The sequence below is a fragment of the Podarcis liolepis genome, assembly GCF_965112155.1.
Source record: "Podarcis liolepis genome assembly, chromosome: 13".
Lineage (NCBI taxonomy): Eukaryota > Metazoa > Chordata > Lepidosauria > Squamata > Lacertidae > Podarcis > Podarcis liolepis.
In genome coordinates this window covers 43,708,891-43,769,838 of record NC_139573.1, presented here as the reverse complement: position 1 = coordinate 43,769,838, position 60,948 = coordinate 43,708,891, and the positions used below count along the sequence as shown (strand labels likewise).

At 47.7% G+C, this 60,948-nt stretch overlaps 1 protein-coding gene across 1 annotated transcript; it reads left to right on the top strand.

The window, feature by feature from the left end:
- Positions 1–783: 783 nt before the first annotated feature.
- Positions 784–54,392, top strand: RND2 (Rho family GTPase 2). The gene is made up of 6 exons (XM_083470295.1): positions 784–1,042; positions 2,554–2,641; positions 39,971–40,080; positions 42,859–42,993; positions 44,821–46,751; positions 52,433–54,392. The coding sequence occupies exons 1-5, from the start codon at positions 941–943 to the stop codon at positions 45,067–45,069; spliced, it is 684 nt and encodes a 227-aa protein (XP_083326421.1). The 5' UTR covers positions 784–940; the 3' UTR covers positions 45,070–46,751; positions 52,433–54,392.
- Positions 54,393–60,948: the final 6,556 nt, after the last annotated feature.

Here is a 60,948-nt window from a genome sequence, read left to right as displayed (position 1 = left end):
TCTCCCCCTTTCTTTCTTTTTTAAAACACTCCACCTCCACCCAAATTCGGTACTAGGGAAAGGGGGGGGGGAATCTACTTTGCATCTCAATTTCTCATTTCATGGGGGAAAACGAAGCAGGCTGCGAAAGAACACTTATTTCGGGGGGGTGTTAAAACAACTGGATTTATTATTATTTTTTTTAAAAAGTGGGGTTTAGCAATAAATCCCCACAAATGCTGGGGAGCAAGAAACTGATCTGCGTTTGCCCGTCAAAGCAATTGCATTTTTTCCTTTTCCCCACGTGGTGGCCCCGAAGAGGGAGAGACGGGGGGCAAAAAGACGGAAAGGAAAGGACCCTGCAAGTTTCCCCCCTTCTTCTTTCCATGATCAAGCGGGGGGCTTTTTTAAAAAAGGGGGGGCATGGCGATTTTTTTTGCGGGGGGGTGTCGCGGGTCCGCCTCCCCCCATTGATGGAGATTGCCATTTAAAACAGTGCGTTTTGTGATCAATTGCTTGGGGTCCCCCATTGATGGACATTGCCATTCAAAACATTGCCAAGTTGGAATAAAATACTGGAATAAAATATTGGCATCCGGGGGGGGGAGCTAAACCCGCTCCCCCGGTTGCGCATCAGCAAAAGGGACCCTCCGGACGCGCCGGCGAGGCTGGTCTGGTCTGGTCCTGGGGGGGGGGGGGGGGAGAGACGGGGACGCCTGCTCCAGGGCGCCGCCTGCTGGCGACGGGAGGGTAGGAGCGCCGCGAGGGGGCCGGCGGCGAGACGGGGGCTCCGGAGGGCGGAGCAGGGGGTGCGGCATCGGGAGCCGGGAAGCCGCGGCAGGAGCCTGTCTGCCAGCGCGGAGAGGCGGGCGGCGGCGGCGGCGGGATGTTGCTCCTGCTCTTTTCCCGGCGCGGCGACTGAGCGGCGGCCCGCGCCGTCTTGCCTGCCTGGGAAGGCGCCATGGAGAGCCAGCTGGCCCGCTGCAAGATCGTGGTGGTGGGCGACAGCCAGTGCGGCAAGACGGCGCTGCTCCACGTCTTCGCCAAGGACACCTACCCCGAGGTACGGGGGGGCGGACAGCCTCCCGCAGAGGGAGCCACATCCGACGGGGCGGGGAAGCCGGAGGGGAAGGAAGGGACCCCCGACGGTCGCGGTGGGTGGGTATTGGTGGGTGGGGGGTTCGGGAGAGGCAGCCGGAGAGGGGCGTCCAGGCAAGGCGAGCAGGGCTGCCGGTTGGCCAGCGGGGCCTCCGGTTCCTCCGAGGGGGCGGCCGGCCGGTCTCAGGACGTCGAAGAACCGCAGCTCGGTGGGGTTAGCGCCCGCTTTGCGCTTCCGGGAGGTCCCAGGTCTTGGATCCCCGACGGCAGCGTCGTCCCGAGAGGGCGGAGAGCCCGTGTTTTTAGACGGTGCCCACTGGGTAGGGTGTTCCCTCGGATGTGGCCGGAGACTGCGGGATTTGGGGGGGGGGGTCTTAGGAAGGGATGCGGCTTGTGTCACCTGTTGGGAGAGCCAGGGGCAAGATGGGAGCAGGAAGAGGCAAACACACAGAACTGAAATACTCTGGAAGTGGAGGGGCAAAATGCAAGGGGTTGTGTGTGTCATGTGGGGTGTAAAATAGGTTTTTTTGGGGGGCTGAAGGGACCTGGGAGGGATTCTCCGCACAGGGGGCGGTTCAAAGCGCTTCCTCGCTTCTGCCATAATCGATTCCTTCATCTTCCAAGGTGCCACAAAAACCCTCTTTTTCGGTTAGACTGACTTAGCAGGTTAGGTTAGAGAGTTTGGGTGTCTGGGTGGGGGGGGGCAATTTTGAGAGGGGTGAAGAAGATGGAGGAGGTTCAAGTGAGGAGTCGGGTTCAGGAAAAGCTGGGAGGGAGATTTAGGGTTCTGTAGGGAAACTATGGAACTGAGGAACCGCTGGAACATCAGGCGGAATGTCAGAAACCCGGAACAACCTGCCTGCCTGCCTGCCTTTGTGGGGTGGCTGGATTTAGGGCAGAGCATCTAGTTCCCTCTAGCTGAGGGCCATAATAATAATAATAATAATAATAATAATAATAATAATGGTAGCTACTAAGAAGCTACGTAAGAAAGCAACTCTACCAAAAGGAATTATTGTGAAAATACGAAATATTCTTTTTTGCGGGGGGGCACCAAATTTTGTCCTTGCATAAAACCGGCCTCTGTTGGGACTGAGGGTTGCAGAACTCAGTAAAAGACCTAGGGCTTCTTCTCAGTGCCTTGGCTGAGTCCGGAGACAGAACTTCCTCTAAGCAACCAGGGAGGACCTCTCTTTTGCTTTTACTGGAACATGACCAGGATCCCACACGAACCGCAAATTAGGACGAAAGGTCTTCCAGAGGCAGAGGCGTGCACCGTAAATGTTTGCTTTCAGAAACGGAGCGTTGCTCTTGGGGTTTTGAGGTCCGGCTGCAAGTGTGTCAGGGGCCGAGATGTGCGAGTTCTGGGTTGGGGGTGCTTGCAGTGGGGGGGGGGGTGTTTCTCCCAGTCGGCGGCATGGCATGAAATTCTGTGGTTTCATGCGTTCTGTTGTCTCCGCTGTCCCCCCCTTGCAGAACTATGTCCCCACGGTGTTCGAGAACTACACGGCCAGTTTTGAGATCGAAAAGCAGCGTATCGAACTCAACATGTGGGACACATCAGGTGAGTGAGGAGCAGAAACTTGGGTTGGGGGCAGGGAGCGCTCTGGAACTGGTAACTGGGCTGAATTTTGCCTGTCCCAGTTGAGGGTTTTTGCGACATATTCCTGTTTACCCAAATGAATGTGCCCTCTGAGTGATTCCAGGAGTTTTAGCACCACTGCCGTACAAGGGACAGTTTATTTGTTTGTTTCCTTCTTTTCCTTGACCATTCCTAACCTTGCTTGGAAGATCTTTCTTTCCTGGCTGCAGCTGCCTGGTTTGGAAGTTTTGTGCTTCGCATGGGTTTGGGTGAATACTTTCCTCCCTTATAGTTTTAACTTGGAGCATTAGTTTAACCAGTGTTTCCCAAACTTAGGTCTCCTGCTGTTTTTGGACTACAACTCTCATCATCCTTGCTAACTAGGGATGATGGGAGTTGTAGTCCGAAAACAGCTGGACACCCAAGTTTGGGAAACACTCGGAGTTAAACCACCATCAGGCTTTAAATTTCTCCCACTGACTTCCACAAAGGATTATCAGGTTCCCTTTTTCTCTTGGCTCCAGAAATTGCCGTCAACACTCGCCCAGTGTTTTCCAGCATTCTCCTTGCATACGTTCTTGGGATTATTATAATTTTACCCCAAGGCTCAAGTCTGTGCTGTTCTCTGGAAAACCCTTTCCCTTAATCTCAAATGCGGTAAGGGGAAAATCTCTCTTTCATATGTTTCGGCTAAGCACTGGTACTTGGATCCTGGTCTAGTAAAACCTAGTTACACATCAAGCCCTTTGTTGGGGGGAGCAGTTGTGATGAACTGGTGGTGAGAGAAAGACTCTTTGTATATGCTCAGAGTTTGCTTCTCCCAGAGCTGGGCATCAGCATTACAAGGTGGTTCTGCTGCTAAGACCTGCTTCAAATCCCATCTCGGATATCCCTTATATAAAATTTCCCCCCTCAACTATAACACCGCTCATAACCCTCTCTGGATTATGTGGGGCTGGCCTGCTTTACCTACTTTCTTGAAAAGGTTATAGGGGGATAACATGATCTGGCTAAAATTGGGTGGGGTGGAAATTATGATGCTGGAGCTTTCCAATTTCATTTAAGGACCCCTCCCTGCCTCTTCCACCCCCCCCCGCCCTCACCTGCAGTAATTAAAGTACTGCCTTCCTATCCACTCTGTGGCCTCTTTATTTTTGGTGTCCTGTTTCCTGGTAGCACCTGCCTAGGAGTACCTGTCAGAAGGTACAGAATGAATTCTGAGATTCAGGGTGAGGCCAAGAATGAATGAGGCACGAAAAGCTCCGGATCCGAGGGCAGACCTCGCCCCTGGAAGGAATGTAAGGGGAGAAGGGCCCGTTTTCGTACTTGATTTGCCTGCAAAGAGGGAACGTTGAGTTCTTGCCAGCATTTTAGAAGCAGCTGGGTCCTGGAAGCAATTCTGGGGGTTGTCTGGCTCAGCCTGGCTTCCTTTTATGCCTTTTGCCTTTTATTTGTAACCCCTCCACCCCACAAAACCCCCCATTTTTTGTGGTTTTCCATATGCGAGAGAAGGGACGATGTTGTGCTTCAGGCTTGATGCTACAGAGGAGGAACAGAAGAAGATGCAATGCTTTGGCCATGATGTGTAGGATAAATGTCCCCATTTTTGTTTTGTTTTGAGAGGGATGGAGAGAAGGATCACCCAAACTACCGGGGCTTCTTCTTTCCTCTGCCTCGACTCCAGCTTTTGCATTTATTAACTTCGCAGCCTCGCGATTGGCACGGCCAGAGCCTTCCCTTGGCACGGCACCTCTCGCCTGCTTTTGTCGAGTTGCGTAAAGGGCTCTCCTGTGTGCAGTGCAGCTGTGGCGAAATTGCCGGTGGCTCTTCGGGAGGCTGCAGAAAGGCTCTTCTGTCTGGGTAGAGAAAAGAGCGTCTCTTCCTTGGGCTGTGGGAGGAGGAAGCGAGCAAACAATCCTCCTGCTGTGGGAGGCCGGAGCGCGGTGCACAAAACGATCACAAAGCTAACGGCACAGAGACACGAGCGTTGTTTGGAGCTGGCAAACGTTCCGTGGCTAACAGGCGAGCGAGCTGCAGCCACAGACTCTGCAGTCTGGCCAAGGGAGGAGAGTCGCAGAAATGCTTCGTAACGGATCAGCTAGGCTCGTGGCAAATTGGCAGAGGGTTGGTCTATAGGTGTCTTATTAAGCCGTGTATGCTAATGACCGAAAACTGCACTTGGAGATGAGAGGCTTTTAGGGATGGTGTTCACCATCGGTTTGGAAAGGTGTGGGCTACCTGTGGCACACCGGACATCGATAGATTTCCACTTCCTAGCCGGTAGGCTGGGATGTTGCTCCTAGCAACATGTGGCTGGCCCCAGGCTCCCCATCCCTCAGATATAAGCCAGGATAGAAAGGGCTTCTCAATGTCACAGGAGGGGTGGTGATGTGGTCCAAAACACTGAGCCTCTTGGACTTGCTGATCAGAAGGTCAGCAGTTTGAATCCCCGCAGCAGAGTGAGCTCCCGTTGCTCTGTCCCAGCTTCTGCCAACCTAACAGTTTGAAAGCACACCAGTGCAAGGAGATAAATAGGGGCCGTTCCAGCGGAAAGGTAAACAGCGTTTCCGTGCACTCTGGTTTCCGTCACTGTGTCCCATTGTGCCAGAAGTGGTTTAGTCATGCTGGCCACATAACCTGGAAAGCTGTCTGTGGACAAACGCCAGCTCTCTCGGCCTGAAAGTGAGATGAGTGCCACAACCCCAGAGTCGCCATTGACTGGACTTAACTGTCCAGGGGTCCTTTACCGTACTTCTGTAGAGGGATTTTTGCCTCTGACTCCAGACCCTCCAAGTACACCCTATTTACAGAAGCCGGCTTGGTTTCTGATTAGATCCTGGAATGTCCCACTTTTCCTTAAGATGTCCCTATTTTCATTGGAGAAATGTAGGAGGGTATGGAGTTAGGTGACCCCTGAGCCAAGGAGATAAAGGAACTATACAACCTTTAGAAGACATCTGAGGGCAGGCCTGTATAAGGAAGTTTTTCAATGTTTAATGAGCTCACCCCATTGTGGGGATTCGAACCACCAACCTTCTGATCGACAAGCCCTAGGCTTGTGGTGTAGACCACAGAGCCACCCGCATCCCAATCATGGAATAGGATGCCCCTGTTTTCATCAGAGAAATGTTGTGGGGTATGACACCTGCGTTTGCCGCATCCCAAAGGACTTAGAAATTAGCCGTCCTGTTTCGTATGCACTTTGCCATGCAGCAAGGAAGGGGTTATGCTACTGGTGGGATAAATGAAGCCTCTCGTTCCACCCAGGGCTCAGACATTTGTTCTACAGCCCCTGCAATCCTGCTCCAGAATGGGTGGCTTTTCAGTCTGGTCCGGCAAAGCAGCTTTGAATGCTCTTGGAAGGATGTGCCTGCCCTTGGCTGGCTTGGAGCAGAAACCCTCCGAGATTTGAGCACTCGGGTGGTGGTGCTCACATGCCCAAAGTAATTGATTAGGAACATTTCTGAGCACAGAAACTGTCTGCAAGGGAGAATAGGAGTTACAGCTGCTTAATTTATTGCATTGCAAGGGCTGCAAGTCTGGAGGGAGGGTGGCAAGAATGTAAAGGAACGTTAAGTCTTCCTGATAGGAACAGCAGTGGATGTTCTAATTCATGGGTGGGCAAACTAAGGCCCGGGGCCCGGATCCGGCCCAATCCGGCCTTCTGAATCCGGCCAGCAGACAGTCTGGGAATCAGCGTGTTTTTACATGAGTAGAATGTGTCCTTTTATTTAAAATGCATCTCTGAGTTATTTGTGGGGCATAGGAATTCGTTCATCCCCCCCCCCCCAAAATATAGTGCGCCCCCCCAAGGTCTGAGGGACAGTGGACCGGCCCCCTGCTGAAAAAGTTTGCTGACCCCTGTTCTAATTCTCTGCCACTGTCTCTTGTTAGCTTTTTTAAAAAAGAAGGATTCTCTGTTACATTGCTGCTTTTATCCTGAAACTATTTTAAAGCTAATAACGAGGAGGAAACAAGTGTAACCATTTAAATCCTGCACCTCTTGGTGTTAGTTTTTCAACTCTTCATTCCCAAATGCTTCCTTTGGGAAATGTGGTAAGTGTGTTTTTATTTCGAAGCGAGAAGCTCCGGTCTGTTTGGAAGTTGCAGCGAATCCATAATCCCCAATAACGCAGGGGTCAATTGCTGCTGCCTAGAGGCTTTCTCTTTTGTTAATGCTTAGGTTATTTCCGTGTCGAGTCCTGGCAACTGCAGTCAAGTTTCATAGCTCACCTTAAGCCTCCCTAGTCATTCCTTCTGAAAATCTTGTTTCAGAGGCAAAGCTGAGGACCGCGAATTGTTGTTGTTTAGTTGTTTAGTCGTGTCCAACTCTTTGTGGCCCCATGGACCAGAGCATGCCAGGCACTCCTGTCTTCCACTGCCTCCCGCAGTTTGGTCAAACTCATGCTGGTAGCTTCGAGAACACTGTCCAGCCATCTCATCCTCTGTCGTTCCCTTCTCCTTGTGCCCTCCATCTTTCCCAACATCAGGGTCTTTTCCAGAGAGTCTTCGCTTCTCATGAGGTGGCCAAAATATTGGAGCCTCAGCTTCAGGATCTGTCCTTCCAGTGAGCACTCAGGGCTGATTTCCTTCAGAATGGATAGGGTTGATCTTCTTGCAGTCCATGGGACTCTCAAGAGTCTCCTCCAGCACCATAATTCAAAAGCATCAATTCTTCGGCGATCAGACTTCTTTATGGACCAGCTCTCACTTCCATACATCACTACTGGGTGAGAACCGCGAATAGCCTACCTCAAGTGAAGCCCTTCTGGGCTTCGGTCTCCACAAAAGCTCTCTCCCAGCCTTTATAAACAATACCACCACAACTCTCACTATTTCCATAAGGAAGCTTTGATTGCCTTCTTCCTTCCCTGGCAATATGTAATTTGACATCCTTTATGTGTTTGTTTGTTTGTTTGTGTGTATGTGTGTTATCTCACTGCATTACAGATAGGGATGAGGGCGGATTTTGTTTGGTCTGCATTTTTAAGCAAGCCCACCTAATTCGTGTCTCCCAGGCTAAAATCCACTGATCGGAACATAATTATTCTCCCACTTCTGAGCTTCTCTGAATTTTATTTCTTTATTGGCCCCTTTTTTCAGCCGAGAAGTGTATTTTAGGATAAAATGCATTTAGAAATGTGTGCTTTGAGATAAAAGATGAATTTAAATACGGTGGGGTTTTCTTGGCACCGGTTTTAAAATGTTAACATTGAAGTGGAAACAGGATGGAACAGGCATCCAGGATGAACTCGTGCAAACTAGACCGATCCACCTGTCCGTAATTGCAGGTGGTGGAAGCCCTTGGTCACTTCCTAATTAAAATCCCCCCAACTCCTGGTGGTGTCTTATCTCTCCCAAGGCTTGGTCTTCTGGGAAGTGGCTTGCAGAGGTTTTCTCCCCCGCCCCAATCCCTGACCATATAAAGAACTGATGAGTAGCTTTGAATAGGTACCCGTGGTTTTTCCTTCCTCGCAAAGGAGGAATGCCATCTGTACTGTTGTTCTGTTCCGTTTGTTCTCTTCCTCCTTTACAGCCATCCTTCTCTAGAGACTCTGGTGAACAGTAGTCCTTTGGGGGACGCTGGGGGCAGGAACGACAGCGCTGGTGGGACTACAAATGGTTTCAGAGTCTTAAGTGGGTTGTCTTGTACCAGTGCAACCACTCTTGCACCTCTTTCGGTCTAGCTTGGGTCTCATGAGCTGCTGTATGTGAGGCGAAGCTTGGTTCCTGGTTCCTTATTCAGCACACCAGCCTGAATAAGGGACTGATGTTCACATGCCCCTGTACCCCAAAATAAGCTTAAGACCACCCCATATCATGCACCCTCCACGACTGGGAATCAGAACCCTTTGATACGCACGCACTAGGGCTGGGCGATATCTGGTTTTCAGCATCGTAATATATCACCAGCTAAAAAATGCAATGTACTGCTATATCACAGTGTCTGAAATAAGGATGGAGCTATGTAGACAGGCATCGGCTGGCTTCACAGTTTTTCATGCATTGTGATTTTTGCCGGTGCCTGCTCTTGTGATTCGCTGCAGAGTTAACAGGGGCTGCAGGAATCGAGAGAAGCACTGGCTTGCTTCATGGTTTCCTCCACATTGTGATTTTTGCATAGCGCACATACAGTGGTGCCTCGCAAGACAAAAAGAATCCGTTCTGTGATTCTCTTTGTCTAGCGGTTTTTTCGTCTTGCGAAGCAAACCCATTGACAGATTAGCGGATTAGCGCTATTAGCGGTTTTTATCGGCTTATCGGATCAGCTGATAAGCAGCTTAGCGGCTTAGAAAAGGGGGAGGAAGGGGGAAAAACCCGCAGGAACTCGCAAGACATTTTCGTCTTGCGAAGCAAGCCCATAGGAGATTCGTTTTGTGAAGCACCTCCAAAACGGAAAACTCTTTCGTCTAGCGAGTTTTCCGTCTTGCGAGGCATTCATCTTGCAGGGCACCACTGTACAGTGGTGCCTCGCAAGACAAAATTAATTCGTTCCGTGAGTTTTTTCGTCTAGCGAATTTTTCGTCTTGCGAAGCACGGTGTCGGAAAAGTTTTGGAAAAGCTTTCAAAAATCACCAAAAACCTCAAAAAAGGCTACCACACTGCGTTCTATGAGTTGCTCCTCGAAGTCAAGTCGCAACTGTATTAACAGTGTTAAGAAAAAGGAAACAAACTTGCAAGACATTTTCGTCTTGCGAAGCAAGCCCATAGGGAAATTCGTCTTGCAAAGCAGCTCAAAAACCGCAAAACCCTTTCGTCTAGCGAGTTTTTCGTCTTGCGAGGCATTCGTCTTGCGGGGCACCACTGTATTGTATACCATGATTCACGATATATCGCCAGGTCAAAAGTTATGAAACAGATTATCACGATATGAACCAGTTTTGGATGATATATCGCCCAGCCCTAACATGCACCGTGATTCGCGATATATTGCCCGGTCAAAAATTACGAAACTGAAATCACGATATGAACTTCAAACTGGTTTTGGACGATATATTGATATATCAACCAGCCCTAACACGTGTGTGTCCGCGCGCATGCACACACTCACACACACACACACACACACACACACACACACTGTCCTAAAGGACTGCATTGAAGCATGGTTCTCAAATGCATCATGCCCCTAGGCCACACTGAGGAATAAGGGAATGTTTGCACCTTGAAATAAAGTCTTGGCCCACCCAAAATTAGGCATCCCTCCCTCCAAAATACAGTGGTACATCTGGATGCGAACGGGATCCATTCCAGAGCCCCGTTCGCATCCTGAGTAGAATGCAATCTGCAACTGCGTATGCGCGGGTCGCGATTTGCCGCTTCTGCGCATGACATCATTTTGAGCGTCTGCGCATGTGCGAGCTGCGAAACCCAGAACTAACGTGTTCTGTTACTTCTGGGTCGACGCAGAGCGCAACCCGAAAACGCTCAACCTGAAGCATATTTAACCCAAGGTATGACTGTTCTGCTTCCCGCAAGGCTAGCCAGCGTCACGTCCAGACCAGTGCTTTGGTTTTGCCCAGGTTCCTGCCAGCTATGCTGCTCATGTGCTGACAGTTCCCAGTATGCCTATAAACGAATAAAGGATTGGTGTCTTCCCCCCCCCCTCGAAACAGGCTTTGGGCTGTCCTGAATCATGCAGGCTTCTCCCAGATGCCTTGGCATCATGTCTGGCCCAGAGCTTCATTTTGTGCAAGTCACTTGCGATGTCCCCTGCCATTTATTTCTTCTCCTCGCAAGCGCGCTGACAAATGCGTCCCTCCAGGAACGAGGCTCTCCTCCAGCTGCCGCCGCCCCTGCCTCTGGCAGCAGCCTCCTTTTAAGCAGTGAAAGGCAGCGCTTCGGATATCACAGCAGGCAGCCGTTTTAAAATCCAAAAGAGGAAGGGGGTGGAAGGAAGCCATTGTGATGAGCATTCCCACCCACCCCCAAAAAGGAGCCAAAATCAATCCATCAGCTACAAATGGGGTGGAGATTGGGGGTGTGGGCATTTTCCTATACAGTGGTACCTCGGGTTAAGAACTTAACTCGTTCCAGAGGTCAATTCTTAACCTGAAACTGTTCTTAACCTGAGGTACCACTTTAGCTAATGGGGCCTTCTGCTGCCGCATAATTTCTGTTCTCATCCTGAGGTAAAGTTCTTAACCTGAGGTACTGTTTCTGGGTTAGCGGAGTCTGTAACCTGAAGCGCCTGTAACCCAAGGTACCACCGTACAGTGGAACCTTGTGTTACGTACCATCTCTCTTGTGAACGCTGCGGGTTATAAGCTCCGCTAACCCAGAAGTAGATGCTCTGGGTTGCGACCTTTGCCCCAGGATGTGAACGGAAGTTGAGCGCCACCAGCGCTTTTTAGCAAAAGCGCGCCTCATGTTACAAGCAGTTTCAGGTTGAGAACAAACCTCCAGAATGAATTAAGTTCGTAACCGGAGGTACCACTGTATGGGTTTCCCCAAACTTGGGTCTCCAACTACAGTTCCCATCATCCCTGACCACTTGTCCTGCTGGCTAGAGAAGATGGGAGTTGTAGTCCAAAAACAGCGGGAGATCAAGTTTGGGAAACCCTGGTCTAGAATGTAAAAGCCTATTTCATTTGTTGTGGTGGTGCTTTTTAACCAAAACCCAAATCCACAGTAAGAGACCCACTTAAAGAGTTGAGTTGCTACAGGTTTTCCGTGTGATGAGTGTTTCTGCTCCATAGTTGGATTTCATGGGAACGATGGGGACGTGTGTTTCAGTTCGTCATTGCTGTTTATTTGCCTCCATCTCACTATGCGATGCTTTATAGCAGGAGTGGGAAACCTGAGGCCCTCCAGACCAGGTCGGACTCCCCCTCCCATCAGCCCCAAACATAATGATCAGGACCCCAGGTTCTCCACCCACCGCACTTACAAAACGATAATACGATAACGATAATCTTTATTGTCCTTGTCCCATACAGAACAACGAAATTGGAAAAAATCTACATCAGACATTCAAAAACCAACATGCCTGCTATCCCAGCCATCCCAGCCTGGTTAGCCCCCTAAAAACTCTGATACCCCATAATTAAATACAGTATACTCCCATAGAGACGACCTTACACTGCGTTTAAAACCAAAATCGCTTTTGGATAGAAACTGTTACTCAGACGGCTAGTCCTAGTCTTTATAACCCTGTACCTTCTTCCAGAAGGCAGAAGCTGAAAGAGATCACAAACTTCACAAATGGAGACAATAATAATAATAATAATAATAATAATAATAATAATAATAATAATAATAATAATAATAATTTATTATTTATACCCCGCCCATCTGGCTGGGTCCCCCCAGGCACTCTGGGCGGCTTCCAATAAAACACTAAAATACAATAACCTATTAAACATTAAAAGCTTCCCTAAACAGGGCTGCCTTTAGATGTCTTCTAAAAGTTTGGTAGTTATTTTACTCTTTGACATCTGGTGGGAGGGCGTTCCACAGGGCGGGCGCCACTACCGAGAAGACCCTCTGCCTGGTTCCCTATAACTTGGCTTCTCACAGCGAGGGAACCGCCAGAAGGCCCTTGGCGCTGGACCACAGATGTTGTAGCTGCATCACTGTTGGGTTTGGTCGGGGATTGTTTGGGGGAGCTAAGGGTTTAAGCAAAAAGCACATTGTGGTTGAGTTTCCGGGGGGATGTGGAGGATGACAGAGGACCAAACTGGGTGAGATCTTGAAGGCAGCCAGGTGGTTTCACTTCACTGTCTCCAGTGTTGTTTTCCCCCCAGAATAACAGCCACAGGGGGGAAGTTGGGAAATGTGGGGTGTGGGGAGGGTTTTTTCCATCCTGCCCCTCTAAGCTGCCACTTGTCTCTAGAGGGAAGTTTCCGAAGGAAGCTGAACCCTTGCCCGACTCCTACCACACCAGTGTACCTATCAATATCCTCTTATTTTCTCAACAGCTTAAATTTAGAAGGGGGTGGGGTGGGAACTGGGCATATTAAACGCTCACACCTTTAGCTTGTCTAGTCTGGCCCTCTGTGTGTGTGTTTTATTGTCATTTGCCCCAAAGCACTGGAAATACAATACAAAGCGGGTAAAAGATCCTTTTTACTGGAACAACATAGCTTGGTATACGATTATGCAAGCTTTCAAGTTATAAAAAAAACACTTCCTCGGGCATGAATTGATAATTCTACTTCCATGGTTCTGGTTTCTTTCCCTAGTTTGTGCAAAGTGCTGGAGGAAAAGTAGAGCTAACCTTTGCATCTTTTCCTGGGCTGCTGCTTCTGCGCTCTGTTTTGCAGAGTCACCAAACACCCGTTCCCTTGGACCCCAGCAGATTTGACCCCAAATTTCTATTTTCTTTTCTTTTCTTTTTAAAAAAAGCATTGTGCGAGCTGCCGGCTCGGCGAGAGATAAAGCACTTGCTGGTCTCTGTTTTCCTTGGTGCTCTTCAGAGATTGGTGAAGTAGCCGAAGCGAGGGAAACGGCTTATCGATTTTTCTCTTCCTCTTTCCCCAGAGAATGTGCGCGGCTGCTGAAATTGCTTGGATAAGGTCTGTGCTGATGGATGGATGCAAAACTTGGTGTGTGGAGAGCAGAGGGGAAGGGGGGGGTGCCGTTCAACTTGGGCGATGCAGCGATCCTGAAAACGACTTTCACAGGGACAGGAATGGTGAGGGAAGCGTCACAAGGAGATAGCAAATTTCAAAGTGCGCCCCTGTTTTGAATCTGAGGCTGAGAATATGTGAAATACCCTAGTCCAACCCCTCAATGGAGGAATCTGAGCTAAAGCATCCATGACGGATAGCCACCCAACCCCTGCTTAAAAACCTCCAGGAAGGAGAGTCCACAACCTTCTGAGGGAATCCGTTCCACTGTCGAACAGCTCTTCCCGCCAGAAAGTTCTTCCTGGTGTTTAGTTGGAATCTCATTTTTCTTGTACCCTGAATCTATTGGTTCGGTTCCGGCCCTCCAGAGCAAGAAAAAACAAGCTTGTGCCATCTCCCATCTTTAGAATTTGAAGATAACATTTGAAGATCATAGAGGAGAACGTCTCTGAGGATGTGCAGAGTGCCAGCCTCTAAGTACCAGAGATCAACAGCTAGCTCCCAAGGGCAATTAATAATAATAATAATAATAATAATAATAATAATAATAATAATAATAAATAATTTTATTTATACCTCACCCTCCCCAGCCAAAGCTGGGCTCAGGGCGGCGAACACCAATAAAATCACAGTAATAACATAATAGGGGGGAAAGAGAAAAAACACACACATTTAAAATACAGGTTAAAATGCAATTTAATATGCAGCCTCATTTTAAAATAGCTGATAAATCAAGACCATAAGGGGAGGGAAACATAAGGGTCAGACTGAGTCCAAACCAAAGGCCAGGAGGAACAGCTCTGTCTTGCAGGCCCTGCGGAAAGATGTCAAGTCTCGCAGGGCTCTAGTCTCTTGAGACAGCGCATTCCACCACGTCGGGGCCAGTACTGAAAAGGCCCTGGCCCTAGTTGAGACCAATCTAACCACCTTGCGACCTGGGACCTCCGAAATGTTGTCATTTGTGGACCTTAAGGTCCTCCGCGGGGCATACCAGGAGAGGCGGTCCTGTAGGTACGAGGGTCCTAGGCCACATAGGGCTTTAAAGGTCAAAACCAGCACCTTAAACCTGACCCTGTACTCCACCGGGAGCCAGTGCAGCTGGTAAAGCACTGGATGAATGTTAGCCTTAGGTAACACTTCATAACTTTTCAGAAATCAGTTGCTGGCCCAGTGGGGTAATGAAATAAAATTGTCTAGAGAAAGAAACCTAATGCCGTTTGGAGAGTTGTGGGTTAAATGAAATGAAAGCTTGCATGAGCTGAGTGAGCCATAAAAGGCTTCTTGGACTACTTTGTTGTTGTTGTTTAGTCGTTTAGTTGTGTCTGACTCTTTGTGACCCCATGGACCAGAGCACGCCACGCACTCCTGTCTTCCACTGCCTCCCGCAGTTTGGTCAAACTCATGTTGGTAGCTTTGAGAACACTGTCCAACCATCTTGTCCTCTGTCGTCCCCTTCTCCTTGTGCCCTCCATCTTTCCCAACATCAGGGTCTTTTCCAGGGAGCCTTCTCTTCTCATGAGGAGGCCAAAGTATTGGAGCCTCAGCCTCAGGATCTGTCCTTCCAGTGAGCACTCAGGGCTGATTTCCTTCAGAATGGATAGGTTTGATCTTCTTGCAGTCCATGGGACTCTTAAGAGTCTCCTCCAGCACCATAATTCAAAAGCATCCATTCTTCGGCGATCAGCCTTCTTTATGGTCCAACTCCCACTTCCATACATCACTACTGGGAAAACCATAGCTTTTAGTATACGGACCTTTGTCGGCAAGGTGATGTCTCTGCTTTTTAAGATGCTGTCTAGGTTTGTGATTGCTTTCCTCCCAAGAAGCAGCAGGCGTCTTTTAATTTCGTGGCTGCTGTCACCATCTGCAGTGATCATGGAGCCCAAGAAAGTAAAATCTCTCACTGCCTCCATTTCTTCCCCTTCTATTTGCCAGGAGGTGATGGAACCAGTGGCCATGATCTTTGTTTTTAGCAGTGAGCAAAATAACACTTGGCACATGGTCCGATGTGCTCAATCATTACTTAGAATCAGAGTTGGAAGGGACCCTGAGGGTCATCTAGTCCAACCCCCTGAAAAGTAGTAATCTTTTGCCCAGCGTAGGACTTGAACCCATGAGCCTGTGATTAAGAGTTTCTACTGAGTGAGCTATGGTGGGTTCAGTTCATTCATTATTTTATTACAATTTTTTCTCCAGCGCTTCCTCAGTGGTGCTCAGGCTTGCGCACTGAGTTTACCTACTCGTGAGGTTGGTTGTGCACAGAAAGTGTGACCGGCGCAAGGTGAGAGCAATGCCTTGAACCTGGGGCTCTCTGGCCATAGTGCAATCTGTAAGCCAGGATGCCACCCTGGCTTTCTGTGGATCTGAGTCCTGGTGCTCAATACATGCCTGACTGAGGATGCTAAAACTTTGCCTTTGCCCAAGAACACACAGCAGTCAGTGGGTGTACACAGTGGTACCTCGGGTTAAGAACTTAATTCGTTCCAGAGGTCCATTCTTACTTTTTTCCCAAAAATTTTTTTTTACTCATTTTATAACACAAATAAAATACACAAACAGAAAAGACAAACAATACAAACAAATTCTTGTCATATCCTTATTTTTCTAAACATTGTTAAGTGGGATTCCCCAAGTCCCACCTATCTGATTTTTATTTTACTTCATCTTTAGCAGTTTACATATATCATAATTTCTAACCATCTCTCCCCCCCCCCACACTTACTTTAACCATAAAAAACTTCACATTTTACCGGAGGTCCATTCTTAACCTGAAACTGTTCTTAACCTGAGGTACCACTTTAGCTAATGGGGCCTCCCACTGCCGCTGTGTAACCTCTGTAACCTGAAGTACCACTGTACAGTGGTACCTCGGGTTACATACGCTTCAGGTTACAGACGGTTCAGGTTACAGACTCCGCTAACCCAGAAATAGTACCTCGGGTTAAGAACTTTGCTTCAGGATGAGAACAGAAATCGCGCGGCGTCAGCAGGAGGCCCCATTAGCTAAAGTGGTACCTCAGGTTAAGAACAGTTTCAGATTAATAACAGACCTCCGGAATGAATTAAGTACGTAACCTGAGGTACCACTGTATTTCAGTTTTGGAAGCTTTCATTTGGATCAAGACGGGGCTTGTTTAGTTTGAGCCGGGCTTCCCTTCGCCCGGGACTCTGGAGTGTCTGTGCGTTGGATGTGACACTTTGGTGTTGGAATATGGGAAGTAGCAAGAAGACTGTGCTTTTCCCTTACCAAACATCTCATGTGGGATTGGGTGATGGCAGGGCAAAATCCTGCTTCCCAGGCATGCTTGAACCCCAGCACCTTTCTCAAGGAAACTGAGCGCGGCCAACAGCATCTTTATTTAGAAAGGCATTTTGCATCCTTTTTTGAAAAACTCCAAACATGGAGAAAAGACTTTGGCTGTGGAATTCTCCTGTGCAGCCGGCCCTCCCACCATCCATCCAGTGAGTATTTAGCTCAGAGAGGAGTGTGGGAACCTGCGGCTTCTGATAAAGATCCCCCGCTTTGCGGAAGGCGGCTCATAAAGAATGTGGAGGAATGTTGATGAGATTAAGGAGACAAATAGGCAGCTGGAGAGTTGGGAAGAGCGGTGGGGGGCGGGAGAGAAGGAGGGTACCCCTCTGTGTTGTTGCTCCTCACTTCACAGCTAAGGGCTAGAGAGTGGGGTGTCAGGAGTACAGCATCACCCAGTGGCATAGCGTGGGGGGTGCAGGGGGGGCCGGGCGCACCGGGCGCAACATCTGGGGGTTAGGGTTAGGGGGCACAAATCCACGGGTTAGGGGGCGCAAATTACTTGCCTTGCCCCGGGTGCTGACAACCCACGCTACGCCACTGGCATCACCTCAAAACAGGAGTGGTGTTAACAGAGAATCATATACCCAATTGCTTTTTTTCTGAGGGAAAAGTTGCTTTTCTCTCTCGCCATTCTCCAGTGTGCGGCAGGGGAACGCACCACGAAGTCTGATTGTTTATTGCGGGCCCAGTCATAGTGCCACACATGGGCAGCGGTTAGATGTAAAAAGGTAAAGGGACCCCTGACCATTAGGTCCAGTCATGGCCGACTCTGGGGTCATCTCGCTTTACTGGTTGAGGGAGCCGGTGTACAGCTTCCGGGTCATGTGGCCAGCATGACTAAGCCGCTTCTGGCGAACCAGAGCAGCGGACGGAAACGCCGTTTACCTTCCCGCTGGAGTGGTACCTATTTATCTACTTGCACTTTGACGTGCTTTCGAACTGCTAGGCTGGCAGGAGCAGGGACTGAGCAACGGGAGCTCACCCTGTTGCAGGGATTCGAACCGCCGACCTTCTGATCGGCAAGCCCTAGGCTCTGTGGTTTAAATGTAAGATGAGATTAATAAACTCGAGCATACGATGATCTGGATGAGAGATGGCCACAATTTTATTGATTACAGATCTAGGTGGATTTTGGGGCTCCCGTGGACAAGGTTCCCCGAGTTCCTGCTAAAGAACTAACAGCCTACTTATACCTCTTCTGTTCTCAAAATAGGCATTCCAGGGGGTTCGACAAGATGAAACGTGGGGCGCCTTCCAGTTCTGTGATGATCACGAATTCACAGCCTCAGATTCAAAACAGGGGTGGTTAAATTTGAACTCGGCACTTTGGGGCTTAGAAATGGCACCACACTACATTTGCTGTCTTATTATGATGGAGAAGAGGCGCTGGATGGTATGTTGCTAACACACCAGGGGCTGCAAAGAAACGTAAAGGTGGCTGCACCCTGCTAGGAGAGTGGGCCATATTTCGAATCCTGGACCTTCCATTCCTACCATTTGCAGACTAATGGAAGGAACCAGGTGTTTGCATACGTGTCCCAAGGATTCCTTGAGTTCTTGTTTACTTGCATTGCTTTTTCATTTCCCCTCCCTCCTCCGATGAGTGGAAACTGGGGTGTCAAATCTGCTGTGGCTTTGCACGGTCGGCGACGTTCCTTGCTGGTTGTGCCAGAGAGGAGACACTCTTTCGTGAAGCACCTCGAGGCGTACGATAAAAACATGACAAGGGCAGGAAGACAATGCACCCTTTTGCAGCAGGGGATTTCCCCCCCCCCTTCTCGGGGCCCGTTTCTGCGAGGATGCTGGTGCCATGGCGGAGGGCAAACTGGGCTCCAGAATGTCGTTGGCGGTTGCAGAGTTTGTCCGTGTCTCAGCGGGGGCCTGCTCTTGGTTGCCTGCTCAGAAGATAAATGGGAGTCTTCGCTCCCCACCCCCAGCAATTTGAAATTTGCATGTGGCGTTGCCATGACATCACATGGGGAATCCTGAAATGGCTGCTGGAGCACAACCAAGTGAATGGTAGCTTGTGGGAAAGCGATCGACTCTGCCACAATGCTTCCTCTGTGGAGTGTACCGGGGCTCTAAGTACACCCCCAGTTCCCATTCTGTTTGGCAGGGTGGGGTAGAGTCTGGAAGGATTCTCAGGGCCTGAACAACTGTATGACAGGCAGAAACCCAACCGGTGAAGTTTCACTCCACCCCACCCCACTGTGCTTCCATGCTGGAGAAATCTTGCCTTCCGATTTCTGCCCTGTTAAGCAGCTGTTGGAGGCTCCTGATCTGTTTCTGCACTTATTTATTGTTTAATAGTCATCTTTAGGAAGACCTTGCTGCTTAAATGCCCCGTATCCTTCTGGCTCTTCGTTCCCCTTTTGTGGGCACCTGGCAGTGTAGGAGCTAAGTAGCTGCTCAGTCAAGCCTGATTCTGCAAAAGGTTTCTCTCTCCTGCCCTTTGCTGACAGCCAGGTCTCAAGGATCTCCCTTTATAAGGGAACATTCAGCACCCTAGGAATGCAATGCCTTGCATTTTTTGAGTATGTTAAATTACTAGCCCTTATGGCTGCAGGGGCGCGGGTGGCGCTGTGGGTTAAACCACAGAACCTAGGACTTGCTGATCAGAGGTCGGCGGTTCGAATCCCCGTGACGGGGTGAGCTCCCGTTGCTCGGTCCCTGCTCCTGCCAACCTAGCAGTTCGAAAGCACGTCAAAGTGCAAGTAGATAAATAGGTACCACTCCAGCGGGAAGGTAAACGGGGTTTCCGTGCGCTGTTCTGGTTCGCCAGAAGCGGCTTAGTCATGCTGGCCACATGACCCGGAAGCTGTACGCCGGCTCCCTCTGCCAGTAAAGCGAGATGAGCGCCGCAACCCCAGAGTCGGCCATGACTGGACCTAATGGTCAGGGGTCCCTTTACCTTTACCTTTATGGCTGCAGGGTAGGGGGCATCTGGGCAAAGTCTTGTGAAAATGCTTCAAGATGGGAGGGAAGCAATGGAAATGGCTCCAACTGGTCTTTGGAGCAGGGGCAGAAGAAGAATAAATTATGGAAGAAATGTACTTGATTTGATTAACTTACTCAGGTTGTAGAATAGTGTTGTCATGGTGCAGAATTTAGATACTTTTTCACTTGTTATGACTAGGTAAAGGTACCCCTAATCATTAGGTCCAGTCTTGGACGACTCTGGGGTTGCGCGCTCATCTCGCTCTATAGGCCAAGCGTACCGGCGTTTGTCTGCAGACAGCTTCTGGGTCATGTGGCCAGAATGACTAAGCTGCTTCTGGTGAACCAGAGCAGCACACAGAAACGCCATTTACCTTCCCACTGGAGTGGTACCTATTTATCTACTTGCACTTTGAGGTACTTTCGAACTGCTAGGTTGGCAGGAGCAGGGAGCGATCAACGGGAGCTCACCCCGTCGTGGGGATTCGAACCTCCGACCTTCTGATCGGCAAGCCCTAATCCACAGCGACACCCACATTAGTTACTAGGGTGCTTATTGCCTGATCAAGTGAAATTTCCATGGCAAGGTGAAAAACTCTGTACCTTAAGTGTTTGAGAGAATCTCCCTGCTAGGGTGTCTCTGAAGAGGCAGCCTACCCTTAATGTGGATTTGAGGTACCCCACATTTTATGTTGTGGCGCGCAGACCTTGTTCCTTATGGGGACAGTATAACTGATAGTGACTTTTGCACACACACAAAAGAAAGAAAAGAAAAAGGATAAAATGAGGTATTGGGCCAGGCATGAAAAGGTGTGCTGCAAGGAGCAGGTGTGCCATTTTGGGTCGCCCAGAGCGCATTTGACCAGCACCAAGAGAAATCATTGGAAACCAATTCCAGCCTTGTGGAAGGAATTGGGAAGGAATCGTTGGGAGTTGATGAGCTGTTCATTTCGTGGCTTTATTCTCCCAGGAGTAGGTGTTTCTGTCGGTCTGATTTTATACTTCCCATGCATGGCAGGGGTCTTGGTGAAAACAGAGGGGAGCAAGTTGGTCCAGTGGGGGAAAACTATCTGAATACATTCATGGAGGACTTTGCTTCTGCTGAAATGATGAGCAATTCCAGATCATTAGGGAACTGATACTGCGGGTTTTGTGGCTGCTCTGTAATGAAGCAGCTCCAAAAGCTCTTGTGAAGACAGCATCTGTCGGGAGAGAGGGATGAGTGAAATTTTTTATTATTATTTTTAAAAGGGGGGAGGCCTTAGCACAAGTGCAGATTGCCTCCTTTGCATGCAAAAGTTCCCAGGTTCAAACCCCCATCATCTCTGGGTAAGAGTCCCTAACTTAAAGCACAGGGGAGCTGCAGAAGACATTACTGAGCTCGACTGAACCAGTGGTCCATTCTGTTTTCTTTCTGGGTGGGTGAATGGAGCTCTGTGTGTTGAGAAGCAAAAGGAGAAAATCCCCAAATCATAGACACTTGGGATTTGCGTGAAATTCCATTTTTGTGCATGCTCCCTTCCATGACATTTGCATGCGTAGCCTGATGTGGTTTTTGCACATTCCTCGCTTCTTGGTGTTCCCATGCACAAAGAAGAGCCTTGGAGGCATTCTGAACCTTGTGAGCTACGAAGAGTCACCTGCCACTGTCTTTGTTGCAAGCTCCCAAGCAGACTCCCGTGGAGCGATCGTGCCATTTACTTATTGGGTCTCCTTTCTCTAAGCTTTTGGCTTGGTTGCATGCTGATTCATAGCCCGCTGGCAGACGTGCAGCTTTTGCAGACAAGCCCAAATCCGAAACATGCGCTGCCTGGCCGCAGGAGTCATGGTTTGCTCCATTTGGTTCTATGGGATGCAACTGTGTTGTGGCTTCACTTGCAGCCACAGTTAAAAGCTGGTTTGAATGCTGCTGCTGTTACTGACTGAGCGGAAACCTTGCTGGCTGGATCAGGCTAGTCTGGGTAAGTGACGCCTGCAAACAAGGGGTGTGTGGAAATCTCACTCTGTGTTCCTGATCATTCCCCCTTTGCTTGCCTTTCTGCCCCAGATTTCATAGAATCATAGAGTTGGAATAGACCACAAGGGCCATCGAGTCCAACCCCCTGCCAAGCAGGAAACACCATCAGAGCACTCCTGACATATGGTTGTCAAGCCTCTGCTTAAAGACCTCCAAAGTAGGAGACTCCACCACACTCCTTGGCAGCAAATCCCACTGTCGAACAGCTCTTACTGTCAGGAAGTTCTTCCTAATGTTGAGGTGGAATCTTCTTTCTTGTAGTTTGGATCCATTGCTCCGTGTCCGCTTCTCTGGAGCAGCAGAAAACAACCTTTCTCCCTCCTCTATGTGACATCCTTTAATATATTTGAACATGGCTATCATATCACCCCTTAACCTCCTCTTCTCCAGGCTAAACATGCCCAGCTCCCTTAGCCGTTCCTCATAAGGCATCGTTTCCAGACCTTTGACCATTTTGGATTTGCTCCACTCCTGAAAACTATGGCCGGACTAGGATGGTGGAACACTTGATGAATGTCTATGTCTGTACCAGCCTCTTCCATCGTCATGTTCTGGGGTCTGGTCATTGCTGTTTGCGCATCCATGGTCACTTTTTTGTTTTCGAAACACTGCACTTAGAAAAACATGTACAATTGCTTCCTCTCCCCTTTCCACTCGAAGCTGGATCACAGGGGGTGTGCAGGAGGGCTCAAATTAGTGCCCTAACCGCATGTTGCTTATTAGTATACAGACTGAGTAATCCAGGCTAAAAGAGAGTGATTTGGAAGAGAGATGCTTTTAATTCTGCAGTGCTCTCGCTCTCTCTCTGGCAAGGTTTTAGCTGCTGCTCTTTAGTGAACCGGCCAGACCTTCACAGCGATTTTAATTGGCTTTTGGAGGTGTTCGCACTCCAGGCCACTTCTGGTAAATCCAGGCTGACTGCATTTCTTAGATAATGGGGTGGTGGATTTCTCCGGCTTGAGCCTGGGGACCAGTCTAGATTCTATAGACCCAAATCCTGCTGGTTCTGCTTTTCCTTTGGCAGGCCCTGGCATGGGGACAATTGATCGGCTATTTCTCGTGCAGTTTTGTTTTGTTGGGGATGGAGGATAAACTTGGTACATCCTTTTCCGCTGGGTGGTGGGGTGTTCAAGGCTGGGGAAGGGGATGTGGACCGAAAAATTGTTTGGGTGGTGGTGTTGTTTAGTCATTTAGTCGTGTCCAACTCTTCGTGACCCCATGGACCAGAGCACACCAGGCACTCCTGTCTTCCACTGCCTCCCGCAGTTTGGTCAAACTCATGCTGGTAGCTTCGAGAACACTGTCCAACCATCTCGTCCTCTGTTGTCCCCTTCTCCTTGTGCCCTCCATTTTTCCCAACATCAGGGTCTTTTCCAGGGAGTCTTCTCTTCTCATGAGGTGGCCAAAGAATTGGAGCCTCAGCTTCACGATCTGTCCTTCCAGTGAGCACTCAGGGCTGATTTCCTTCAGAATGGAGAGGTTTGATCTTCTTGCAGTCCATGGGACTCTCAAGAGTCTCCTCCAGCACCATAATTCAAAAGCATCCATTCTTCGGCGATCAGCCTTCGTTATGGTTCAGCTCTCCCTTCCATACATCACTACTGGGAAAAGAAACTGCACAATGGTTCTTCAGTTGCACTGGATTTTTACAGGGACGTCGGGTTCAGTACATTGCTTTCCCTCGGCCTGATACGAAGTAGGTTCTCTCCCCACCCCCGCAATCTGGAATGGAGGGTAGTGTTCAAAATCAGCCAGGCGTATTTTGCACCTGGCTATCAGCCTCTCGCGACCAAGTGAAGATGCCTTGCACCAGGATAGTGCCTGACATCTCCACCATCTGGGGATCATTGGATCACGACTGTTTTGACACACTTAATACCCCATCCTGTAGAATTCTATAAGTTATATTTTATCTACACAATCAGAATGGATTTCTGGAACCAAAATGCTTTTTCTGAGCAGGAGCAGTCATCAGTCAGCAGGAGCAGAAAAAGAGGTCAGAATAGACCAAGATACCATATTTTTTGCTCTGTAAGACTCACTTTTTCCCTCCTAAAAAGGGGAAATGTGTGTGCGTCTTATGGAGCGAATGCAGGCTGCGCAGCTATCCCAGAAGCCAGAACAGCAAGAGGGATTGCTGCTTTCACTGCGTAGCGATCCCTCTTGCTGTTCTGGCTTCTGAGATTCAGAATATTTATTTTCTTGTTTTCCTCCTCCAAAAACTAGGTGCGTCTTATGGTCTGGTGCGTCTTATGGAGCAAAAAATACGGTATATATGGATTGTCCCTGGATCAAGTGACTTTTCTTCCTTAAGTTCTCGAAGTTCCTAACCCAGCTCAAGGTTGTCATTTGAACCAGCCAGATGTTTAACTGAGAATCAATCACAGTCAGTCCATCATTTGAAAAATAAGGCTTTAGAGCTATTTTGCCCCCAAACAGCAACTAGACATTCCGTTTTGGCGACTGTAACTTTGGTTTAAGGAGCCATTTGGCCCCTAGCTTACATATTTGAGTTTCTAACAGGGGGGAAAGAACTTCAGAGGCAGAGACTGAGCACAGTTTTGAAGCAGGCGTGAGTCTCTCTTTCCCCCCGGGACATTAAGGTGACGTCTGGGCTCAGATCCCAAGCCACATGCGTAGCTCATGCAGAGCGGCTGTGAGTGAAAGGCAGAATGTGAAAACCGTTCAGTAGCTAAAATGTGCGGTTGAAATGAGAGCGATTGCTGGTAATGGACATAAAGGCCAGAGGAAAAGAATCCGATTCTTCAGAGGCAGCAACGTATTTTCGGCGCCCAGGTGCTTGAGGTTTGATCAGCACAGTGTCACCTTGGTTTTGACAGATTATACGGCTTTCATCTGGAGGAACCGATTCCTCACATTATTAGAGCAGCTTTTGAAAATGCACCTTTGGGTGCCATCCAAGCCCTCTTATTCCTCCTGGACTATTCTGTGATGGATAGAGTTGAGCCAGTGCAAGGAGGCAGGCTGCGTGGCTTTTCTCTAATTTGCAACAGCTTCTCGATTTGTGGGTAAATATTTTTATACCACGAGATGCTTTTAAAGATATCGAGACCATGAGCAGCGTAAAAATCGCCAGTAAATTTACATCACTTAAAAAAACCACACTTGTTGTTTAGTCGTGTCCGACTCTTCATGACCCCATGGACCAGAGCACGCCAGGCATTCCTGTCTTCCACTGCCTCCCGCAGTTTGGTCAAACCCATGTTAGAAGGTTTGAGAACACTGTCCAATCATCTTGCCCTCTGTCATCCCCTTCTTCTTGTGCCCTCCATCTTTCCCAACATCAGGGTCTTTTCCAGGGAGTTTTCTCTTCTCATGAGGTGGCCAAAGTATTGGAGCCTCAGCTTCAGGATCTGTCCTTCCAGTGAGCACTCAGGGCTGATTTCCTTCAGAATGGATAGGTTTGATCTTCTTGCAGTCCACGGGACTCTCTTTTTTTTTTTTTTATAATATTTTATTAGAATTTTTTCAAAAATTTAACATCAACAAAAATAAACAGAAATCCAAACAAAAAAGCAATAAAAACAGCAACAACGACAACAACAACAAAAAACAAAAAACACACACAAAAAAAGAAAATACAAAGATAAAAGAGCATAAAAAGAACACTTTTTTATATTAATAACTTTCCAAACCTTATTCTCTTTACTTCCACCCGCCTTCCCTTCTTGTATTCTACTTTAAAAAGTTTGATCAGCAAGATCATTCATTATTCGTTTTAAACCTTTATCCCTCCCTTTTCAATCTTATTTATCTTAGCCGCTAGAACCCCTTCATTTCATTTTCAGAGCCTTCAACATTCATAAATTTTACAATATTTTTGTAGATAAACTTTAAACTTCTTCCAATCCTCTTCCATCTGCTCCTCTCCATGATCTCGGATTCTGCCGGTCATCTCTGCCAGTTCCATATAGTCTATCACTTGTGTCTGCCACTCTTCCAAGGTGGGTAGATCTTGCGTCTTCCAATGCTTTGCAATAAGTATTCTTGCTGCTGCTGTAGCATACATGAAAAACGTTCTATCCTTCTTTGGCACCAATTGGCCGACTATGCCCAGGAGAAAGGCCTCTGGTTTCTTCAAAAAAGTATACTTAAATACCTTTTTCAGTTCATTATAGATCATTTCCCAGAACGCCTTAATCCTTGGGCACGTCCACCAAAGGTGAAAGAATGTTCCTTCAGTTTCTTTACATTTCCAACATTTATTATCAGGCAAATGATAGATTTTTGCAAGCTTGACTGGTGTCATGTACCACCTGTAAACCATTTTCATGATATTTTCTCTTAAGGCATTACACGCCGTAAATTTCATACCGGTGGTCCACAACCGTTCCCAGTCAGCAGACATAATATTATGACCAATGTCTTGTGCCCATTTTATCATAGCGGATTTAACCGTTTCCTCCTCCGTATTCCATTTCAACAACAAATCGTACATTCTCGACAATATCTTAGCATTGGGTTCTAACAGTTCTGTTTCTAACTTTGACTTTTCCACCTGGAAACCATTTTTTTTGTCCAAGTTATAGGCCTCTCTTATTTGAAAATAATGTAACCAATCCTGCACCTTATCTTTAAGTTTCTCATAACTCTGCAATTTCAACCTGTCACCTTCTTGTTCCAAGATCTCCGAGTATCTTGGCCATTTAGATTCCATATTTAACTTTTTCAAGGCTTTGGCCTCCATTGGCGACAGCCACCTGGGGGTCTTACTTTCCAGCAAGTCTTTGTATCTCATCCAGACATTAAATAATGCTTTTCTAACAATATGGTTTCTGAAACCTTTATGAACTTTAACCTTGTCATACCACAGATATGCATGCCACCCAAAAGCATTATCAAATCCCTCTAAATCCAATATGTCGGTGTTCTCAAGAAGTAGCCATTCCTTCATCCAGCAGAAAGCTGCTGCTTCATAGTATAACTTAAAGTCTGGCAGGGCAAACCCCCCTCTGCTCTTAGTATCAGTAAGAATTTTGAATTTTATTCTGGGCTTTTTGCCCTGCCAGATAAATCTAGAAATTTCTTTTTGCCACCTCTTGAAACAATCCATCTTGTCTATAATTTGTAACGTCTGAAACAAAAATAACATTCTTGGCAATACATTCATTTTAATAACCGCAATTCTCCCTAACAAGGAAAGCTTCAAATTGGTCCAGATTTCAAGATCTTTTTTCACTTCTGACCAACACTTCTCATAGTTGTCTTTAAATAGGTTAGCATTTTTTGAGGTCATGTTCACCCCAAGGTACTTCACTTTTTTAACCAGTGATAAACCTGTTTCCCTCTGAAACTCTTCCTTCTCAATTGGTGTCATGTTCTTCTCCAACACCTTTGTTTTTAACTTGTTCAATTTAAAACCTGCCACCTGACCAAATTCTTCTATTATTTTCAACGCTCTATTGGTACTAGGGATTGGCTCCTTTAGTGTCAATACTAGGTCATCTGCATACGCTTTAAGATTATATTGTTTAGCTCCGACCCGTATACCCTGAATCTGCTGGTCCCTTCTAATCATATTCAGCAAGACCTCCAAGACAGAAATAAAAAGCAGCGGGGAGATTGGGCAGCCTTGTCGTGTCCCTTTCTCTATCCTGACTTCTTCTGTAACTACATTGTTCACTATTAATTTTGCCTTTTGTTCTGAATAGATCGCACCTATACCATTTCCAAACCTTTCTCCCACCCCCATCCCTTGTAGGTTTTTCATCATAAAGCTCCAAGAGATATTATCGAAGGCTTTCTCCGCATCAATAAATATCAAAACAGCTTTTGTGTTTATATCCGCTTGCAATTTTTCCAAAATATCGATCAAGTTTCTTGTATTATTTGACATATATCTGCTTGGGAGAAAGCCTGCTTGGTCTTTATGTATCATCCCATTTAGGACTTTTTTCAATCTTTTAGCCAAGATATCAGCAAAAATTTTGTAATCCACATTAAGTAGGGATATGGGGCGGTAGTTCTTCAATTGCGTCTTTTCAGTCTCATTTTTCGGTATTAGTGTGATAAATGCCTCTTTCCACGATTCCGGCGCTCTCTTCCCCTCCATAATTTCATTACAAACCTCCGTTAATGGTTGAGTTAAAAAGTCTTTCAAGATTTTGTAATACTTGGAGGATAGTCCATCTGGGCCTGGAGACTTGCCTAGCTGTAAATTTTTTATGGCGCCTTCAACCTCTTGTTCAGAAATTCTCTCATTCAAAATTAATTTGTTCTCTTGAGATATTTTTTGTAATCCATTTATTACTAAAAAATTTTCAATCTGTGCCTCATTCTGTGGCCCTTGTGCATACAATTGTTTGAAGTATCTCTGGAAACAGTCTTTAATTTCCTTTGGGTTTTGTATATTCCTCCCATTTACTTCAAGGTTAGTCACAGTATTTAATTTTTGTCTTTTCTTCAGCTGCCAAGCTAACAATTTTCCACACTTATTAGCCGACTCAAATGTTTTTTGTCTCATCTGTTTAATTTTCCATTCTATATCCTGATTGACCAGTTTTGAATATTGTGCTTGGTATGATTTAATTTCTCGCAAAATCTCCTGTGACTTTGGTTTAGATCTTAGTCTCTTCTCTCCTTCTTTAATTTTTTCTAGAATCTTTCCTTTTCTCTCCTCTTGAAGTCTTCTCTTTATGGCATTTTGTTGGATCAAAAAACCTCTCATTACAGCTTTACTTGCGTCCCAGATTCCTCTCTTTTCCACCGTAGTCTGCAAATTTATTTCGAAGTAGTCTTTTATAGTTTTTTGGGCCTTTTTAATGATTTCTGGATCTCTAAACAAGGCATCATTCATTCTCCATCTGAAGGAACCAATCGATGTTAATTTCATTTCCATTCTCACTGGGTTGTGGTCAGAGCAAGTTTTTGGACAGATTTCCACCTTTCGAATCTTAGGTGCCATCCCTCTTGTAATCCAGATCTGGTCAATTCGAGTCCAGGTCATGTGAGTTTCAGAGAAAAAAGTCCCCTCTCTGCCTGTGGGGTTTTTAGTTCTCCAAGTGTCAATCAAGTCCATGTTGTCTGTCATTTCAAAGAAAGTCTTTGGTAGTCTTCCATCTTTAGTAATTAACTGTCTTTCAGATTTATCCATATGTGTCGACACCACACCGTTCATGTCTCCCATCAAAATAATATTTTGATCCATGTAATCCAACAGCGTCTCATGCAGCTTCTTGTAAAATTCTGATTTCCCCTCATTAGGTGCGTAGACTCCAATTATTAATATTTTCTCTCCTTGATATTGTATTTCAATTGCTACGAATCGCCCATGTTCATCTTTAAGGAGGAATTTTGGTGATAATTTCTCTTTTGCATATATCACAACTCCTCTCTTTTTAACTTTATCTGATGAGATAAATTCTTGACCTAATTGTTTATTTATCAAAAGTTTTCTATGGAGTCTTGTTATATGTGTTTCTTGTAAACAGATCAGATCTAATTGTTCCTTTTTTAAGATGTGAAAGATTCTTTTCCTTTTACTAGGGGAATTCAAACCTCTAATGTTCCAGGTTAAGATCTGCAGAGACATGTTGTAATCACAATCGGGTTCCTCCAACCGCTCCTAAAAGTTGCTCTTGTTCTGGCGGTTGTTTCTCTTTTTCAAGTTGGTCCAACCCCAAGGGGTGCCTTCCCAAGTCAGGTGATCTCAGGCCTGGTAGTTCTGGTACTCTTGTTCTGGCCTCTTTTCGCAGGTCCTCACCGAAGTCTCTCAAGAAGCTCACTTTATCTTCCTTGGATCTTATCTTTATTTTCTTTTGTTTAAATGAAAACGAAAGGCCTTGTGGAAATTCCCACCTGAACGGGATGTTGCTCTTCCTTAACAGGCCTACCAGGTCTGCGTAGTTAGCTCTAAGGTCCAATAGATATTTTGGGATGTCCTTAAAGATCTCAATTCTGACACCTTCTATCACGAGTGCCTTCTGATAATGGAGATTCAAAATTTTATCTCTTTCTTCCCTTGATCTTAACGAAATTAAACAGTCTCTTGCTCTATTTTTCCTTTTTACTCTTCCCAATCGGAAGGCACTCACTATCTTAAATTCTTCCTTCTGCGGATCAAAGTCCCAGTATTCTTCCAATTCCGAAGTAAGAAATTCAATTAGATTCCCTTCTTCTGATTCTGGGACCGCTCTTATTCTCAAATTAGTTTGTTTCTCTTTAAGTTCAATCAAAGCGAATTGTTCCTTATAGTCATCCAATCTTCTATTTATTGGCGGTATCTTCTCCTCCACCGCCAAAACTCTCTCTTTTGCTTCCTCTGCTGTTTTCTTTGTCTCCTTAGATTCCTGCAGCAACTTGTCAATAGCCTGGGTATTAATGTTCACTTTCTGTCCCACATCATTCACCTTCTGTCCAAGATCTTTAATAGTTGAGGTGTTTAAATCTATCTTAGCTGTCAAGTCTTGTATTGCCGACAGGATCTTATCCAGTGTGGCTGGATCCGTTCCTGCTCCTTCTGTAACTTGAGTGACAGGGAGTCCCACAACAGATGCTCTTCTGTATGATTGTTGCTGTGCCTGTAATTGCTGTTGTTGTCTAGTTTTGGCCCTAGTCGCCTTCTCTTGAGCCTTCTCAGACGCTTTATCTTGTTGTTTATCCTGATCCATTACTCAGCCACTGGGATTCAAGGTCGTTCACACAGTTCGCAGCGCTCCCAGGCTTGTCTTTAAACAACCAAAAAAAATGACAGCTGCAGTGGAAAATCCCCAGCAATGTCACAAAGTTCCTCTAGGGGAGCAGAGTAGCAAAATGTTTCAAGATGAAGATCATGCAACAATAAACTTCCCAAATGCTGTACAAATAGTATCAATTATGAACTTAAAAGTATCCTTTTTTAAAAAGTTGCCAGTCTCTTACAGTCTCTTACAGAGAGTCCACAGTATAAATCAAAGTGTCCGTAGAGATGGTGCATTCAACAGTGACCTTAAGTTATTTAGGCAGTCCGAAATCAGGTATTTAAATGATGATTTCCCCCCCCTTTCCCAACTTATAGGGGGGGGGTCGGTTTTGTCAGGCAATGAAGTTTAGCTCTTTACAAACAGTCAGTCTTTACAGTTCAAAGCTTCTTTATCCCTTGCTTTCAAGTATTTACAGGATCGGCAAAGCGGGCTTCCTGTTTACACTTTGCCGATTTCAGCCCAAATTCCTTAACAACGTCCAAGATCAAAGTCAAAGTCAAATTTAACGCTCCTTTATATCAGTTCTTAATCTTTGGTCTTTTCCAAGTTCCCCAATTCTTACTCACGGATAGATGTTTCAGTTCAGATTTTCACAGGAAAAAGGTCAGCGCTCTCCGGTAACTGCTGTGCAGCTTCGCTCCGTAGAAGTAGCGATCGACTCACAACACAGCGCAGATCCCCACTCCTTTGACAGTTCGGGGGTGCGCAAAACGTGTCCGCTGAGTCCCACGGCCCCAAGCTTCTCCCGCTTGCGGGTTTTTTAAGGGTCCTCCGCTTTCGCTGCCGCGGTGGACCCGATTTCTACGGAGCTCTCCCTCCCGTTCAGAGGGAATCCGCCATTACCGTTGGCGCCGCCTCCGGAAGCCCCCAAACAGCAACTAGACATTCCGTTTTGGCGACTGTAACTTTGGTTTAAGGAGCCATTTGGCCCCTAGCTTACATATTTGAGTTTCTAACAGGGGGGAAAGAACTTCAGAGGCAGAGACTGAGCACAGTTTTGAAGCAGGCGTGAGTCTCTCTTTCCCCCCGGGACATTAAGGTGACGTCTGGGCTCAGATCCCAAGCCACATGCGTAGCTCATGCAGAGCGGCTGTGAGTGAAAGGCAGAATGTGAAAACCGTTCAGTAGCTAAAATGTGCGGTTGAAATGAGAGCGATTGCTGGTAATGGACATAAAGGCCAGAGGAAAAGAATCCGATTCTTCAGAGGCAGCAACGTATTTTCGGCGCCCAGGTGCTTGAGGTTTGATCAGCACAGTGTCACCTTGGTTTTGACAGATTATACGGCTTTCATCTGGAGGAACCGATTCCTCACATTATTAGAGCAGCTTTTGAAAATGCACCTTTGGGTGCCATCCAAGCCCTCTTATTCCTCCTGGACTATTCTGTGATGGATAGAGTTGAGCCAGTGCAAGGAGGCAGGCTGCGTGGCTTTTCTCTAATTTGCAACAGCTTCTCGATTTGTGGGTAAATATTTTTATACCACGAGATGCTTTTAAAGATATCGAGACCATGAGCAGCGTAAAAATCGCCAGTAAATTTACATCACTTAAAAAAACCACACTTGTTGTTTAGTCGTGTCCGACTCTTCATGACCCCATGGACCAGAGCACGCCAGGCATTCCTGTCTTCCACTGCCTCCCGCAGTTTGGTCAAACCCATGTTAGAAGGTTTGAGAACACTGTCCAATCATCTTGCCCTCTGTCATCCCCTTCTTCTTGTGCCCTCCATCTTTCCCAACATCAGGGTCTTTTCCAGGGAGTTTTCTCTTCTCATGAGGTGGCCAAAGTATTGGAGCCTCAGCTTCAGGATCTGTCCTTCCAGTGAGCACTCAGGGCTGATTTCCTTCAGAATGGATAGGTTTGATCTTCTTGCAGTCCACGGGACTCTCAAGAGTCTCCTCCAGCACCATAATTCAAAAGCATCAATTCTTCGGCGATCAGCCTTCTTGATGGTCCAGCTCTCACTTCCATACATCACTACTGGGAAAACCATAGCTTTGACTATGCGGACCTTTGTCGGCAAGGTGATGTCTCTGCTTTTTAAGAATAACAACACAGAGAATAACAAATCAACAAATCAAATAAACTTTACCGGATCACCTGTTGGAGTAAGGCTAGCTGAACAAACCTGTTTTAAGCAGGTGCTTAAATTTCAGTGGTGTTGACGCCTGCCTGGTAATTTGCCGGGAGAACATTCCAAAGGGCAGGTGCCACAACACTAAAAGCCCTGGGGAGTTTTCTTTGTAGATGCAAGGAACTTGTGACACCACTAGCAATGCCTATTTCAAGGTATGCAGCAACCAGGCAGGGGTATGTAAGGTTAGGTGATCCTGAAGATAAGCTGATCCCAAGTTGCTCAGGGCTTTGTCTGCTGAAAGCAGGATCTTAAACTTGTTCTGATAGCATATTAGCAGCCTGTGCAGTTCTTTCAGCAATGGTGTTGCATGTGAGCAAAAGGAAACCCTGCCGTCAGCAACCTTGCTGCAGCATTCCTTATCAGTTGCAGCTTCTGGACCAGCCTTAAGGGAAAGCACTATGTTTTCTTTGCACCAGGAAAACCAAGACGTCCAATATACACAGGGAGAAAATACGAGGGTGCTGCTCCCTTCCAGAGGGATTGGGGTCTTTGGAAGGCCTTTTGGAACCAGAGAACCACAGCCTTTTCACAGCTCCGTTGTTTGAGCTTCCATGCCAACATTTCCCGCAGCTTTCCAGTTCAACTTTTGCCAGGAGAAGCTGCAGTTCCACCCTTCACAGTGTTAGAAATTAGCCAGGCGCCAGGCGCGTTTTGCCGCCGGTGTGGTTCCAATTGCGACGGTGCGGAGATCTCTGCATGCCAGACTGGGGGAAGCAAAATGTCACTGAACAGAAGGATCTAAAATGTTTCCCTTGAAGCTTGAATTTTGGGGGTTTTTCCTGGATTGTTTCATTTGATGTTTTAATGTGTTGCAAACCTTGAGATTTGTTCCTTGGAATATAAATGAAATGAAGCACCCTCATCACAAAAAAGTGCCAATACATTCCATGGGGGTGGGGGGGATTCCCTGGTCCTGAATGGGGCAACTGTGCCCCTGAAGGACCAAGTGTGCAGCCTGGGAGTCATTTTGGACTCACAGCTGTCCATGGAGGCGCAGGTCAATTCTGTGTCCAGGGCGGCTGTCTACCAGCTCCATCTGGTATGCAAGCTGAGACCCTACCTGCCTGCAGACTGTCTTGCCAGAGTGGTACATGCTCTGGTTATCTCTCACTTGGACTACTGCAATGTGCTCTACGTGGAGCTACCTTTGAAGATGACCCGGAAACTACAACTAATCCAGAATGCAGCAGCTAGACTGGTGACTGGGACTGGCCGCCGGGACCACATAACACCAGTCCTGAGAGATCTGCATTGGCTCCCAGTACGTTTCCAAGCACAATTCAAAGTGTTGGTGCTGACCTTTAAAGCCCTAAACGGCCTCGGTCCAGTATACCTGAAGGAGAGTCTCCACCCACATCGTTCAGCCCAGACACTGAGATCCAGCGCCAAGGGCCTTCTGGCGGTTCCCTCATTGCGAGAAGTGAGGTTACAGGGAACCAGGCAGAGGGCCTTCTCGGTGGTGGCACCTGCCCTGTGGAACACCCTCCCTTCAGATGTGAAGGAAATAGGCAGCTATCCTATCTTTAAAAGACATCTGAAGGCAGCCCTGTTCCGGGAAGTTTTTAATATTTAATGCTGTACTGTTTTTAACATTTGATTGGGAGCCGCCCAGAGTGGCTGGGGAAACTCAGCCAGATGGGCAGGGAATGAATGAATGAATGAATGAATGAATAAATAAATAAATAAATAAATAAATAAATAAATAATGACCTAGGCCATTTGATTAGATTATATATCTGAGTTTCTGACACTGCTTGTGGGCCTGGTACCACTTGTTGGTCTCCTTAAGACGCGGGAGACATATGGTGCTGTGTGAAGAATATTGCTTGTTGTTAATGCTCCTGTCATTGTGTGCTGTGCTTCAGAGGTGACTCATTGCAAAAGCAATTAGGGCTCCCTCTTTGTGTCAGACTGGCACTGTGTGTCTAGATCTCTTCTCTGCAGCGTTGCCCTGTTTGCTTGGAAGCCGCAGCAGAATCCTTCCCTTGCTCCTGTTTCCCCATCCCCAGGCTTGGGCTCTTCCCGGACTTGGATTTGAACATTAGGTAAAGGTAAAGGGACCCCTGACCATTAGGTCCAGTCATGGCTGACTCTGGGGTTGCGGCACTCATCTCGCTTTACTGGCCAAGGGAGCCGGCGTACAGCTTCCGGGTCATGTGGCCAGCATGATTAAGCCGCTTCTGGCAAACCAGAGCAGCTCACAGAAATGCCGTTTACCTTCCCGCCGGAGCGGTACCTATTTATCTACTTGCACTTTGACGTGCTTTTGAACTGCTAGGTTGGCAGGAGCAGGGACCGAACAACGGGAGCTCACCCCGTCACAGGGATTCGAACCGCTGACTTTCTGATCAGCAAGTCCTAGGCTCTGTGGTTTAACCCACAGCCCATCTTTTAAAAGCAGCTACAGCGAACAGGGCTGTGCCTTCGGGAGCTCGTGTGCCGAGCACCCAGCCCTCCTGATAGTGGCACATTGAGCTCTGGGTAGATATGTCCGGGGCTAGTCCTATCATGTAGAAGGGGAATCGGGAGAGATGAGCTCCTGCGTCCCACCCACCTTTGCAATGCTTGGATTTTGTCGATTTGGCTCAGCGAGTGCAGTGGCCCCGCAGTCAAACTCTCTCTCTGATATTCTGGCACTTCGGCTGCCGTGATCAGGTCCTGGCACAGCATAGAGCTACAAGATGCCAAGAGCAAAAGTGGGCATCGCTGCTTCTGAACCGGAGCAACGAATGTCACTATCTCCCAGAGCAGATGATGGATTGGCTCCGTTCTGGGTGCAGAGTGCAGCTGTTCATTGCAGTCCTTGGCCTGGCAAGAGAGCAGCAACTTGGATGAGTTGGGACTTTGCAGGCAGCTCTGCCTGGCTTTTGTAACCGGCTGAGGGTGGAACTAGACATTACGAGATACACTCGCAGCTGCTCCCGAAAACAGCCGCTGCCTTTTGACTTCACCCCTTTCCCTGCCTGTGGCATGAAGTACAGCTGTGTCCCATTCCTTAGTGCCACACCATTCCACATTAACCCCAACTCACCCCTCTCAGTGGTCGCTGGCTGAGATGGGGAGCTGCAAAAACCCAGGTGGTCATGGATGTTGTATTAGACCTTAGAGCAGAGGTAGTCAACCTGGTCCCTAGTGCCTACTAGTGGGCGTTTCAGGATTCCAGGTGGGCAGTAGGGGGTTCTACGCCACATGTTACTGCAGCACTGGTGGGTGGTAAGGAAATTTTACCATCAAGAAAAATGCATTAGTGGGCATTAGGTATAAAAAGGTTGACTACCCCTGTGTTAGAGAATGTCAGGAGCGAGCCAGCAATAAATCACACGGAGTAAGTGGCGTTAACTCTTTAACAGCAGAAACAAGGCCATCTCCGGAGTGCCAGGCCTAAGGAGCACAACAACTCTTCTTGGTAGGTCTTTCCCCCATGAGGCAGTTGTAGAGAGGGAAGGCCTTCCCATAGCTGCCTAAGACTCCTGCTCTCCTGGGTCCTTCCCAAGCAATATGAGACTCCACCAGCACACCTGTCTCTGCTCCTCTCACTTCACACCTCTCTTGGTCCTGGGAGAACAGGGCGAAGGGGAGCTTTTCACAGCGGAAGGGGGAGACGCCCTGGCTTCTTCACCAGCCTGACTCAGCTCTGCCTCTTGGCCTCCCTCCTCTTCTGCTTCAGCTTCTGCCTCTGATTTTGGACTGCTCTCTGCCACAACCTCTTCCTGCTCACTAAACCCTGTTACCTCTTCAGCTTCCCAGGCTCTGAGCCTTCTTCCCGGGAGAGCCTCCCACCATTCACTTACATCCAGCAGGTCCACGACATTGAAGGGGAGATGAGAGCTAGGCACGTAGCTGCTGGTTTCTTGGCGGCAGCCACACGCATCTCATGACACCTTGCTTCACCCTGCACACTTTGTTCTGGTGTGGGAAGAAGGGCTCGGTGCTCCAGCACTGGAAATAGTAATAGAGTGCATCTCAGCGCTTGGAGCATGCCTCTCCCTTGCCACCGAGTCAGCACAGTCATTCACGATATACAGTGGTGCCTCGCAAGACGAAATTAATTCGTTCCGCGAGTTTTGTCGTCTTGCGATTTTTTTCGTCTTGCGAAGCACGGTGTCGGGAAAGTTTTGGAAAAGCTTCAAAAATCACCAAAAACCTCAAAAAAGGCCACCACACCGCGTTCTATGAGTTGCTCCTCGAAGTCAAGTCGCAACTGTATTAACGGTGTTAAGAAAAAGGAAACAAACTTGCAAGACGTTTCCGTCTTGCGAAGCAAGCCCATAGGGAAAATCGTCTTGCAAAGCAGCTCAGAAAACCAAAAACCCTTTCGTCTAGTGAGTTTTTTGTCTTGCGAGGCATTCGTCTTGCGAGGTACCACTGTAATTGAGATTGCAGGTCAGAAATCACATCCAGCTGGCTTCCTCCCCAGCCTCTTCTTTTGGAAATGAAGGACTGGTCATTTCTTGCTGGTGGTAGTAGCTGCTATCCAGGAGGGCAGTTCCTCAGCTGTGAAGTAGCAAGTGTTCCCATCCCTAAGGACTAATCCAGAAAAGGACATTTCTTGCTAACGTAAGGGGAGGTTCAGAACGGGTCCAGTCTGGGCGGTGAGGTATCGCCCATTGGTTTGTCCCTTCCTCCTTTTGTCCATTATAAGCAAGCACCTGTTCCTTCTTCCCTCCCAAGAAGCTGGACTCTGCTCACGCAGCTGAACCGAAACCTCTGAAAATGTCGTGCCACAAACTCATTGCTGTCCAGTGAGGCATTGGCAATTTGTGCCTCAAATCAAAACGTTTGCTCTCATTTGTGTTTTGGAGGGGCATGTGCTGTTGTGGATTTGGCTTCGGCAGAATATATAATTGCAGCATTATTTATGGCCTGGGACTCAGGTGGCGCTGTGGTCTAAACCACAGAGCCTAGGGCAGGGGTAGGCAGCCTAAGGCCCGGGACTGGATGCGGCCCAATCAACATCTCAATCCGGCCCGTGGACGGTCCAGGAATCAGTGTGTTTTTACATGAGTAGAATGTGTCCTTTTATTTAAAATGCATCTCTGGGTTATTTGTGGGGCATAGGAATTCGTTCATTTCCCCCTCCCCCTCCCCAAAAAATAGTCTGGCCCACCACATGGTCTGAGGGACGGTGGAGCAGCCCATGGCTGAAAAAGGTTGCTGACCCCTGGCCTAGGGCTTGCCGATCAGAAGGTCAGCGGTTCGAATCCCCGCAACGGGGTGAGCTCCCGTTGCTCGGTACTAGCAGTTTGAAAGCACGCCAGTGCAAGTAGATAAATAGGTACTGCTCTAGCGGGAAGGTAAATGGCGCTTCCGTGTGCTGCTCTGGTTCGCCAGAAGTGGCTTAGTCATGCTGGCCATATGACCTGGAAAGCTCGGCCAGTAAAGCGAGATGAGCGCCGCAACCCCATGGTTGTCTGTAACTGGACTTAACAGTCAGGGGTCCCTTTACCTTTGATTTATGGCCTCTGCTGCGCTGGTATCCTGGCACCACTTCTACAAGGTGGGGGAATTTGCTTCAGGCTACCTATTCTAAACAGAAGGGATGTTAGTTCCCTGGCTTCCAGTCCACGGCCCCAAGGAATTTCCTGCATGGCACTTTGAAAGTACAAAGCAATATATGGCATCTGTTTATAATTGCCACCACAGCCAATGTTTGATATAGAACCTAGGTGCCAAATGGCTCCTTAAACCCAGGTTACAAAATGGAATGTCTAGTTGCCGTTTGGGGCAAGTCTTATTTTTCAAATGATGGGCTGACTGTGGTTGATTCTCAGTTAAACAACTGGCTGGTTCAAATGACAACCTTGAGCTGGGTTAGGAACTTTGAGAACTTAAGGAGGAAAAGTGACTTGGTCCAGGGACAGTCCACACACACATATATATAGGCCTATTCCGACCTATTACGCGGGTGGCGCAGTGGGTAAAACCTCAGTGCCTAGGACTTGCCGATCGCATGGTCGGCGGTTCGAATCCCCGCGGCGGGGTGAGCTCCCGTCTTTCGGTCCCAGCTCCTGCCCACCTAGCAGTTCGAAAGCACCCCTAAGTGCAAGTAGATAAATAGGTACCGCTTTATAGCGGGAAGGTAAACGGCGTTCCGTGTGCTGCGCTGGTGCCGGCTCGCCAGAGCAGCTTCGTCACGCTGGCCACGTGACCCGGAAGTGTCTCCGGACAGCGCTGGTCCCCGGCCTCTTAAGTGAGATGGGCGCACAACCCTAGAGTCGGACACGACTGGCCCGTACGGGCAGGGGTACCTTATTCCGACCTCTTTTTCTTAATAGTGACCTGGACCATTCATAACATAGGAATATTCTTCAGAACTGTGTGCAGGGCAGTGGGGTGGGTTAAGTGAAGACGAACTACTACAGTTTACTAGAATGTTATTGTCTGCTCCTGCTCCGGCTGCACAGAAAAAGCATTTTGGTTCCAGAAATCCATTCTGATTGAGCAGATAAAATATAACTGATAGAATTCTACAGGGTGGGGTATTCATGTGTGAAAACAGTCCTGATCCAATGATCCCCAGATGTCTGGGGATCCAGGCATCTTGACTTGGTTGTTAGTAGCCAATAGCCAGGTGTCAAATGTGCCTGGCACCTGGCTAATTTTGAACACTGCTCACAGCCCTCTAAGACCAGTTGTTGTTTTCCATTTTACAGAGGGGAACTGGGAAGCTATAATTTGCCCTTGGACACCCAATGGGAAACGATGACGGAATTGGGACTTGGAAATAGATATTCAGGAAAGCCAACTGTCTATCAGGACTTTGGAGACTCTTAGACAGGGAGAGGGATAGTTTTGTTGCGTGGCGATCCTTACCTTATTACCCTTGGTCTGCTTTGGTGGTCAAACGCCAGTTGCTAGACCCTCGATCTTTTCCTAAGTTCTGGGGTCAACAATGCTTTTTTATTCCCGTCTCCTGGATTCCTCCTCTGCTGGGCTATGAAACTTGAAGCAATTGTAGCTGGAGGGAAAGCAACCTTTGGAAAACACTTTGGCAAGTAAAGGGGTTAAGCCTTCTGCGCGCACGTTACTTCTGCAAATGTGGTTTTTTTAGAAACTGTGTGTAGTTCTGTCTATTTATTTATTTTTTTAAAGGTGTTGCCTCATTTTGCAGGTTGAGAACCTTCTGGGCCTCCAAACTGGATAGAATTTTTTTGTTTATTGTATTTTTTTATGTTGGGAACCTCCCTGAAATCTACGAATAAAAGGTGGCATACAAATTAATTAAATAAATCTAAATTAGGAGGGCATTCAGGTATGCACGCACCCCAGGAAAGTTGAAATGAACCGGGAGGGTGAATGCTTGACGAAACCGCATACAAAAGGACTTAAATGCACATGCTTCCCAAATCTGATAGACACTCTTTTAAACAGTTTCTTAATTATGAGTTGAGGAGCTTTAAAACAACCGTGATATAAAACCAGGGTGTGTAGAGTTGTGCATGGGTCACTTACCATCTACTGGAAACCATTTATCATTCAGTCCTGCAAATTTGAAATTTCCAGATTTTAATTTCAAAAAACGTGTCGGATCTGTGTGGAATTCTGTTTCAGCTGTTAAGGGAAAAGCCCTCAAAGTTAAAAGGCCGAATGCTATGTATAATCTCAAGCTAATGTTATGTGTGTTTCTTACACAGGCTCAACATACTATGACAATGTGCGCCCCCTTGCCTATCCTGACTCGGATGCTGTTCTCATCTGCTTTGACATTAGCCGCCCAGAGACCTTGGACAGCGTCCTTAAAAAGGTGAGCCAGCTAGAATGGGCTGGGGAGTTTGGGATGGGGCAGGGGATGATCTTTCAGTCTGGGGAGAGCTGACATCTTGGAAGATACAGCGGGACTCCAGAATCACAGTTGTGCTACAGGCTCTAAGCTGGCTTTGAAGACACTCGAACTCAGGACGCACGGGAGAAACGTGCTAAGAGGAAGGCATGCTTGGCAAATCCACACCGTGATCAACTCCCGTCTGGAAACCAATGTCCCCACTGTGGAAGGAGTTGTGGATCCAGAATTGGCCTCCACAGTCACCTATGGACTCATTGTTAAAACCGTGTTTATGGAAGACAATCTTACTCAGCTACAAGGGATCACCAAAGAAGAAGAAGAGGCAGCTCTAAGCTTTGGTTTCTGACATAGTTTCCCTTCCGGAGCTTGCATTCTGGGAATTTGGGGATGGGACTCCAGGGGAAAGACTCTAGTCCTCATGCCTAGAATATCTCTGACAACTCGCCGGCAAATGCTGCTATCCAGGGAGCGCTGTCCACGTGCGAAAACAGGAGACTGCAAATGGAACAGCCATGCTGTTCTTCTCACATCTATTTGCGGAATATTCTGTGCCAGCTGTGGATTATGGCCAGCATAACCGAAAGCCCCCAATGTGCCTGGCAACATTGCATATTTAGCTTCTTCGTTCTTTAAATCAGAACGGCTGGAGCCAAGAGCTGTTTCTGTTACGTGACACTGTGGGTGAGGCTTTAACTTTATATCATTTTAGTTAAAAGTTCCCAGAAGTCGATGCCTCAGGACTTGGGACCCACCTAGTCCCAACTGCATGCTCAGTGACTTCTGGGTGGGGGGAAAACTAAGAGGGTTTTGAAATAGGCTATCTCTGCACATTCTGGAAAATTGTTCCTGTTCCCATCTATACCCTGCGCTGCTCACCTTCGGTTTGTCTCTGCAGAAACCCTCCCAGAGGCTTTGAGGGGAACGCGTGGAGGGTTTTTTGAAGCTTAAAACAAATGGGTGTCCCATAGGACTTCTTTTCCGAACAGCTTTCTTCTTCCCTCCAGTGAACACTGCACAGGCTTGTGTGGCAGAAATTGCTCCTCAGGTGCTGCGAAGCAGAAATCCGGGGGTGTAGCTTTTTGATACTGATATAAATATGGGAGGTTTTGAAAGCGGAGTGTTGTGCCCCCAGGCTGAAATGTGAATGTGTCGGGGGGGGGGGGAGCCCTCGTAATTGCTGCCTGTTGGGTGCAAAACTGGAGTTGGCTGCAAAATAGGAACCGGCTTTTGATTTCCCACTGAGCTTTGGCTCCACACAGCTTGTAAGGCCAGAGGGGAAGGGAAGCCATTTGACGCTCTTTGAATAAACAACTTTGTAGAGACTTGATTTCTACTGAGCTGAGGCTCGGTGGAGACACCAAGGTGACCCAAATTCAGTGCCAGAAATCTGTACGAACAATGCAAATAATCCTGAATTTTCCTATTTGTGCTTCTGTTATTTGCTGGTAGGAAAAAACCCCTCCAAAGATTTATTCAAGGCTGTGTAGCAGTCCCCATCACTGACGGAACCCTTCTCAGCCCAGCCCCATAACACTGGAGACTTTCCCATACTTTGAAGTGTTTTCAGCCTCGCGGGCTAGAAACTTGCTTTTATAGCTGATGTTTGAAGCAGAGATTCTTGGAATACTGAAGTACGTTGGCCAATACCAATTTCTGTTCCTGGGGTGGTGCGAGAATAAAGTCATGGAACGGGCACAGCAGCGAAAAGAAAAGGAAGCCTTGGAGTATATGCAGAGAGCAGAGCCATCATCACTGAGCAAAATAAGCCAGACTCTACCAATATATTATTTAGATGCCCAAGCAGCCAGGCATTGTGCAAAAACTGTTGAAAGAGAACATGTCGCAACCTGAAAGCTTTACAATAGAAATCTTCAGCTTGTAATCTAAATTTTGCAAAGGGGTAGTGTATCATTTTTATGTGCTGAATATCAGCAAGCAACGCCCTTTCCTTTCCTGGAACGCTGGTTTTCAGTATTGTTGCTGATTTATGGAATGTGGCACCGCATGAAAAAACATTACCGGCTGTATTTTGCTGCTCGTCTAAATAGCAACAAGTGTTGCGGCGGAGAGCGCTTTTAAAAAATAGCAAATGGAAAAGGCCAGAAGCATAATGGAGGTGAGAGGTTTCGGGGACTGGCTGGACCGAAGAGGAGTGGTGGGAGCCCCAAGGGAAACCCCAGAGGAGGAAGGATCAGAGCCCGGGGATTGGTGGTGGGACACTGAGGAGAGGTCAGAGAGAGAACTGGATGCTGAAGGGGCAACAGGGTTTAGTGAGCAGGGAGAGCCGGTGACAGGGAGCAGTTCAGACTCAGAGGATGAAGCAGAGGAGGGGGGTTCAAGAGGCTGCTGAAGAATCCATGGAGTCTCCCTCTTCAGCTGCGACAAGGTCACCTCCCTGCTGGTCTCCAAGAACGCGCAGGATAATAAGAGCAGAACAGAGGCCAGAGGTGCACAGACACAGTTTGAGACTGCTTGGGAAACATCTGGGAGAGGAGGAGCCTTAGACGGGGTGGAAGGCAGGGGCCTTCAGTTCTGGCAACTGCTCCATAGGGACAAGACCTGCTGAGAAATGTTACTGAATTGTATGCCGTTTCCTTGAATAGAGAGTTAACTTCATTGACAACGGAGCCTTGCATCTCTCGTGCTGACCTGAGTCTGACTCCAGCCCTGACAGCAGGTGATTGAGCCAGTTTTTTCTAACCCCGCTGTTCTTTATTTCCCGATTTTGTTCCCCCGCAGTGGCAGGGAGAGACGCAGGAGTTCTGCCCCAGCGCCAAGGTGGTTCTGGTGGGCTGCAAACTGGACATGCGCACCGACTTGAACACTTTACGGGAACTTTCCAAACAGCGCCTTATCCCTGTCACACATGAGCAGGTATGTTGTCGTCGTCATTGTAGTTTTCCTTAGAGCCTGGGCTCACCGTGCGTAACTCAGTGTTAGGCCTCAGTTTCAAGATACGTTAATAAAAACGGAGACTGGCTCTGAGCAGGCAAAAAGTGTATTTCAAGTAAGTGAGATAGGAAGTCCTTGGTGCCAGAAGATGTGGGTGTGAGGCAGGCTTGAGCCTGCCCACCTCCTGTAGCACCTCCGCTTTTAAAAACTTATCATTGGCCTTGAGATAATAATAATAATAATAATAATAATAATAATAATAATAATAATAATATGCCGCCCATCTGACTGGGTTACCGCAGACACTCTGAGTGGCTTCCAGTAAATTAAAACACAGTAAGACAGTACAAGGGACGTAGGTGGCGCTGTGGGTTAAACCACAGAGCCTAGGACTTGCCGATCAGATGGCTGGCGGTTCGAATCCCCGCGACGGGGTGAGCTCCCGTTGCTCGGTCCCTGTTCCTGCCCACCTAGCAGTTCGAAAGCACGTCAAAGTGCAAGTAGATAAATAGGTACTGCTCCAGCGGGAAGGTAAACGGCGTTTCCGGACGCTGCTCTGTTTCGCCAGAAGCGGCTTAGTCATGCTGGCCACATGACCCGGAAGCTGTACGCCGGCTCCCTCGGCCAATAAAGCGAGATGAGCACCGCAACCCCAGAGTCGGCCACGACTGGACCTAATGGTCAGGGGTCCCTTTACCTTTAAGACAGCACACATTAAAAACTTAGGGTTCAGAAGTCTGAAGGATGTATAGATTCTTGCACCTGACATGTGCAGGAGCCAAACGTATGTATTGCCCCAGTTGACTACAAGCACCCAGTGCATGCAAGCTATGTTTATCTTCTCTGGTTTATGCACTTGTGTGTGTGTGTGTGTGTGTGTGTGTGTGTGTGCGCGTGTGTGAACTCCCTACCCCCAGAAGTGTTTTCTGGCAGGAAATGAGTGGAAGGCAGCGGGGGGGGGGGACCGCAGGGCAGGTAATTGCAGGTGATGCGAGCTAACGAGCCAGCCCATGTTCTCAGGGCTGCTAATTAATCTGCAAAATGGGGGGGAATGCTTTCCCAAGCCATATATGGTCATGTTTTTAAAGAATTCCTCTCTATCCTATCTGTGCTGCAGCCCACCCTGTGGCCAATGAAATGAGCAGGACAGAAACCAAGGTGAATAAAACCTCAACCCTGTATGTTCAGAGGCAAGTGCTTCTGAAGTACAAGGCAGGAAGGGACAAAGTGCCAGAGGCAGCGCACTCTGCGATGCTCCTTTTGCACTTTTCCCGGGGGGGGGGCAGGGGACAGAGGGGAGCCGAATGGCAACTGAGAGCGTTAGTCTCTGCGTGCCAACCCAACAAGGCAAGTGCTTAACGTTGCTTTGCACTCCGGCACTCACAAACCCCAGCCTTTTTCTCACCCCTCGCTAGTTTTACACACCAGCCCTTCCTCCCTTGCTCGTTTTGTTATATATATATATATTAAAAGAAGCACTTTGCTCTCTTTCTACCTTCTAGGGAAAAAACTAAAATTAACTGCTAGCTGTGATGTTAAAGAAACACATGGAGTTAGCAGCGTCTAGGGAAGGTGGTGAGCTGAAAGCATCTGGTGGGGGCTCCATATTAGTGCTAGGAGTACGAATACTGTGGGGGGGGGGTTAGAGGACGGAAGGGAGCAGATCTTGGCAAAATCAAGGGGGAGGCTTTTGAAACCAAGGTGAGAGAGAGAGGGAAAAAGCAGAAGAATAAATATGGGGGCCAAATTCTGGCATAATGTTTTGGTGCTTTTCTCCCCACCCGCTCCACCCCCTTCCCCCCTGCACAGGGCAGCATTTTGGCCAGGCAGCTGGGTGCCGTGGCGTACGTGGAATGCTCTTCCAAGGTTTCGGAGAACAGCGTGCGGGACGTTTTCCACGTGACCACCCTGGCGTCCGTCAACCGCATCCACAAGCACCTCAAGCGCAGCAACTCAAAGCGAGGGCTGAAGCGGGCGGCACAGTTGCCCGCTCGGACGGACTTGTTGACTGACCCCGAGATCCGCAAAGACCGAGCCAAGAGCTGCTCGGTGATGTGAGAGGAGACGGAGGAGACCCCCTGAGGGGCCGAAGCAGAGCACTGCCTGTCTTGTTCATATCTCTTTGTACAGTATTTGGTCAGGGGGAGGTCTCTGCGCCGTTCCCCGGGATGTAGGCCCGAGGGAAAACAGGCAGTCTTCCCCCAGAAAAAAAACGTTTCTGCCTGAAGCCGCGAAATGCTATGCATACATTGACAACGTCTGGATGTGGGGCTAGTATTGCACAGGACACAGAAAATGCTCAGGTAGCGGATGACCTCCAAGGAAAAGGAGCGCATCACTGCGTGAGGCACAGATATCGGGGGTGGGGGTGGGTGGGCAGAAATCTTCTTATTCTCTTCAGAGCAATTATTTTGGAGCTAGCGTACGATCTGTAGGTTGCCCGGGCCACTGGCCTCTTTGTACAGCCATGGCGTGGGGCAGTCAAGCCATGCCTTTAGCATGTGTACATGTGTGTGCGTGCGTGTTTGTGAATTGTATGCGCAAGGCGAAGTGCGGGGCTAGCGCTCCCGCACGGGTCCGGTCGCGGAATAAAGAGCTGCGGATGGGTTGGCAGAAAAAAAGGTGGTCATTTGAGAAGACAAAATGGCGGCGGGTGTGGGTAGGGTGTGCATCGGTTTGGGAAAGGTGGGAGAAAGATGGTAGCGGAGGCTGGGGAGGGGCTGAAATGCTTTGTAGGGGAATGGTAAACAGAAGTGCATTTAAGGCCTTGGACCATGGGGTAGCGTCACTACTGAACAGGTGAGGCACGGCCAGGTAGGTGGCTGGCAGGACAGTTGGGGAGGTCAGGAGCTGTGTCGTCGGGAGCCATCTTTTCCTCACAGCATCCTCACAGTCACACCCTCTAGTGCCTTCAATTGTAGGCCATCCGTGCCTCTCTCATTTGCTTCGTATGATTCAAGAGATGGGAGAGGGACAACTGAACCTCTCAGAGCCACTCCAGGGTCACAGGAGGAGGCCATTTCCCCCCCTGTTGCTGTGCCTTCACCACTCTCTTGTTGTTTGAAATGCTTTTGACCACTGCATTGAGGCTGATGCCAAAGCAGAGTTTGGGTGGGAGTTTTTTCGTCATATTTTCCCTGGGGAAAAAGGGGGGGGGGAGAAGGAAGGACAGGTCCACTTCTGTGCCACGGGTAGTAAATTAACCAGGACATTGTTTTGGCAATTTATTGCTGCTGTTGGCTTCCAGTTCCGCGGCGCTGCATGGTTCTGGTTTGCGCCAAAGAGAAGTCATTCTTTCGTTTCTCCTCAAAGCGCATTTGCGTCCTTCCCACGTTGTATCTGGACGATGCTGCTTTGGGGCAGCGGGAACCCAGGCACGTTTATCGGGAGGTATGGAAATGCCGCCATGCAAATTCCCTCTTGAGAGGATTTGGAGAAATGGGCTTGATAGACAGGAGCGCAGCGTACGTGTGTGTCAAGAGGCCAGGAAGTATTGTCGCATTAGCATTCATTAAGGGCCCTGGCAGAGAGGGAGGTCGAGCCACGGATTGTTGCCAATGGACAAATCTGCAGTGATTGGAGGAGGAGAGGGAGAAAGCTGCTGACGTTTGGCCCTGGACCAGAGAAGGGAACAGAGGTGGCAGTGTGTGTCAAGCAACTTCTTCTTGCAAATCAAAATAATAACTCCATGCTCCCTAATATATCTGGAAATCCAGCATTGGGGTTGGGTACCGTTTTAGGTTCTTGATGGGTGTAAAGCTCGTTCTTCCTAAAACACAAAAGTCCCGATGTAAATTGCTGGAGAACTAAACAGGTTGGAGAGGTTGGAGAGGTTCAGGAGGCAACTTCCATAAACTTCCATAAATCGGCACCTCTGCTACTGTTTACTCCAGCTTAGAACAAAAGATAAGCCGCCGGTAAGCAAGCACCCCCTACTATACATCCATATATACCCATATACCCACTATGGTCCTCACCAGGAAAAATTACAAGGACCAAGGAATTCTGCCTAATTCACCACAGAGGCCGATGGAACGACGAAGGAGACAAAGTAAAATTACCAGCTACTTTCCCCAAAAAGACTCGAGCAAGAGAACTCAGAATGAGAGTATCCTAGATGTAGCTATGCCTTTGCCACTCACAGTGTTGGATTGGTCAACACAGCTAAAGGACTTGCAAACAAACAACAAGAGGACAAACCATCCAACAAATCTGGCCCAAGAACTTGCCATAGCAGAGAATGCTACAAAGGCTAACACAGCCAACACACCCGATGCCAATCCTCATTTGTCACCGCTGGAACTTGGAGGTAATCTTTCAACCCACTGGGTGAAAGCCAATGACTGTGGAATAGAAATGTGGGGTGATCATCTTCAGGAGCAGATATACCAGATCTCTAAGGATCTCCTTAACATTAAAAAATTTTTAGCGATAACAAACGGGCTGCTCCTGACCCTAGTGGATAACTTCAAACAACATGTGAGCGCTTCAGACCAGAATACAAATCCCTTAGCCAGCCCGGATCCACCACTCCCCAGCAAACCCCGGAGGAAAAAAGCTGAGCCTAAGATGAAGAAAAGCAAAAACATGAAAAACCCAAGGCGGCTTAAGACAACTCACCGTACCTGTAAAAAATATTGGCAGAAGCTCTTTAACCTTCTTCCATCCCTTTCTACAAGTGGAAAAAACAAATCCAAGTCGAGTGCCATCAAAGAGACACGTAAAGTAGATACACCCATAAAAGAATCTAAATCAAGTTCTGAAGAATCAACACCGAGCTGGGACAAAGGAACTGATCCATCTGCAGTCATATCGCCCCAGAGTCCTCTCATGGCCAGCACAGAATCAGTAGACAGAGGTGAGCAGGCGACCCAAACTATTGAGGGGAACCACTCCTCCCAAGTTCGACAGATGTTGTGTCCCAAAAGAGAATGGAGTTTAGTCCTAATCCCACAAAAGCTTGTCTTTGCTAATTACCCTAAACCGCCTAGATTTTATGCAGGGTTGGACCGTATAGACCACTTTTTGTCCATTATAAGTGGCATTTTACCGGGGGTAGTAAAAGCAACTGACATAGCCGCTATAGAGTATCTACATCAAGATGATTGCTCGGTACGAGCATTGATTACTTTTTTAGATCATAATCTGGCCAGTTTCATTTTTAGAGCTAAAAACCTATTCAAAAAAGAAAGAATAGTTCTGTTAAGAATATTTGAAAATAGAGCACCTGCAACCTCTCTGATAGGGCCCAAGAGCATAGGAGTGGAAGTTCACAAAAGGGAAAAAACCAACCACCAAAACCATCGAAATAGAAAGCATAAGCTCCAGCAGGATCATCCCCACCAAACAGCACCAAATGAAAAAAAGGAAGCCTCACATCCAACTGGCGTCGGGCCTCCCACGTGGGATAGTGAGGACTCCGTTTGGGAGGAAGAACTCTCGCTGATAAAGCGATTCTGGTCACTGCATTCTCCAGCTCAAACTGAGATCCTGAAAAGATTTGATTTACTTCGAAGCAGACTAGAAAAAAAGGATGATCAAGGTGAGACAATGAAGGACCCTTATGTGCAGCCCATATCTCCCAAATGTCTGGTGGATAAGAAGACAGTGGGAGGCACCTTTAAATGTGTAGACGTGGAATTACAATCAGAGCCCCCTGTGATGTACAATAAAGTAAGACCAAAGCAAGGTGTGAAACCTCAAAGCTCCTGGCACAGCTATCTTAAATTGTCTCCGAATGAATTAGCTTCCCCCCCAACTCCAAAATCTAGCCCCAAATCACCAAGAAAAGAGGATCACTACACTCTCTCCAAGCAGCCAGCCTCGAAAAGAACCAACGGGTGTGTTTTTTTAGACACCAAAGAATTGCTGGACATGGTGGTGACATAGATCCAGCTCCCCGAAGGGCCCGGGGCCTAAAAGTGCTGTCTTGGAATATCGCGGGTTGGCACGCCAAGAAAAATAATCAACAATTTTTGTGCTACCTTAAGCAATTTGACATCATCTTCTTCCAGGAGACATGGCAGAATGACCCTATATTTCTTAATGGGTATAACTGCCACTACCTGCCTGCCTCTCCATCTCAAAGGGGCGGCAGATCTAGTGGTGGCCTAGCTTGCTTCATTTCCACAGAGCTAGCGCACTCTCTAACAGCCCTACCCAGCTGCAATTCCTTAGCAACAGCCGCTCTACTTAGCTTCAAGAGAACTATTCTCTTGCTGGTCAATGTCTATATTCCCCCAGGCCAAAAAAAACCCGTTGTTAAGGCTACATGGGCTGAGCTAGAGGCGTTCTTAGAGCCTCTCGAATCTACTTACCCGTCTGCCCTGACTATTGTGTGTGGAGACTTCAATGCTCGTATAGGAACAGATGACAACAGTCTATACACTCATTTCAACCAATTTATGGACCCTGAAGAACAGACGGATATTGGCGCGACACGTCTGTCCAAAGATAGTAGAAGTAATTTCCCAGGTCTCTGCTTAGTGCAGGCTGCTAGACGGAGGGAACTGCTGATATTAAACGGCAATATAGAGGGGGACCGCCCCGGGGAATATACCCATTTCTCCAAGGCTGGGGGAAGTGTTATAGATTATATCTTAATCTCAAGATTTGCTCACAGCTTTATAAGGAAGTTTCAAGTGGGCCATAATACTCTGAGTGATCACCTACCTCTAATTTTAGAGCTTGCAGGTGGGCCTTTTGACTATTCTATTGCCGAGCCACAATATATACCTTCTGTAAATTTGGATATACCTGCCCCCAAAAGACTCAAATGGTCCCCAATATTGAATGAAAACCTAACCCTCCTTCTTCAGTCAGTGGAGTTAAAGCTTATTCGCTCCGCTATTGTATCAGGAAATTCAGCAGCTGCGATTATGGAACGCTTTAAATTACTCTTGGAAAGATTGAAACCCCATTTAACAACAGTGATACATAGCTCCGCTACAAAGAGGGCAAAGGACGGAGCTAGCTGGTTTGACCTGGAGTGCAGGCAAACAAGGAGACAAATGAGAACAGCCTACCGGAGATACAGGAAATCAGGGACTGCCCTCCTACTTAATGCTTATATTTATCTGAGACGGTCGTACAAACAATTATTAAGGAGAAAGAAACTGGAAGCTGAAAGAGCCGCATGGCACAGGTTGGTTAAGGCATCGCACGAGAAAGATACTACTTGCTTTTGGCGAACCATATCTGGTCTACTGGACCAGGAGCGTACTAATTCCATCTGTACAGTGGAACCAATGGAGTGGTTGCGCCATTTTCAATCTTTGTTCTATGACCAGGAAGCCCAACATTACAAACTATGCATTCAACTGGAGGACCTACCTCATTGGCCAGCAGTAACTGCGAAGGAAGTTGAGAATTTAATCGCACAACTAAAGAACAACAAGGCCCCAGGGAATGATTACATCCCTGCCGAACTTCTGAAGTCCAACATTGGCTGGTGGGCCCCCCTGCTGGCGTCTTTATTTTCTTGGATCGACTCAACGGGTTTACTTCCAGATGGTTGGACTGAGGCAATAATTATCCCAATCTATAAAAAAGGACCCATGACAGATCCGGCGAGTTATAGACCAATCAGCCTTCTGCCTATACCCAGCAAACTATATGCCAAACATCTTTATACCAAGCTAACTAGCTGGCTGGAAACTGAAGCTATTCTAGCGGAAGAGCAAGCGGGTTTCAGGCAAGGCAGATCCACCATAGACCATTGCTTCACCCTAGCCTATTTAATTGACAAATATGCCAAAAAATCCCGTGGGGTGTTATATGCAGCCTTTATCGATCTAAAGGCTGCTTTCGATTCAATTCCACGTGTAAGACTCTGGGACAAATTGAGCACCTCTAGCATAGACAAAAGACTATTATTTCTGATCAGCTGTTTATACAAAGACACGGTGCTGCATGTAAGAACTTCGTTAAATGGCCATCTTATAGGACCAGTTCCTGTCAGTAAGGGGGTCAAGCAAGGTTGCATCCTGGCCCCAGTTCTATTCAACATCTACATCAATGATATGGTTAACTGTTTGTCATCTCCGGACTTCCACGCCCCCAAACTGGCTGACAAAGCAATATCAGTGCTTTTGTACGCTGACGATGCGATACTCCTATCCCGAACAAGAATAGGTTTAAATAGGCTCATAGGTGAATTCTCAGCATACTGTAGAAGAGAGCAACTTGCAATAAACTATCAGAAAACCAAAATCATGGTTTTTGCAAGGAAACACAGACAGTACAGCTGGAGGATGGATAACCAGACAATTGAACAAGTCAAAGCCTTCAAATATCTGGGTATCGTTTTCCAGTCGACCGGGTCCTGGGATGTCCATCAAAAATGTGCCAAAGAAAAAGCTGCTCAAAGCATCAAGATGCTGTCCCGCTTCTTCTACACGAAGGGGGGCAGATACATCCCAGCAGCCCTTGAAGTTTTCCAAGCAAAACCTTTGGCGCAGTTACTGTACGGGGCGCAAATCTGGACAGGGATCCATTGCTCCAGTCTTGAAACTGTCCAGTCCAAATTTCTAAGGCAGATACTCGGTGTCCCCTCCTGTGTTCCAAACGCAGCATTACGACTCGAGGCCTGCCTTCCATCTGTGGAAACTCGGACCTGGCAGAGAACATTTAATTATTGGCTTCGTCTTAATCTGAATCCTCCTGGTCTACTGCCGCTAGTAATGCAAGACCCTCACAAAAGCAAGTGGTTTAAAACTGTGCATCACAAACTCCTTACATGCGGTCTGCACTCACAGTCCCTACTATCAATGGGCCTCATTAAAGCAAAGAGTCTAATAGGCCAGCGCCTGAAAGACATTGAACGACAAAACAACCTGACTATCTTAAAGAAACTGTGCCCATGGTATACCTACTTTCCCCCTTCTCATTTTGACTCTCCAGCCTCATATTTGTCTAAACTAACCATCCCAAAATACAGACGTGCCTTTACATTGGCTAGATGGGATGTTCTTCCCTCTGCTGTACTCGAAGGTCGTTACCAAAAGACTCCATTTGAAAAACGACTCTGCCCATGTGGAGATGGTAACACGGAAACAGTGTCCCACGTCCTTCTTTCTTGCCCCCTTTACAAAGACCTAAGGAATGAGATTATTACTCCACTCATTCTCTCCAACCCCGGCCGTTCACCTGACATTACACTGTATTTTCTATTATCTGATACGGATAGTCAGATAACAGAGAAGGTCGCGAGGTACATCGAGAGAGCTGCGAAATTGAGGGCCACCATCTGAGTGACAGACCTGTTCACCCGACGGACCTCCTTTTGCCTGTTCTTTTCTTCCTTTTATCCCTATTCTCACTTTTAACTCTTGTACAGCTGTGGCCTGTTGGCTTTGCTAATAAAGTTTTGATTTGATTTGATTATCTGGAAATCCAGCATTGGGGTTGGGTACCGTTTTAGGTTCTTGATGGGTGTAAAGCTCGTTCTTCCTAAAACACAAACCAATTTAATTTTCACCGCCACCATTAACTTTTTCCACCCTCTGGTGCCATCGAAGGACTTTTCTCTGGATCAAATGCATGCAAAACTCTAAGGGGATGTGGTGTCTCTGGGGTCCAAGCCTGCCTGCAAAGTGTGATTTGGTTGCGTGGGAAACCACCTCTGCATATGGTCAGGTGTTCTAGGACTAAGAAAAAATAAAACAAAATCTGGAGCGGTCATGTGCTTCTAACTAAGGGGAGCAAAGGGATTTTGGGGACAGACCCCCCGAGTTGAGCAAATGTCTTGTAGGCTGATCTCATACTCTCCAACATTTCTCTGATGAAATTAGGGGAAACACTGAACATTTTTTTAAAAAAACTTCTCTATACAGGGCTGCCTTCAGATGTCTTCTAAAGTTTGCCTAGTTACTTATCTCCTTGGCTTTGGGGTCGCATAACTCCATACCCTCCAACATTTCTCCGGCGGAAATGAGGATGTTCTAAAGAAAAGTGGGACATTCTGGGATCAAATCAGAAACCGGGACAGCTTCTGTAAATCCCTGGAAAATGGGGGCAGTTGGAGGGTCTGTGATCTACCATGGCAGCACCCACTGAGATCAGAGAGTGGCTAGCCTATGACCCTCCAGATGTTTTTGGGTACATGGCAGAATTCAGGCCACAAACTTGCCAACCCTGCTTATAGATCTTGGTTTGAGCTAGGCCTCGGGTGTATCTCTGCATATGACGAAGAAGGGAGGTCTCCATTTTCTACCTCTCTTCTGAGCAGCCAGTGCCTTGTCCACACACACACTTCAGGACTCTTGAGATTGCAGAGGCTGCTTTCTACTCTTGGTAGCCAACTCTTCTCGGTGGCTTCTCCCTTTCGAGTTAGCGGGCTGTGTGCCGCAGTTGCTCTGGCACCGAGGGATCTATTCACAGGCAGGATTAGCCGAGGCTGCCCATTCATCCTCTCTGCCAAAATGAAATAAAAAAGGCACAATTGTTAACTGCGCTGGGTTTGAGGACAGCGGCTCCATTGTCCTGGCTGGGCAGCAGCTGCTGTTCCCTTCCAGCCTCTGCTTGGTCTGGGATTTCGACATGGGGTTATCTCAGGCCACGGTCGCCCATGAGGCCCAAACCCCACACATCCAGGCCTTCATTGGTAAAAAGTGCATGCGTGTGTATGCGCAAGAGAGGGGAGGGTATCCGGATGGAAGATATGGAACCTTTTATCCCCATATATTTTGCCAGAATCGAGAATCTACAGAAGGAAGGAAACCACAACGATCACCGAAAGATTTTGAATTTGATAGGAATAATAATAATAAATTTTCGGGCTGAGGTGTTTAATTCCGTTTCTCTTCCTCCTCCCCGACCCCCCCCCCCCCCGCTCACTCCCACATCCCCAAATGCAAAATGTTTGGGCTAATTTGGCAGTTAGCAAGTTTTGTTTTGCGTGAGGGACAAAAGTCGGTCAGTCGCTTAGCATGACCTGCCCGCTAAGCCAAATAATTCCTTGGAGCTGAGGTATTTTGCCGTCAGCGTGTGATTATTATTAGGCTTCTAATACATAAATTGCCTCCCCTGATGAGATGAAAACCTTATTAAGAGAACAATTCTTCCTCACAGAGTTGTGTTTTTCCTCCTCTCCCTCCTCAATAGCTCCTTTTGCTGCTCCATATTCGGTCTGCACTGGGAGGCATGGATGCTGAAGGAGATGTTTGCCAAATATTCAGGGTTGATGTTGTTTTTTGTCACTAGATTTCTGGATGCCATTCCTTTGTCCGGTGTGTTCAGCTGTGTTTTGTAATGCAGGGCCCTGGCGCAAGGGCCCTTTAAGAAGCCGGAGTGCCTCTGAGCATGGGCAAATGTACCTATGATTGTGTGCTAGGGGTTCTGGAAGGTTCCTGTCCTGAATAAAATAATAATGGCTGCCTTTCTTCTCCTTGCCCATGGCTGATAATGAACTATTAAGTGATGGGCACCTTGGAAGTTAAGAGTAATACATTGCTGCAGTGATTTTTCCTGTCAGGAATGGGAGCCTTCATAATTTATTAATCCTATTTTTAGCATAATAGTTCTGACCATAAATGAACCTCACTAAAGCAAATTTTCGAGGTCTTTATTAATCATTAAATAGCATCCTCTCAGTAAATTGCTTGAATAAAAGCTTCATAAACGCCCAAATTAACTAGCAATGGGGCCCTGGGCATGGGTTGAAATTCAAAGGCCCCTTTTTGCAAACAAAAAACAAAAAACCCCAACTTCTCGGTGCCAAGTTTTTGAAAGCTGGGAAGACGGGCAAGGCATTTGTAGTCACTGAAAGGAGATTCAGCCATCTTTGATGGTAATCTACCTCAGGGATTATCCTGAAATGTGTTTGAACATTATAGGTAGCCTATGACTCTCCCAATGTTCCTGGACTACAACTCCCATAATCCCTGGCCGTTGGCTTGTTGGGGCTTTAATTCAGCAACAGCTGGAGGGCCAAAGTCTGGGGCCACCTTCCTCAGAATAGTCTACCCTGGACTCTGCTTCTTATCAACGACTTGGATGATGGACTCAAGGGCATCCTGATCAAATTTGCAGATGACACCAAACTGGGAGGGGTGGCTAACACCCCAGAGGACAGGATCACACTTCAAAACGACCTTGACAGATTAGAGAACTGGGCAAAAACAAACAAGATGAATTTTAACAGGGAGAAATGTAAAGTATTGCACTTGGGCAAAAAAAATGAGAGGCACAAATACAAGATGGGGGACACCTGGCTTGAGAGCAGTACATGTGAAAAGGACCTAGGAGTCTTGGTTGACCACAAACTTGACATGAGCCAACAGTGTGACGCGGCAGCTAAAAAAGCCAATGCAATTCTGGGCTGCATCAATAGGAGTATAGCATCTAGATCAAGGGAAGTAATAGTGCCACTGTATTCTGCTCTGGTCAGACCTCACCTGGAGTACTGTGTCCAGTTCTGGGCACCACAGTTCAAGAAGGACACTGACAAACTGGAACGTGTCCAGAGGAGGGCAACCAAAATGGTCAAAGGCCTGGAAACGATGCCTTATGAGGAATGGCTAAGGGAGCTGGGCATGTTTAGCCTGGAGAAGAGGAGGTTACGGGGTGATATGATAGCCATGTTCAAATATATAAAAGGATGTCACATAGAGGAGGGAGAAAGGTTGTTTTCTGCTGCTCCAGAGAAGCGGACACGGAGCAATGGATCCAAACTACAAGAAAGAAGATTCCACCTCAACATTAGGAAGAACTTCCTGACAGTAAGAGCTGTTTGACAGTGGAATTTGCTGCCAAGGAGTGTGGTGGAGTCTCCTACTTTGGAGGTCTTTAAGCAGAGGCTTGACAACCATATGTCAGGAGTGCTCTGGTGGTGTTTCCTGCTTGGCAGGGGGTTGGACTCGATGGCCCTTGTGGTCTCTTCCAACTCTATGATTCTATGATTCTATGCTTACCTCACTTCCACCTGGTTTGTAAAGGCAGCGAGAGTCAATGGAGTCTGGTGGGTGAGAAGGAAGAGTTTGTCTTCATCTCTGAAGTGGACATGTTTTTAATTCCTGAAGATGTTCCTGGAACATGTCCAAAATGACCAAGGGCCTGGAATCCAAGCCTTATGAGGAACAGTTGAAGGAGCTGGGTATGCTCATCTTGTAAAAGAGGCAACTGAGAGGAGATACGATAGCCATCTTCAGATATCTCAAGGGCTGTTCCATGGGAGAGGGAACAAGCTTGTTTTCTCCTGCTCTGGAGGGTAGGACTTGAACCAAGGGCTTCAAGTTACAGGAAAGGGAATTCTGATTAAACATCAGGAAGAACTTTCTGACAGGAAGAGCAGTGATACAGTGGAACTGCCTCCCTCAGGAGGTTGTGGACTCTCCTTCTTTGGAGGTTTTTAAGCAGAGGTTAGGTGGCCACCTGTCATGGATGCTTTAGTTGAGATTCCCGAATTGCAGGGGGTTGGACTGGATGACCCTTGGGGTCCCTTCCAACTCTACAATTCTATGATTCTAAGTAGTGGTGGGCTTGAAGTCTACCTGCCATGACGATATGGCTGCTGCCTTGGTGGCAACCCTCAAGTGTGTGGTTGTAGCTACTTGGCAGTGAAGGGAAACCCACTCAACTTACAGATTTGAAAATAAGGGACCAGCAGCCTCAAAAATAAGGGATCAGCAGCCAAAATACGGGATTTTCCATGCACAGGTATGTTCAACTTCTGGGCCCCTCCAAGCCAAAGGCAGAAAGCCCAGCCAGCAGCCCAACAAAGCCTCAGGCGGTGGTTCCCACAGCGCAGCAACCCTGCAAAGGGGATGCAGCAAGGAAAACCACCGTCACCTCTCCGCTGGGAAGCACTGAGCAAAGGCGAGTCCCCAGGCACAAGGCATGCAAGCTCCACCCCCCAGTGGTTGTTAGACTCCTTATTGGGTGAGCAACGCAGCCAAGCAACCCAGTTGGAGCCTCCCCTTCCCTGGCCGGCAGGGAAGGAGGGAGAGGAGCTGCTTCCTTTGAAACCCGGGAAATTTATGGGACATCATCAATAAGGGACAGCAGCGGGACACGGCGCTGGGATAAGGGGCTTTCCCGCCAAATAAGGGACAGTTGACAGCTATGCTAAGGTTCAGTTTCCTTCTCTCTAAGCAACACTGCAAGGTCCAGGCAGGAGCCCTGCCTCCAGAGTTGGAGAACGAACAGATCTTGTTTATGAGCTTTTGCTTTCTCGGGGTGTGTTGCTACTTGAATGATACATAACGCTCCGCTCATGAGTTTTATCTGCCTGTCGTTGCTAGGCATTGCCCCGAGGGGCAGAAGGAGTTGGCTGGAGATCAGGTGGCTTCCTTCAACCCTGTTCTATAATCCCCAACAGAGAAGTGTTTGGGGATCAGGTTTATGGAACTGGAAGAGAGACCAAAAGGCTCTTCTTTACAGGACTTAACACCCACATAGGCTCGTCCACAAAAGCCGGAAGCCGTGTGCTACAAGTCGAGAGTAGGGATCCTCTTCTTAAAAATGCTGATATCTCCAGCAGTTTTCTTATTCACATGGCTTATTGCTTATCTAGACAAAAACAAGCTGTTGACATAATTCCCAAGTGGACTTTCTACCTTTGCAGCTGCAGGGAAAGCTGAATAGGCTTTTTGCAGGTTGGGGTTAAAGCATCAGAAGGAAGGCTGTCCTCATTCGCTGCCTATTGGCACACCTTACAACATCTCTCCGATGAAAATAGGGACGTCCTATTCAATAATTGGGTGGCGGGTGGCGCTGTGGGTTAAACCACAGAGCCTAGGACTTGCCGATCAGATGGGGTGTGCTCCCGTTGTTCGGTCCCTGCTCCTGCCAACCTAGCAGTTCGAAAACACATCAAAGTGCAAGTAGATAAATAGGCACCACTCCGGCGGGAAGGTAAACGGCGTTTCCGTGCGCTGCTCTGGTTTTCCAGAAGCGGCTTAGTCATGCTGGCCACATGACCCAGAAGCTGTATGCCAGCTCCCTCGGCCAATAAAGCGAGATGAGCGCCACAACCCCAGAGTCGGTCATGACTGGACCTAATGGTCAGGGGTCCCTTTACCTTTACCTATTCAATAATTATAATTTTATTATTTATACCCTGCCCATCTGGCTGGGTTTCCCCAGCCACTCTGGGCATCTTCAAATATATATAAAAACATAATAAAACATTAAACATTTTTTTTTAAAAAAACTTACCTATACAGGGCTGCTTTCAGATGTCTTCTAAAGGTTGCCTAGTTACTTATATCCTTAGCTTGGGAGTCACATAACTCCATACCCTCCACCTTTTCTCCAATAAAATAGGAAAAGTGGGGCATTCCGGGATCAAATCTGAACGTGGGATGGCCTCTATACATCTGGGACTGTGCCTGGAAAATAGGGATACTTGGAGTGTCTGTATTGGTGGAGGTTGGACCATGCCCAACAAAATTTGCTTCTCCCTTTGCAAAAATTTATTACGCTGGTGAGTCACAGCATTAACAGCCAGCTCTTCGGAAGAGTTCGACCAAAGCAGAAACTTGTGGCTGTCACAAGCTGTGGCTGCCATTTTCTTTTGGGAACCAAAGAACCCAAAATGAAAGACTTCTAAGGAGGAGCAGTTGCCAGGACATTGCCCTGTTTACCTCCACGTTTCAGACATTGTGATATATATATATATATTGGTATATCACGATGTTTAGCTAGTGATATATCACGATGTTGAAAACCAGACACTGCTCAGCCCTGCTCTCCATCCCACTTGGGTATTAGGACCTAGGGAGAAGTTAATAATGGTTTGCTAGAGGGCATAGTGGTGAGCAGAACAACTACCTTCTGGGAGCCACAGGAAATGAGAATTTATGGTCAGAAAGTCCCCTTTCTCCTGGGCTCCTGCAGGACATTCCATAACCTTTGGGGATGTAGCAGAGCAGTACCATTCCCAACCAAACCTCTTAACAGGCATGAGTCACTGTCGGCAGAGCCTTCCATCAAAGGCTGTGGCTGCAGACAAACATGCCAACTGTATATTATTTAACACAGGATCTTGGCTGGACTCCCGTTTCCCATCATTGCTGACCGTTGGCCATACTGGGTAGAGGTGATGGGATTTGGGAGTCCATTAATATCTGAAGGACAACCATGGTAGCTACCTGCTGGTTTAGCAGATGTATGTAGACAGGGACATGTGGATACACCATAAGGGTCTAACCACTGAGCCTCTTGGGCTTGCCGATCAGAAAGTCAGTGGTTCAAATCCACACGACAAGGTGAGCTCCCGTCGCTCTGTCCCTGCTCCTGCCAACCTAGCAGTTCAAGAGCATGCCAGTGCAAGTAGATAAATAGGTATGGCTGCGGAGGGAAGGTAAACGGCGTTTCTGTGCACTGTGGCTTCCATCACGGTGTCCCGTTGCGCCAGAAGCGGTTTAGTCCTGCTGGCCACATGATCTGGAAAACTGTCTGTGGACAAATGCCGGCTCCCTCAGCCTGAAAGTGAGAAGAGTGCCAGAATCCCATAGTTGCCTTTGACTGGACTTAACCGTCCAGGGGTCCTTTAACTTTTTACCTTTTGTTAAGTTGTGGGTGAACCTATCAGACAACACAGCGATTCTTCAAGCAGCTCTTGTTTATTCACAGGCCAGAACTGAACTGAAGAGTTCAGCCAGCCTGCTTATACAGAGCTCCACTACAACGCAACAGTAACAACTTTCTGTAACTATCCAATCCCTGAACGTCACTTGCAATTCCTTATTTGCATATGTGGACTTGAGTGAACACTTTCTACAGTATCCCCCTGCTGGCCCAGGGTGAGAACTTCAGTACATAACACCTTGCATACTCCAAAAATGTATTCTATGGGTGTGCATCGACTCCTGGCAGACGTAGCCAAGAGAGAGTGTCCAGTGATGTCCAAAGCAAAGCATCTTTCTTAAGATGCTCAAACCACGCGTTGTCCCAGCCAGCATGAAATAGGAGCTACAGACACCCTTTTCCCTCCCTCCCCACCCCAAATGCTTTGTGCTGTGAAAGGAAACAAACAGAGCCTGTGTGTTCCCGACTGAAGCAGTTTTATCTAAATCAGGGGTCTGCAACCTTTAAGACAAAAAGAGCCACTTGGACCCGTTTCCGAAGAAAAAAAACCCTGGGAGCCACAAAACCATTGCAACATTTAAAGCATGCACGCCGCTGCCCTCCGATCTGACAGCGGGCGGGAAGGTGACGTCGGGACGGTGCGTGACTAACGCACGCACTGCCCCAATGCAACGTCACAGCCAGTACAGCACCCGCCACAGTGGGGAGTGTGGGGGCGCACAATGCGCCTCCTCCCCTCGCTAGTATCCGCCCCGGAGCCGCGACAAAGGTGTAAAAGAGCCACATGCGGCTCCGGAGCCGCGGGTTGCAGACCCCTGATCTAAATAAAAGCAGAGAGCCCCACATGTTTGTCAGGCTTGCGCCAGCCTTTTTCCAATGGATGCTCTGGAATGATGGCCTATGAAAGACTGAGCTCTTAGCCAGATTGGTCCAAAGTGCCACCTGGTGTCAAAAGCAGTGCTTGTGTGCTTTGGACGGTAGCAACTCCAACCAAAACGTATCATTTTAAGACTGAAAGGTTTTAAGAGAACATTTGGCCAACAGCTCAAATGGGGCACCTAATTTAGGTCCCGCGAGCAGTGGGGGAGGGGATTAAAGAGAGGCCCGCCCTCCCCAAAAAAGCCTGCAATGTGTTTTCTTTCTTGATGTTCTGCAACACCTACAAAATACCATAGCAGGACAAAAGGACTTCGAGGTTGAGGGTCAGGTGGTGTCTTTTTAAGAAAGGGGGGAGGAAAGCAGAGGAGAGCCCTTGCCGGCATATTTGAAAACAGGAACAGGGATGGAGTAAGAATGGAAAGTAGCAGCTGTGGATGCCATCTGTATGTTTTATAAACTGCCTCTGGAATTTGCCCAGGCAGTTATCCGTCGCATGGAGGCAACAGTAAATGCTCCTTGCTGAGGAAG

Coding starts and splice junctions, on each gene's coding strand:
- RND2 (XM_083470295.1), top strand. CDS start 941: ATGGAGAGCCAGCTGGCCCGCTGCAAGATCGTGGTGGTGGGCGACAGC. Junction 1,043..2,553: donor CCAAGGACACCTACCCCGAG/GTACGGGGGGGC, acceptor CCCCCCTTGCAG/AACTATGTCCCCACGGTGTT. Junction 2,642..39,970: donor CAACATGTGGGACACATCAG/GTGAGTGAGGAG, acceptor TTTCTTACACAG/GCTCAACATACTATGACAAT.